The 69,204-nt window shown below is 52.4% G+C and overlaps 4 protein-coding genes across 9 annotated transcripts in view; 2 read left to right on the forward strand and 2 right to left on the reverse strand.

Moving 5' to 3' along the window:
* Positions 1-19,072: 19,072 nt before the first annotated feature.
* On the reverse strand, positions 19,073-29,876 carry TSPAN17 (tetraspanin 17). 4 transcript variants are annotated; one of them, XM_040240492.1, is made up of 9 exons: positions 29,645-29,876; positions 26,339-26,389; positions 26,101-26,247; positions 24,655-24,825; positions 22,434-22,559; positions 21,826-21,873; positions 21,220-21,336; positions 21,070-21,131; positions 19,073-20,621 (listed from the first exon to the last, which is right to left on the reverse strand). In XM_040240492.1, the coding sequence occupies exons 1-9, from the start codon at positions 29,729-29,731 to the stop codon at positions 20,585-20,587; spliced, it is 846 nt and encodes a 281-aa protein (XP_040096426.1). In that variant the 5' UTR covers positions 29,732-29,876; the 3' UTR covers positions 19,073-20,584. The 4 variants fall into 4 exon arrangements, with proteins under 4 accessions (XP_040096426.1, XP_040096428.1, XP_040096427.1 ...); XM_040240494.1 differs by having other exon boundaries at positions 19,073-20,600; positions 21,068-21,131; positions 29,645-29,868; XM_040240493.1 differs by lacking the exon at positions 24,655-24,825 and having other exon boundaries at positions 29,645-29,871.
* A 1,755-nt stretch (positions 29,877-31,631) lies between these two features.
* EIF4E1B (eukaryotic translation initiation factor 4E family member 1B) lies at positions 31,632-34,713 on the reverse strand. The gene is made up of 7 exons (XM_040241601.1): positions 34,594-34,713; positions 34,369-34,517; positions 33,968-34,063; positions 33,297-33,360; positions 32,481-32,594; positions 32,196-32,335; positions 31,632-31,840 (listed from the first exon to the last, which is right to left on the reverse strand). The coding sequence occupies exons 1-7, from the start codon at positions 34,711-34,713 to the stop codon at positions 31,726-31,728; spliced, it is 798 nt and encodes a 265-aa protein (XP_040097535.1). The 3' UTR covers positions 31,632-31,725.
* An 11,485-nt stretch (positions 34,714-46,198) lies between these two features.
* On the forward strand, positions 46,199-55,216 carry SNCB (synuclein beta). Of its 3 annotated transcripts, none has more exons than XM_040240496.1 (6): positions 46,199-46,527; positions 47,158-47,287; positions 50,033-50,074; positions 50,286-50,404; positions 54,148-54,237; positions 54,569-55,216. In XM_040240496.1, the coding sequence occupies exons 2-6, from the start codon at positions 47,167-47,169 to the stop codon at positions 54,599-54,601; spliced, it is 405 nt and encodes a 134-aa protein (XP_040096430.1). In that variant the 5' UTR covers positions 46,199-46,527; positions 47,158-47,166; the 3' UTR covers positions 54,602-55,216. The 3 variants fall into 3 exon arrangements, with proteins under 3 accessions (XP_040096430.1, XP_040096431.1, XP_040096429.1); XM_040240497.1 differs by having other exon boundaries at positions 46,228-46,566; XM_040240495.1 differs by lacking the exons at positions 46,199-46,527; positions 47,158-47,287 and having other exon boundaries at positions 49,818-50,074.
* Positions 55,217-66,640: 11,424 nt separating this feature from the next.
* Positions 66,641-69,204, forward strand: part of GPRIN1 (G protein regulated inducer of neurite outgrowth 1) — a 10,492-nt gene continuing 7,928 nt past the window's right edge. The window contains exon 1 of the mRNA XM_040241602.1: positions 66,641-66,707. Coding sequence (XP_040097536.1) covers positions 66,641-66,707 — 67 coding nt within the window. The remainder of the gene's footprint in view (positions 66,708-69,204) is intronic.

Below are 69,204 nucleotides of genomic sequence, written 5' to 3' on the forward strand. Positions count from 1 at the left end.
GTCACTGTATTTAAAGGTAGGGACTTAATGAAAGTAATCAAGGTTAAGCGAGGCCATAAAGATGATACCATAGGCTGAGAATCCTTCTAAGAAGCACAAGAATGCTGGCTGTCCCTCTCTCTCTCTGTCTCTACTTTGTCAACACCTTGATGGTGGATTCTCAGCCTCCGGTGCTGTGAGAAATAAATGTCTGTTGTTCAAGCCACAGTCTATAGTATTTTGTTATAGCAGCTGAGCTGACTGAGGCAGACTCCATTTCTCTCATCTTTCAGCTCTGCTTTCCTCTGAGTTGGAATCATTCTCAGACAAACCTACCTCTTCATGGAGGTGCCCCAGCAGCTGCAGGGTGCAAACTCACTGCTCACCACCTGGGGAGAGCCAGTTTCTCTTTGCCAATAAAGTTCCAACAAAGCAAATAGCTCCAACAGAATATAGCCAGAATATGGCTGATAAGAATATAATGTTGTCAACCAGGGGCATATCACATACGTACCCACGCCTAAAGTTAGAGGCCAGGGTCAGCCCTGCCTGAACTACTGGGAGAAGTGTGTGTGTGTCTGTGTGTGTGTCTGTGTGTGTGTATGTGTGTGTGTGTGTATGTGTGTTTTAGTCGCTCAGTCGTGTCTGACTCTTTGAGACCCCATGGACTGTAGCCTGCCAGGGTCCTCTGTCCATGGGATTTCCCAGGCAAGAATACTGGAGCGGACTGCCATTTCCTTCTCCAGGGATCTCCCCAACCTAGGGGTCCAGCTCGAGTCTCCTGCATTGCAGGCAGATTCCTTACCATACGAGGGAGATGACAGTCATGCAGGGGAAAGATGTGTGTCAGGCAGGATCCGCAGAGCTCACCCTGTTCTGGGTCCTCAGGGGCTCCCCAGGTGACGCTGGTAGTAGAGAATCTGCCTGCCAGTGCAGGAGACATAAGAGACCTGGGTTCGATCCCTGGGTCAGGAAGATCCCCTGGAGATGGGAAAGGCTACCCACTCCAGCATTCTTGCCTAGAGAATCCCAAGGGCAGATGAGCCTGGTGGGCTACAGTCCATGGGGTCACAAAGAGTGAGACGTGACTGAGTGACAGACACACGGGGGGCTCAGAGAGCTTAGAGACTTGCCGAGGACCCTGGAGTTGATCCACCGCCTTCCCCTGCCCCTCTTCCCCTCACCCCTCCTGGTGCCTACACAAGGGTGCCTCCCTCTGTCCAGCAGCCGACTCCAGGCCTCTCCTCTCAGACCAGCAGCTCACCCAGCTTCCCTGCCTGCCTCCTTCCTTCCTCCTCACCCATCATGGGCTCCTGTCGTGACCCCAGTCCTGAGTTAAGCCGTTTGTTGTTGGTATGACTTTTCGGGCCACTAACCCAAGGGTGCCAAAGCCAAAACTTTATGTTCGTATTGTCTATATTCTTTGTTTCAAACCCCCATTTCTTGCCCAGCAGCAGAAAAAAGTCTGGGTCAGTTAAGCAAGCAATTAGGGTTTATACTCAGTTGTTCCGGGGTTCTCCCTCCCCCATCTCCCAGCCCCTAGATTCCAGCAAATGTGGGTGGTTTCCCAACCTAGGTGGGAGGCGGCAGGTGGGTCATAGGTTAGTGTCTGCCCTGCTGACACCCCCAAGACATACACGGGGACATCTGGCTCTTGGCTGTCATCTCCCTTCAGTGTTGGCTGCCAATGAGGTGTCTGTGTCCCCATCTGGTTCCTGCTTGTAAAGGCCAAGATGGTTTTGGCAGTGGCCTTTCCTTGTCATGACTAGGAAGCCCCTCCAAGCCCTCCTGGGGGACTTGGCTCCTGCCCAGGTTTCTCCCGGGCTGGGAAGCTCACTGAGCTGTCTCAGGGCCCTCGCTGTGGGCCACCACTCACCTCCTGTGTACAGTGAGCACACCTTGTCAGGGAACAGGGGACCTGGGGGTCTCACCCAGCCAGGAAACAAGGCTCAGGTGCCCCTGCAGTAAACTCCGCTAAGAGGCTGATCCTCTGCAGCTGCCCCCACTCAGGGATTCCCTCCTCTCCCCACTCAGCAGAGCCCAGCTCACTTATTTCATTCCATACACCCTCTTTCTTTCCCAGCCAGACAGAATTTTTAACCTCATCTATCTGTGGCGAAGGCCAAAAACGCACTGGGCAAAGACAGTATTCTGAATTTACTGTTTATGACGGTACCTGGGCCTTTGGGAGCTCAAGAGCTAAGACTTAACTCCCGTTTCTCGCTCCCTCTCTGCAGAGCCTGTAGCCTGCAGGTGGCGTCTGGCTGCTCTGGGTGGTGGGGAGTGTGACACGGTGACAAGGGAAATGCTGGCATCACCGGCCCACACGGGGAAAAACATCCCAGTGTCACCCACCCAGGCTGGCAGGGGTGAAGCCACAACCCTGGGGGAGACAAGGCCGTCTCTGGTGTGCCACTCTGCAAAGGTGAGGGCAATGCAGAGGTGGGGCCTTCCTTGTGGGGCCAGCACATCAAGGCAGCCAGACGCTTGGTGAGGAGTGCCTGGCAGGGGCTGGGAAAGCTGCTCTGCCTGCCGCCTAGAGGCAAGTGGACCAGGAAAGCGAGAGTACCAGCCGCAGTTGGTGATCAAGGCCCAGGGGCTGCTATGGGAGCTGGAGGAGCCCATCGGGCTGGGCCCGGCCCACGGCTCTTGAGTTCTTTGCATTTATACCTTTGTCAAATCCCGCTGTAACAAAGCTGTGCACAGGGGACGCAAAGAAAAAGGTTATTCACACAGGAGCCAGGACATAAAGTGGGGCAGCACTTGCCATGGACCCCTGAGGCGTGAGTGGCAGGAGTCAGAGGGAGAGACCCCCCGGGAGAGAGGGGAATTGAAGAAGCAGTGGTGTAGGTTTAAGTCATGGGAGCAGGAGCTCTTTGTAGGACCTCCAATTTCAGTGGAAGGATTGCAGACTCCAGATACTGGGCCCCTTTGTTTGGTCACATCTGGGAACATTCCCTGGCCCTGGCGGGTTCCTGGACTCTGAACCTTGTGAAAGTTCTGATGACCTCAGTTAGGGATGTTTCAGTTCCAAGGGGCTAAAGCCCTACTGTCATTGTCAGCTGCAAGAGGAAACACATTGACTCATTATTAAAAGTTAAGAGATGGCAAGCTGGCCACTGGAAGCTTCTGTGAAAGTTAATTTTACACCGACTTGACTGGCAATCAAACATTACTCTCAATGTCCAGTGTCCATCAACTGATAAATGGATAAACCAAATATGCTCTATCTATGTGATTAAATATTAATCAGCCATAAAAAGAATGAAGTTCTGACACATGTTATCCCATAGATGAGCCATTATGCTAAGTGAATTAAGTCAGACACAAAAGGCCACACAGTGTATGATTCCATTCATGTGAAATGTCCAGAATAGGAAGATCTATAGAGATGGATAGTAGATTAGATGTTACCTAGGGTTGTGGGGACGGGGCGATAATAGCTAAAAGCTAATAGCTAATGCCTAGACAGCATATTAAAAAGCAGAGTCATTATTTTGCTGACAAAGGTCCATACAATCAAAGCTATGGTTTTTCCATGTATGGATGTGAGAGTTGGACTATAAAGAAGGCTGAGCACCAAAGAAAAGATGGTTTTAAACTGTGGTGTTGGAGAAGACTCTTGAGAGTCCCTTGGACTGCAAGGAGATCAAACCAGTCCATCCTAAAGGAAATCAGTCCTGAATATTCATTGGAAGGACGGATGCTGAAGCTGAAGCTCCAATACTTTGGTCACCTGATGAGAAGAGCCGACTCATTGGAAAAGACCCTGATGCTGGGAAAGATTGAAGGCAGGAGGAGAAGGGGATGACAGAGGACAAGATGGTTGGATGACATCATTGATTCAATGCACATGAGTTTGAGCAAGCTCTGGGAGATGGTGAAGGACAGGGAAGCCTGGCATGCTGCAGTCCATGGGGTTGCAAAGAGTCAGACACGACTGAGTGACTGAACAACAGCTAACAGCTTTTGGAGATGATGAAAATTGATTGTGATGATAGTTGCATGTATCTGTGAATATACTAAAAACCATGGAATGGTATACTTTTAAATGGGTAAAGTATATGATATGTGAATTGTATGTCAATAAAGGTGTTTTTTGTGGTTGTTGTTTTTTTAAGAAACTCTTTCTTGTGATCTTTGCAATCTGGAATCTGTGTCTTTCTCCCAGGATAAAGAGCCTAGTCTTCATGGGACCATCACCCCCATTACTCTAACTGCCCCTCCCACATCCCTGAGTGTGGGACCCCAAATGCTGTCCCATGCATGGGACCCGAGTTAAGTCTCCTACACTCCCCTGGACCCTCATGTCCATGCAGGGGAGCCACGGCCTCTGGAGGACCCCGTCTATGTCTGTGCCGCACCCCCCCCACCCTGTGTTGGTACCATCCACAGACTCCAGCTTTGCTTTAGCTGTCTTGTTTGTCCGTGCCGGCCAAACAGCACTCTCTGATTCCCACCCTTAGGCACCCTCCAGCCCTTGCCTGTGGCCCCACCGTCTCATCCAGGATCATGCCTGATGGCCCTTTGCTTGCCTTCTTGGACTCCCCCTCCCATCTTGTGGGGTCACGCCTGGAGCTCTGGGGTCAGCCTCCCCACTTCCACTCTGATGCTCTTTGCTGCTCCCCTCTCTGCCACCCACCTCCAGCCCAGGATGTGACCCTTTGTGCACTTTCACTCATAGGAGAGGTGACTGCCAGCAGTGGGACCTGCTGGGGGAAGTTGGCTGGAGCCCGCAGTGGGGACCCTTTGGGCAGTGATCCATCGGCGTTTCCTCCATCTGCACAGGCCTCCTCCACCAGTGAGTTCTCTGCTCACCTGCCTCAGCAAGCTGGCCCAGGTGCCAAGAGCCTTGCAGCGTGGTTTCATAATTGTGAAAATCTGGAAACCACCCAAGTGTTCGTCAAGGGGACGCTTCAGGGCTCAAAGGCAGGCTAGTCATGGAAAGGAGAACCACCTGCCAGTCCAGGAAGGATCCAGACCCACGTGGGTCTACTCACACGGAGCTTGAAAACATATTGAGTGCAAAACACAAGAAGCTGCTTATGCAGTATGATACCACTTAAGAAAGGGGAAAAAAATCCACAGAGGACTGCTACCTCTTTTAAGGCATCTTGGTATATTTGTAAAATCAAGAGGAGAAAAATCCTTCGTAGTTGCCTCTGGGGAAGGGGAGAAAGGGGCGGGGCTGGGACTGGTGGCCACAGGGGATTTTACCAGGGACGTTCTAATTTTTTTCAAAAGGAGAATAGATCCTTGTATGACACATGTAATTTATCATATCTGAAGAGAGACAAAGAATTCCAACAGCTGGGCCACATGCCCCCCTGGGCCAGACTCACTCCTGGTTCCCCACCCACCCCCGCCCCTTGGGCTTTCCTGTATCCTCACCCTTCTCACTGGACCCAGAGCTGAAGGCTGTTAGATCTTCCATTTAAAGCTCCTCATCCACACCGCCCGCACTGGGGAGTTTCTTATTCCCTTTCAGATGTAACTGTCTGTCACCAATAATAGTCTTTTTCGATTTCATTTCCTTCAGCTCCTGCCAGCCACTCGAGAGCTGCCTTCCCATCCCTACTGTGGCCGCCCCCCCTCACTCAGCCCCAAGTCAGAGGGGAAAAAAAATACATTTTTGCCTTTACCATGATGTATGCGATCCCATAAAATAGTGAAACAGATATGAAAGGTTGAGAGAAGGTAGATAAATGGCTCCTATTATTCTACCAATCAAATGAAATACCTCTCCACGTCCTCATTTGAATGATAATAAAACTCAGAGAGGCTGCTGGTTCGCTGTTGTCATTGCTGGCAGCAGCTCGAGCCACGGAGCCACAGGCCAAGGTAACCTTGGGGTGTCCTCTGCAACCAGCGGGGGACTGCAGCCCCCATCCCCTCCCCTCGCCCCTAACCCCGGGTTTCCCCTACTCCCAGCCCCTCCTACTTCCCCTGCCCTGCCCCCCCCCCCCCAGCAGCTTACCCCCCTCCCCCAGCCCCCAGCTCCCTTTGAGGGCCAGAGGGCAGAACTAGCCCCAGAATAAAACAGTAGGGTCCCCCAGGGCACGCACTCCGCGCTGCCACAGCCTTTCACCACCCTCTCAGCCTTCCCACCCAGACCTCCTGGGAGAGGTCCTGCCCTCCTGTCTAGTCTGAGCACTGGTCCCGAGCAGTCCTGTGGCGCTTTCCACATGCCTCAGTGATGATGTCTTGTTCTGTCTCTAGTCTGGGGGACATCTGTCACCACTGCTGGGCTCAATCCTGATGGCAGGGCCACATGGGACTGGCTTTGCAGTGCCCTCTTGACTTAGACACGTGCACAGAGTTTCATTCATTCCACCTGCATTTACCAAACATGCATGGAGCCCTCCCGGGTTCAGATGGGAAGCCCTGCCCCAGAGCCTACCTTCCCTTCTGAGCCCAGACACACCAAAGCCTTATGTGCCGATGGCTCAGTTTCCCTGGATACTTGTGGGGCCTCCTGTGAGTCCTTGCCTGACAACCAGTGACACTGGGGGCTTTTGCCTTCCCTGTGTTTCCTGCACTTCTTGGGAGCAGCACATGAGGACCCTTCTCCACCACAGGCAGTCCTGGTGGCTGTCAATCATGAGAACTTGGACCCTGGTGGGTACAAGCCCAAGAGGCTCGGCAGGACCCTCGCTGTGATGCTGACTCTTCAGCAGAACTTTTCATTCTGATAGCCTCCCCCTGAGCCTGTACTTGAGTCCTGAGACCCCGGGTGCTGCTCTGACTCCTGTCCTTTCCTTCCAAATCCCCTTGCCAAGGTCAGTTTCTGGTCCGCAGATTCACAGAGGTCTGGACAATGCCCCCAGGTGACCTCCAGGGCACTGGGACTTAGTCCATCACCTCTCCCAAATGTGACATCATTGTCTGTCCCCTCTTAGGGCAGGGGTCTGAGTGGTCTCCTCACCTTGTCCTCCCAGCACCATGGACAGCACCTGCCCATATCAATGACCGAGAATGAACCGATGGTAGAGATGCCCTTTGCAGAGATAAGGATAATGTAGGCCCAGAGGGAGAGCGACAAGTCAGGACCCAAGTTTGTGTCTTTTCTCCCCAAGCCTGGGACTCCTCCCTCTTCTGGTTGCTCCCAAATACCAGATACTCCCTCTCCTGGGTTTCCTCAAGCCAAGGGGAATCCAAGCCTGCAATGAGGCCATGGACCCACAAAGCAGAGCGGGGTGGGGAGAGCAAGCTTGGTATGCAGGGCTAACTGACTGCAAGCATCAGGAAGCTCCGGGGTTGCCCTGGGGGGTTGCCCTGGGAGTTTGCCAGACAGCTTCCTGAAGCCACACCAGTGCAGATCCCACTCAGGCCACCTCTCAGTCCCTGTGTCAGGCCTCCCTCTGCTTGGGTTTCAAAGCCCTGGCAGAGACAGGCAGATGGTCCTCCTGTGGCCAAGGTAAGGCTCTGATGGACAGACCCCACTGGGCTGCTTGTGTTGAAGGAGAAGCCCGAAGAGGAAAAGAGCTGGTACTCTCCAACAAGAGGAATGAACTCAGGCAACCTAAGTCCCACAGCCCATAAGCCAGGCCGCCCAGACTGAATTTCTGGTTTCTGCCTGGCTTGACCTCCCAAGGGCTATTTTGGGACCCACCCAGTTGTTCAGAATCCCCACAGGGTTAAGGTCACAGACTTGGAGATCGAGGGCTCCTTGGAGGGGACTGACACTGTACGTTCTGTACCAAGGAACCCAAGACCTGTGGAGAGACAGTGACAGAGCCCAGATCCTTCCCACCCCAGCATGGGGCCAACCCTGACTAAGGACCCTCCAGGCTCCACCAGCGATGAGGCAGCATGGATGAGGGCAGGAGAGGTAAGCTGTGTGACCCGTGGCAGGCCATTGAGATCTGAGCTCCCATCTCTTCATGTATAAAAGGAGGCTGCTTCTCAGGATTATTGTCAGGATTAGACAAATATGAAGTTTATGTGCTCCTATGAAAATACTTGGAATGCAAGTAAAAACACAAGTCCACACAAACACTTGTACATGAAAGTTCATAGCAGATTTATTCATAATTGCCAAAAACTGGACACAATTCAGATGCTCCATCAACTGACTAGTGAAAGTGTCTGCAGGATGGAATACTACTCAGCAGTAAAAGGGACCAGCCTCATATGGGCATGGCAACATTGATGCCTTTCAGGAGTATTATGTTAAGAGGCAGAGCCAGACTCTGAAGGCAGGCGGCTACCCTGTGATCTCATACACAGAGGATCATACTCCTATAAAGTCACTGTAGACACTGAATTTCTGAATCTGAACCATCGCTCCTGGGGGAATACACACAGGGTTAGGTTCTAGCAAGCCTTTGGTCACATCTGCGTCAGCCAGTCAATACAGAACTTTGTTGTGTATATGTTTCTGTTTAGAGAAAGACACTTTAATATATATATAGTTGAGCCATTAACATTGAACTCACAGCCAGCGGCGCTAACTCCTGTCTGAGCAAAGCTTTTCTAACTCGCATATTCTCTGCGCTGGGCACATCACAGCCTTCTCGCGCTGAGGAATGTTAGACAGCACTTTGGCACCACACTTTGTGTGTGTTAGTCGCCCAGTCGTGTCTGACTCTTTGTGACCCCACGGATTGTAGCCTGCCAGTCTCCTCTGTCCGTGGGATTCTCCAGGCAAGAACATTGGAGTGGGTTGCCAGTTCTTCTCCAGGGGAATCTTCCTGACCCAGTGGTCGAACCCGGGTCTCCTACATTGCAGGTAGCTTCTTTACCACCTGAACCACCAGGGAAACCCTACACTTTGGGTTCATTTTAAACAGCAAAACCACCACCAACCCCGCCCCCACCCGCAAAATGCAAAAAATACAGCACTAAAAAGACTGCAAAGAGAAAACTTGTTTACATAGGAACTGAAGCAAAAAGAAGAGCCTTGCCTTGTTCAGTCTCAGCTGGGGATGTAAATCAGATGAATTAAATTTTTTACTGCTCTTAATGTGTCCACAAAATGACCACACAAGCACTGTGAGAGTTGATTTCAAGATTACAAATAAATTTTAGCAAATAGGTGAGTTCTCAAACATGGGATCTGCAAACACAGAGGACTGACTGTATAAGAAAAAACCTAAGCTGCAAGGCAGTGATTGGGCTGGAGGTGGGGAGGGTATGAGCAGAGATTAGCCAGGAAGGACCGTGGGGCACCTTCTGGGTGATGGCAATGCTCTTTATCTTAATCATGGTGGAGATTACACAGGGAAACACATTTGTAGAACTCATTGAATATACACTAAAAATGGGTACAATCTATTGTTTGTAAATTATACCTTCAGGAAGTTGAATTTACAAAAATGACTTAGAAAAGGGATATCGGATTGTTTTTCCATTCCTCTTGGGATCTCAGGGGCCAGCCCCCTTGAAAGAGTCAGCACAGAATAAAGAAAGAGGCAGGGAGTGCTGACTCAGGCTCCATTTGGAAGCTGTTTGCACTGCCCTCCCAGCCCTGCCCCTGTATGAGAGACAGCATGTATGACTCAGAACTTCAGCTTCTCCAACTCAGACACTCTCATTTCCACTGGGTTTATCAGAACTTCTTTGGTTGCAGGTAGACAGAAACTCAACTCAAATCAGCTTAGACAAAAAAAAAGCAGGAGGGAGGGTGTGGTGAGTGGGACGTAGAAAACAAACTTCGGTTACCAAAGAGGAGGAGGAGGAGGGGGATGGATGATGAATTTGGGTTTAACAGATATATATATAATATATAAAGTAGATAAGCAACAAGGACAGCACAGGGAGCTATACCCGATATTTTGTAACAACCTATATGGCAAAGAATCTAAAAAAGAAGATATTAATATACATATGTACGTACATGTATATAACTGAATCACTTTGCTGTACACCTAAAACATTGTAAATCAACTACAATAAAAAAAGACTTATATACTAATTTTCATAGCAGCTTTATTTGAGGTAGCCCTCAAATAACAAACTGGAAACTGGTGAATGAACAGCAAATTATAGTATATCCATACTATGAAATATTATTTAGCAATAAAGTGAATAAATTTTTGATACATGCAACAACATGGATAAATTTCAAAATAATTAATTCTAGATGAAAGAAGCCATACAAAAAAAGTACATAGTGATTTTATTTATATGAAATTTTAGAATATGTAAAATCTATGAGGAAAGTAGATCAATGGGGGTAAAGAGAAGAGAGACAAGAAAAGAATCCCAAATAATCCCGAGAAAACTTTAAGGAGGATGATTTGGGGGTGTTCATTTATTGATCATGATGATGATTTCATGAGTGTATATGTGTTAAAATTGATCACATTGTACACTTTAAATATGTACTTAATTGTATGTCAATATTACCACAATAAAACTGTTTTAAAGACTGGGGAAAAAAAGAGGAGATGTTATTTGCTCATGTCATTGGGAAGAGCAGGAAAGCTCTGCCATCAGACAGAACTAGATCTAGGGTTCAAGTATGGGCACCAGGCTCTCCTGACCTTATTCCTCTGTGTGAGCTTCACTCTGGGACCATTGGCAGGAAGGTGGTCACCAGTAGCCCCAGAATGCCAAAGAGAGGGAGCTTCTCTGTTATCAAACACCCGGGAGCAGGTGTCCTTTGCCCAACCCTCCACAGCCAAGGGGCCTGGGTCCTGTTCCTATTCCCCTTAAAGAACATGGACTAAAGGTGGGGGAGATTTCTCTCTAAAAGATAACTCAGGTGCTGTTCCCAGAATATGGGGGAAGAGATGGTGACCAGGCAGAGACAGTAGGTACCCAACAACCAATTTGCCTTGAGCCAGAGCTACCTTTCCTGAACATATCGATACATCAAGAACTGAGCCTGGCAGGGAATGAATGGGACATGGGAATTAAAATCAGCATTCTAGAGCCCCACAGAAAACAGTGGAGTATTCTGACTATGTGTCTCAAGAAACAGCAGAAAGATTTCCTGGGGCCTATGCCTCTAATCCCCACAGTTTTCACAGGCTAGAAGATACAGTCTGACTTTGCTTCCCAGCTGTTTGCCTTAAATGCAGAATCCAGGTGCCATTCACTCCTCTTGCTACAGAGATTCCACTGACTCAAGTATCTTGCCCCTGTTTTGGGGTCAACATAAATCATTTTTGAAATCTCTCTTCCTGGCACACCAAGAGCTCGCTCACTCGGTTCTGATCCCAGGGAAATATCATACTTCTATCTTTTTGGCAGGACCATGATGATGGACCCTGGAGAAGAGAATAGCAACCCAATCCAATATTCTTGCCTGGAGAGTCCCAAGGACAGATGAGCCTGATAGTCTACAGTCCATGGGGTCGCAAAGAGTCGGACATGGCTGAGTGACTGACACACACATAATGATGGAACTTCTTGAGCATCAGTGAATTTTCTCAGACTCTTGCTATTAGCAGATCAGTTTTGCCTCCACCTCCTTCAAGAAATTTATTTGAGGACATACTGAGTTTTCTTCAGTTTGACAAACATGTATTAAGTATCTGTTTAATTGGAAGCAAGATGAATGAGATGGTCTCTGCCCTTGTTCCTTCTTTTTTAATCTTTACACTTATTGATTTTCTTGTGTTATTGCATTGGATAGTTCTCCACTACAATGTCAATACTTGGTATCCTTGTCAGATTCCTGCTACTATTGTTTCAACATTAAGTATAACTGGTAGATGCTCTTTAACAAGTTAAAGAAATTCTCTCTTATTTCTAGTTGCTAAGAAGTTGTGATTTTAAAAACAATGATAAATCAGTGTTTAAATTTATCAGATGCTTTTTCTATATCATATTTTCTGGAATCTGTAATTCAAAAGGTATACTACACTAAGCTCTAGTAGAGGGGAGGCAGGGGATAAAGAAACATTTGAGTAGGTCCTTCAAGGATGTAACAAACTCACCAGCCTCAATGAGGGGAATGACACTGTGCACGGGGGAACAATCTTGGCAAGGTTATGCAAGTGTGAACACACCTTCAGAGAATGGCTTCTAGTCTGAGCGGTTCTTTCAAATGGGAGTCTCTCCCCTGGTTTGCAAATATCTGCCCACTGTGGGATCAGGACCTGCCTCAGCCTCATAGTAACAGTAACTCGGGCTTTCTACAGTGAAGTCTGCACATATGGCAAAAATCAAAAGAACAGTTGAGATTATCTAAGAAAATTACTTAAACTGCCCATAAAAAACATATATGGGTTTTATGTCTAAAATTCTGTAGGAATTCTAGAGTGCTCCTGCTTGCCTGCCAAGCTCAATCCAACCTCCTTCTAGGAGTTGTATTAAGCTTTACCCTTCAATGTTTATGTTCATTAATATATTTGGTTCTTTTTAAAATATTTATTTATTTGGCTGTGCTGAGTCTTAGTTGTGGCATTCAAGATCTTTGATCTTTGTTGCAACGAGAGGGATCCTTTAGCTGTGGCGTGCAAACTCTCAGCTGCAGGATGTGGGATTCCCTGCCCAGGGATCAAACCTAGTTCCCCAGCACTGGGAGCAAAGAGTCTTAGCCACTGGACCACTGGGGAAGCCCCGATATATTTGTTCGTTGGGGGGAGGGTACTTGAAATGCATCTCGGTTAACCAGAAGCTAGATGACGCACGATGTCATTGCGCCATACACAGAGCAGAGACTGGATACCTTCCCCCAGAATGACCAGCAAGGCCTCTGTGTCTCCTCTCAGTCAGGTTGAGGTCGGCCTGACACCCCTGAAAGTCTGCCCCTCCCTAATCTGTAGGCATATGACCAGAGAGTGACAGGGATCTTTCCAAGCCTGACTCTGGCCCAGCTGACCCAGGTCAGACCTTTCTCTCTGACTTTGCATGTGGCTAACACCACCTGGAACGGGGACCCATCCACCATGACCCCACAAGCCTGGCAACTGGGCTTCTGGCCTTGACCATGATCATCCTTATCTTATGGCCATCAATTTCTCAGCTCATCTCCTCCTCACAGGCCATGCTCTAGCCACACTGGGCCCTTCTTCTTTCTCCAACACCCAAAGCTCATGTCGGCCTCAGGACCTTTGTTCTCCACATTCCCTTTCCCAGAGTGCTTTTTCCTTGTCACCATTCAGGTTTCAACTCACATGTGACCTCCCCCAGTCTCTTCCTAAAGCAGCACTCCATTCAGGCATTCTGATCACGTAACCCCATTTATTTTCATCTGAGCATTTATCACCATTTATTACCATATTAAGTATGTATTTTCCTAGTTACTGTTCATCCCCCTGACCATAAAGAAGATCTTGACTATTTGGGTCACGTAGCAACTACCCAGTGCCTGGCACATGGTAACCACTTAATAAATACTTGTTGACTGACTGGGCAATGGAATCTGTGGCTGGCCGATTTGGCTTTGGGGTGTCTTGGTCCCTCCTCCACACAAGACTAATTGGGGACTTGCCTTACTTGGGCTCCAGCATTCATATCCTTACTGGGATGCCATCCCAGAACTCCAGTCCCTCCTCGGAGACTGGCTTCTGCCTCCACACCAGCAGGCAGCTGAATTTCAGAGCCCCTCTGCCCACCAGTGTGCTCATCCGGACCCAGGGTCAGATTGAGGGCTGGATGGCAGCCCAGAGGAGTGGGCAGAGGCAGCTGTAGACTGCCCGACTGACTCGAAGGCCTCCTCAGTGCATCTCCATCTCCTGCCCACCTCTCCGCCCTGCCAGGGCCTCCTGGTGAGCGTCCCTCAGAGGCAGCTCCTGTGCCATTCATCCCCATTAGCCGCTGTCCATACTGGGCTGGTGGGAGATCAATTACCAGTGCTGGCCACTGAACCGTGTTAATGAGGATGTACGCTCACTCGGCTGGTGGCGGGGATGGGTGGGAGGGGCAGAGGAGGCAGGGGCAGAGAGCAGCAAGGGAAGCTACCTACTAACATCTTGGGTAGGGGTTCCCCTCTAAGGACCCTGGGAGATGCTTGGGCAGAGACCCTGGGAACCAAGGCTTAGCTCAAGCTGTGTGTGGGAGCAGAGGAAACAGCCTGGCTGGAGATTCGGGCCTCGGTGGGTAGAGGTGACACTGATGAGAAGAGGGGCTCCTCGGGCTTGGCCTCCCATTCTTTAGAGCCTGTGCTCAGACCCTCCCCTCTACCAAGAATGCCCTCCCTGTGTCTGCCCCATAGCCCAGGGGCAAGCTCACATGACCCTGGCAATGCTCCTGGACCACCTCTACCCTCACCGCTGACTGAAAAACCACTCCAGCCTCTTGGCTCCTGGCCCCTCTGGACCTCGCTCTGTAATTCTGACTCTACCAGAATCTGGGCTTTCCCGACAGCATCAGTGGTAAAGAACCCGCCAGTGCAGGAGACATAGCAGACGCAGGTTTGATCCCTGGCCGGGGAAGATCCCCTGGAGAAGGGCATGGCAACACCCCCTCCACTGTCCTTGCCTGGAGAATCCCACGGACAGAGGAGCCTGGAAGGCTGCAGCCCATGGGGTCTCGAAGAGTCAGACACGACTGAAACTATTGAGCACACAGCGCACCAGATTGTACTGATTTGTGTGAAAAGACATTCAGCCTCTGTCATAAGAGTAACTTGAAGGAAAACCATGAGAGGAGATAGTTCTCCTCTATCAGATTGCGAAGGTAGAAAAGGCAGATAAAGGCAGCGCAGGCTCTGACTACTGCAGCGGGAGGGGCAGGTCCCACCTTAGTAACCAACGGAGTGTGACCTCTTCAGAGGGTAATTGGACAATAGCTATGTAAATTCCAAATGTACCTGCCCTTTGACCTAGCCTTTCACTTCCAAGCATTCATCCTGACATACAAGTGCCCAAAGATAAAAGTGCTCACTGCCCGGAAATGTCCTCCGTGTCCATCAGGAGGGGTCGTGAGAGTCACTCAGGCCATACCACACAATAGGCATCCCTGGTCTCCTGCCTGCGGAGGGAGATAAGCAGAGCGTCCTTCTCCAATACTCGGGGAGTCAATCAGTTAATATAAATAAAGTGCTTAGAGGAGCGTCCAGCACAGAGTAAGTATAAGTTCTTGCTATTATTATGGGTTTGCTGTTGTTGAAAAGCATTGGGTGGATCTGTACACGCTGCTATGTAATTATCTCCCAGAAATGCTGGTCAGTGAAAAATGCAGACAGAGGCTGCTGGCGGTGCAGGACGCAGCTTAAGTTCTGCTTTGTTTCTAGAGGAGATCTGCTTTTGAATGCATAGACCATCTCCGGAGGAGTGGTCCGGGCTGACAGCGCTGCTCTCCGGGTAGGGGCAGGAGAGCAGGGGACAGGGACGAGAGGGAGATTTGCACAGAGCCTTCCAGGCAGTCTGCAGTTTCTAACCACATGCCTGCACCACCTATTCAAACAAATAAACCACCTGTAATGACTGGTGATTCACCTGTCTGTGTCTCCCACCAGACCATGAGCCCCCTGAGGGCAGAAACTGTGTTGGAGCTGCTGCAGAATTCCTGGCCTGGCCAACACTGGCTGATGGGTGAGCCTGGCCAGTGTTGGCTGGTGGGTGAGCTGGCTGCAATTCCACATAGCCCATCTGCTGGGAACCACTCCCCGCCACCACCACAAGGCATGATTCCCAGGAGACACCAACAGATTGGGGATGGGGCATGCTGGAGCAGCCTGGGGAGGGTCTGGCTTCAACAGGAGGCAGGGCTGAAGAGCTAATTCCCAGATCATTTCTGGAAGCAGGATCCAAGTGGTCAGGTGCGTGGCCAGGTCTCCAGGAGCCTAAAGCAGCAGCCTTCCTCAAGGACTGGGCTCTCTCTTGGGCCACAGAGCAGGCCCCTTTGTTTGCAGGAGGCTGATATTCCCGTCTGTCTGAGTGGCTGCACAGGGGATCAGGAAGGCATTACCGTGGCAACAGCCTTCACGGTGCCAAAGGGCTGGCTGTGGGGCTTTCACACCTCGGATGGGCCGAGTTCCGGGCCCCAGATCTGTGGTAATGCAGCCTGCCCAGCCAGTGCCTGGGCCAAGGGGCAGAAATGAGGCCCCTGGGCACAGGAAGGGACCTGCTGGGGCCACCTCTGCAATCAGACCTGACTTAGGGCCACCCTCTGCTGCTGCCCTCATCCTCCTGTTTAGCGAATGGTGGCTGCTCCAGCTGGAAACTCAGGAGAGAGGGCCTGGCTGCCAGAGCCTCGAGGTGCAAAGCGCCCCAGAGTAGGAACAGCTTGACTGACCACTGTCCATGGACAGTCAAGGAAAGGGAGGGAGAGGCAAAACATGACTTATTCCTGCAGGGGACATCCCCGCAGTTGAGAAAGGTAGCAGCTTTACATGCACAAAATGTGACTGTGTTCAAAACGCATCACGGTGGGGGTGGGGTGGGGGTGGAGGTAGTCTAGCAAGATGGGGACAGTATCCTGCCACTTACACTCATAACCATGCTGAACATTTTCTACGAATACATAATATGAGGATGAAATTTTTAAAATGCAAGTGATCCAGAGAGATCTATAGCTCACAGCTTCAATGTCACTGGAAGAGGAGGGGGGAACAGGATGGGGCGCTAAGAAGACCTTCGTGTTATCCACATTTTAAGTAGTTGTTCAGTCGCTCAGTCGTGTCCGACTCTTTGCAACCCCATGGACTGCAGCATGCCAGGCTTCCCTGTGCGTCACCATCTCCCGGAGCTTGCTCAAACTCATGTCCATTGAGTCAGTGATGTCATCCAACCATCTCATTCTCTTTTGTCCCCTTCTCCTCCTGCCTTCAATCTTTCCCAGCATCAGGGTCTTTTCTAATGAGTTTTAAGTAGAATGGGTTCCTAATTTACCTGTCCTATCAAAATGATTTAAAAGTAATATAAAAAGTCATTGCTCCAACTTCCTGTCTCATTGAGGCTCCCTCTGACCATCCCATATATTGCGGAGTCCTGACCCACCCCCACACTCTCAGGGCCCCTCATATTTCCGGCCACACTCACATCCTCTCCTGGGTGAGGGACTCACCACCAGGCTCATGCTCCATGGTCTTCTCTCCTCCTGGGGGGGTCTCCCTTCCTGGGCGGGGTCTCCCTTGGGGCTGGGAGGGGGGACACACCAGCCTGTGCGTGCAGCCAATCCAGTCCACTGCCTGTTTTTACATAGCTCCAGAGCTATATATAAAAGAATGGTTTTATGTTTTTTAATTGTTGAAAATCAAAAGAGGGATAGTATTTTGTGACACATGAAAATTATATGAAATTCAAATTTCAGTGTCCAGAAAATATTATTTGAACATAGCCACGCTCATTTGTCTGTCTTGGCAAAAGCTGCTTTCTGCTATAAAGGCAGAGTTGAGTAATTGTATGACCTGGAAGCCTAAAATATTTACCATTTGGCCCTTTGTAGACAAACACTATTGATCCCAAGGTGCACCCACCACAGTGTCTGGCACACAGTAGGTGCTCAGTAAATCTGGCTGAATGAATAATGGAGGTGTATGTATTGGAGCATGTCAGTTCGACGTCCTGGAGAAAGTGACCCTCTTCCCAGCCCTGCCTAGCAGACATCACCGCCTGTGGAGACGGGAAGGTGGGCTAAGGTCTCCCTGAGCAACCACTGCACTGCGAGAGGCATCTGTGGAGAAGGAGGTGTCGCTGGCTCTAAGTCCTCAGAGAAGAAAGGACAGAGGGTGACAAGGTCCGGACTTGGCACCTACAGGGTGGGCTGCCGGGTGTCGTGGAACGGGGCTTGGCTTTGCTTAGCCACACGGACCTCCCTCCAGGGACCCGCAGCAGACTCAGCTGCCTGCGTGGGCTGCACTTTGGCGCCCTCTGGTGGCTGCCTGGAGTGTATCCTTCCACAGCAAGCGCCGGCCGCCCTCTAGAAGGGAAGGAACCCCGTTCACCGAGTCCCTAGCCCATCTGACCTCCTTGTCCAGATTCAAGGTCTCATTGGTCCGGGCTCAATCTGTCCCTCCAGTACTCCCCTTCCTGCACAGACGAGGTAGGCTGATATCACAGGACGTCCTCCTGCTGAGTTGCTGGGTGAGCTGCTGGCAGCTCCTCCGGTTAGACCAGGCAGGCCAAGGGCTCCTGAGGGACTCCCAGGTTGCCAGTCAACGCCCAACCCTGTCACGAGTGTCCCCGATAGGCGGTGAGAGGGTGACCTTGGTCATGTCTCAGGGACCCACCTAGAGTGATGGGAACTGGGGTGCTTATGAAGCTTCCTTGTGTTTTCTACACACCAAGAGGTCCCATCTGGGTAAGGGCTCCTTAGTACAAGGAAAAGAACTGTTCCAAGTTCTATTTTGGGGACAGGAAATTCATCTCTCGTGAGCCTGAAATGCCACGTGGAGTGATCCTCATGTGCTCATCACCACATACATGTTACATCACTAGCAACTGTTCCATCTGTCCCTGCCAAGAGACCGTGGGCTCCAGGAGGTCAAGGGCAAGATGCTCCAGTGACCCCGGCCTCCAGCCTGAGTGGATGGATGGATGTCCTGTAGCAGAACTGAGCTTTGGGGAACTCTGGGTCCCCAGCCAAGTTCACGTCCACCCCTTCCAGCATTCCTGTGCATCTCATTGGTTCTATTTCCAAATACATCCTCATCCCACCACTTCCCTCTATCTGTGCCCTCTGACCTTCACCCACACTCCCCTCTCCAATGCACCAAGCTCCCTTATGCCAAACCCACCAGCTTCAGGGTCCCTAGGGCAACTGTTCCCCTGGAGCTTCCCAGAGATGGGACCCCTTCCACCACCTCATCAGAAGGTCCCTTCTCCCAGGCCCTCTAGCTACTCCTGTCTGACCATCAATTTTATTTTCTTCATAGCTTGTATGAAGAAAATGCTTACTTATTCGTGCCTCCCCCACAAGAATGGAGCCCAAGGACTAGGACTTCGCCCTTCTTTCTCCTCTGCATCCCCAGCACCTGCACGGAAGCTTAACTCAAGCTTGGGGAATGATGCCTTGCTGCCCCTATGACTGCAGGTGCCACTCGTGTGCATCAGAAAGGCAGGACAGTCTGGTGCAGACCTCCCATGAGAGGGCTCAGAGCTGGGTGCCTCCTCCAGCTGTGTGCTGCGTGACTCCCCCAGCCCTAGCTTCTTCATCAGGAAAAGAATCTCTACCTCACAGGGGGCACTGTTGAGGTTTAAGGGGAAAATGAAAAGTGAAAGCTTTTTAAATTAAAAAAGCAAGACACACACAATACTGTGAGTTGCATTTATTGCGGTACACTGGCATCTGCCAGGGACCCCGGACACTGTCCAGCTGGCGTCTGGGAGCCACAATGCTGGCTGCATACCTGATACCCTGCCCTCCCAGCAGCAGCTCTCAGCATCCCTGGATGGCAGAGCAGCCAGGACCCCAGCGGATGACTGTTCCAGAGGGATCTGCAGTGTCACAGGCGCCACAGCTGTACCTTTCGTTGGGCTTGCAGCATTTCAATTTTTTTCATTAGTTAACAACTTAAAAATAGGTCTATTTCACATAAAATCCTGAATTCCTGGCTTCTGGATTTCTGACATTAGACCTGCATCCCCACTTTATAACAATTAGCCACAACTAAATGACAGTCACCAAGTTCAGATGGGGATCTATGTTCTGTGAGTCCCCACCATACTCGGTTGTATCTCAAGGTACATCATCAACTCAATGGCCCAAATATTTCTCTGGTCACAAAGCAATGTCTCTCTGTGTGGTCTTCAGGGACAGTAGGAAAGTCAGTTGCACTGCAAAGGCCTCACAAGTCAAAGGCCTACTTCATTCATTTATATGGCCTACGTGACCTTAAGAGCATCTGAGTTGGAGATCTATGAACTACCCACAAATCCCTTTGATCCACAAAGAGCACCCCTGGATGGATGGGTGCAGCATTTATGTGCCACACACCCCTTCATGAAGCTAAGAGGCAGAGCTGAGAGCAACAGTCAGACTTCCCAAGTCTGAACTCTTTTCAGAGATCTCAAGTTCCCTGAATCAGAAGCACTGGTAAGCAGGGTGGACACACTAGCGACTTGGCTGTAGGAGAGGTTGCAGTGTTAAGTCGCCAGACCCAAGCAAAGCTGTGCTGGAGTGCCCTCTGGTGGTCATGAGGCAGCTCTGCAGGCCACCAGTTGATTCCAAGTGAGAGCCAGCATCAACCACCATGGGCCCCAAAGCAGGCTCCCTGCCAACCCTATGGGTGCCAAGTTTTTGACTTCCAATTATTTCCTTCCCCAAACCTTCCTGATCTCCATTCCACACCTCAGCCACTCTACTGGGCACTCATCTCAGTCTCCAGTGGGGTTGGACCCCACCCAAGTTGTGTGGCCTCTCCATTTTTCACATCCCTGTGCCTCACTCCAGGCTTGGCCCATGACAGCCTCGAGGTGTTTTCAGGGGAAAACCCTACAGCAGAGGGGAGGTCAACCCCAGCCTAGAGGGTGAGCAGCACCAGCCAGGCGGGTCTCTCAGAGAATAGGAAGCACGCAGGGGATGATGATGTCCCAAGAGCTGCTGGGGCTGGATGGCCAATCTTCACAAGAAGCTTGGGATCTGGACTTTTACATGAAGGTTTTACATTAAAGGTTGGTTCAAATGTATATACTACCCAGACCAAGAAAATGCACTGGTGGAGTGGGTCTGGGCCAGGGCCCAAGGTGGAGAGCTCTGCCGAGGCCCTGCAGCTGACAGAACCTTCAAGATGCTGGGCTGAAGCCACTGGTTTTCAAGGATTTGTTTATTTGAGTAGTTTGTAGCCGTCATCATATTTGATCCTGAGAGGCAAGCAAGGGAGAGAAGATTCTTGGACCCATTTTCGAGTCTGAGACATTGAGGCTGAAGTGGGCTCCTGGAGGGGTCACTAGTGAAGAGAACTCTGAGATACACGAGACTGAGTCCCAGGCAACAGCAGTCCCCAGGCCCACCCCACCTGGCCTGCCCCCTCCTAGCTGGGCCCTTCCTAGTCCCCTGGAGAGCCAACCACCCAACTGCAGCCCAGACGGCGGCTCCCTGTGACACCCACCCTCCGTACACACAGCTCCAGGACAGGCAGCCGGGTAGAGCCATGCGGCTCTCCACGGGCGCACAGTGCAGCGGCCTGCAAGCCCCACGTGGGGTTCAGGTCCAAGCAGAAACACCTCCTGCAGCCTTGCCCATTATGGGCAGAGTGGAGGGTCCCTGGGTCGGCCAGGCGAGTGGCCTTGGCCAGCGTGGCAGCCTCACCAGTTGGCCTTCACTGCCTTGATGTCGCTGACGAGGTTCTGGGCCAGGCAGATGCCAAAGATCTGGAAGACAGAGGGCAGGTAAGGGAGGGGCCACCGGGAAGGCAGACTGCCCGGGACAGAGTGAAGTTGTGCAAGGCCATAGTGGTACCTGGAGAAGGGCGATGCCCACAAAGACCCCTGCCACAACAATCAGGTTGTCCTGCAGCCACTTTTCAAACTGGCCCACGCAGCCTTTGGTGTGGATGAAGCCCTGCTGCTCCAGCTCCTGGGAACAAACAGGCACCAGGCTCGGCTCGGCCCACCCACAGCCACCAGGGGCCCCACCTCAGTCCAGCGTACCAAGCTCAGCCTGGCCCAGGGCCTTATACCTTAGTGCCTGCCACCTGGAGCCCTACCAAAGGGCCTTCTCCTCCCTGGGGTCTCAGCACAGATGGCTTCTCCTCTGAGGCCTTCCCTGACTGCCCTGCCCCAACCCCATTACCTCCTTGCTTTTAGCTTCTTCCTAGTACTTAGGTGAAACTGTCACACTGCTGTTCATATTTCGTTATCCCTCTCTTCCCGTTTTCCTCCTCTATAGGAGTTCACTGCCTTGGCTTCGGCAGTATCAAGACCTCTGTGCCTCCTGGGACTCAGCACTCCCTCCTCCCCAACCCCTGCCCCCGGAATCCTTGAGGCCTTTTGGCGTGTATGAGGGCCCCTCCTCCTTATCTGAATCCTCCCAGTTGCCCCCAGCCCTGTCCCCCACCCCTCTCACCAGTTTGAGCCGGACGTCGTAGCCACACTGAGTGTTGAGGACATCCTCCTGAGGAGAAACACGCCAGGGAGCAACTCGGTAGGGGCACCCATGAGGCCGCAGGGGAAGCGGATGGAACCATGGATTCCGCCACGGCCGCCGCTCCTCAAAGGAAGCTGGCTAGGAGCCCAGCGCCTCTCCCTGTCGCCAAGGCGCATGGCCGCAATGCCAGCTTGAACTGCTTCCTTTTTAGGAGCCCTGCCTGCCCATGTGCTATAAGAATGGGAAGACGCCTGGCCCTCGGAGTCCCTGTGCTCTGTGGTTGGAGGGATGTCACTGCAAGAAACTTCTGCTCTTAAAGAAAACCATGAACGTTTCAGAACCCCCACCCCTGCCACCCCAGCATGGTGGGCCAAGAGAAGCAGTCCCCAACGCCACGTGCCGACACAAACTCCCCAGCCCAGCAGGGCTACTACTACACATAAGAGGGCTTCCCGGACATCGGACATCGGTGACCCCCAGAGCAGGGCTGAGGCGAGGTTGGGAGGTGGGCTGGTTCCAGACTGTGCCTGAGCGCTGAGGCCCCGCCCCTCCTCACAAGGCCCCACCCCTCGCCAATGCGCACTCACCGCTGGGTCCCTGACGCAGCAGGAGAAGGGCACCCCGCAGCGCTCCCGGCTGGGGTTCAAGTCAGTGCAGTTGAAGTAGATATTGAGGTTCCAGTCGTTGGGCCCTCGGGCTCCGCAGCAAGACCACTAGGGGGTGGAAGGAGAGCCCGGATGAGCCAGGCCCACCCCAGGAGCCCCATCCTGTTTGGGGACAGGCCCAGGCTGGCTGGCAGTGGCCTGGAGACAGCCAGTCAGGTGGGAACCTCCCCACAGACAGGTCGAGCCTGGGCCCAGGACCATCAGAGCAGCTCGAGGCTCCTGACCAGGTTGACGGGGGCTGGGGGTAGTGGGAAGGGGCTCCTGAGCTTGTCCCCCTAGCCCGAGAGAGGTGGAGCAAAGGGAGTGGGCGAGGACGGTGGCCCAAGGACTGTGGCTTCCTCAAGTCCACCTTGAGGGTTGGGAGTTTCAATAAACCCTGCAGAGAGGCTGAAGGCCCTATCTGTGCCTGGTCTCCCCACACTTGTCCCACAATTTTTACGAAAGACCTTCTCTTTTCCTCTCTCCAGGGACAGGAGAGCAATCCTGCCACCCTCATGACCATGCCCTATCCCATTTCATGGGTGCTATCGTGGACACCTATATCCCCATGACCCCTACCCAAGACAATGGACTGCTTCCTTAGGTGGGGCTGCAATGAAGCAAGCAGCTCACAATCTAGTGGGGAGATAGGCAGCCTTAACTCACTGACACAGCACAGGCTGGCAAATAGCTGGCCCTCAAGGGACCAGCTCTGTAGCAGACACAGGTAGGCCCTGGGGACTGAAGAGGGGGAGTGAGGCACAGCCATGCAGCTCTGCCTCCCTCCTCTCTGCTCAGCACCCCTGCTCCCACTGGAGAACACTGGCTCCTCTCATCTCATCCCTGCTCCTTCTCCCCCAGGGCCAGCCCCTAGAGGCCTTCTCCTTCTCCGTGCTTCCTCATTTCAGCCTTTACCACAATTTATAATGCTACACACACACACACACACACACACACGTTTGTTTCTTTTGCTTGTTTATCATCTGTCTCTTCCCCCAAATCACCATCCGCACAAAGACAGGTCCCTAGCTCTCCGGAGAAGGCAATGGCACCCCACTCCAGTACTCTTGCCTGGAAAACCCCATGGACGGAGGAGCCTGGTAGGCTGCAGTCCATGGGGTTTCGAAGAGTCAGACACAACTGAGTGGCTTCACTTTCACTTTTCACTTTCATGCCCTGGAGAAGGAAATGGCAACCCACTTCAGTGTTCTTGCCTGGAGAATCTCAGGGATGGCAGAGCCTGGTGGGCTGCCGTCTATGGGGTCGCACAGAGTTGGACACAACTGAAGCGACTTAGCAGCAGCAGCAGCTCTTTTTCACCCCTGAATCCCCAGCACCTAGCCCAGGACCCAGCACATAGTTGGTCCATCATGATTCTGCGTTAAATGAACAAATAAATCACATCCTAACCACCTGGTTCTTCGTTTACTTCTGCCCTGGGTCGAGAGCTCCTCAAAACAGGCACCAGCTCTGGTTCACCTCTGGATCCCAGAGCAGTTCTTGGGGTGGATGGCATCAAAAGAGCATGACTGTTGAAGTGGGTGTGACTATGAGTGTGTGTGACTAAGTGTGTGAGTGGGTGAGAATGTGCAGGCAGAAGGTGTCTAGGATTTCTTGAACTGTTCACTGACTGCTTCTTCACAGGGGTTAGGTTTGCAAGCTTAAGGGCAGAGCTTCTGGGCAGTGGGGCGGGTCTCAAACCTGAATAAGTTCAGAGGCCAAACAAATAATATAAATGAGAGAGGAGGGCCAACAGGTATAATAAAATAGAGTGACGGGGATGGTAGCAGAGAGCCTCTTTACCGGCAAAGGGGCAGTGGCAATGCAGCCCCAGCCGATACTGTGTGCCCAGCTTAGTAGAAGAAGAAATCTATATTTTCATGCCACATTTCTTCCTTTACGTGTGTCCTAAGCCTGGCCTAGGAGCTACCAGTTTGAAGCCTCTGGCCTCTGCTCCCCAACCCTGTGTCCATGCAGGGTTAGGCACATGGAGATCACCGAGGGCTGGCTTCCTTTCAGAGAGGGGGACACCTGGCTCTCTTCCTTGGGTCTTGCCTGGCCTGGTAGGCAAGGGAATGGTCCCAGCACACAGGGAACTTGCTCCTCCGTTCATCTGCCTGGCAGGTGCCTCCTGTATGTAACTGGAGCTGGATGCCGGACTTACGTATTCCTGAGCAAAGTCAATGAGGTTCTGGAGGTCAATGTCGTCCCGATAGGCCTTGACATTGTTGTTGATGAAGAGGTTGAGCTGGTCTCGAATCCAGTCCTTGAAGACGAAGGCCAGGATCCCTGTTGCCAGCTCGAGGAAGAAGATGAGGCCAAGGAACACGGAGAACTGGCGTGGGGCAGACGGACAGACCATGGGGGTAAGAGATACAAGGACTGGGGTTTCCACTGAGTGTGGTTTCAACTTCCCTCATCCTGACTCAAGGCAGCCCAGAGTCTCCACCTTTTACCATATTAGTATTGATTTATGATGAAAAAAGATACCACTGTTCTGACCTACTCTATTGTCTTTGAGAAGCCACCTCCACACACAACTCGTTTCTTTGGTACCGGAGGAGCCACTTCCATATAGAGGACTAGACACACATCAAGAGCCCACCAATCAGAGCACTAACTCCCCTGGGGCCACAGGGATTGGTCCAGAGGTGGCCAATCAGGATTAAGGAGATGCAATTAAAGAACTTTGGCAGAATGGCTGGGAAAGGAGAGACAGCCTGCAGCAGCGGAGAAGGCAATGGCACCCCACTCCAGTACTTTTGCCTGGAAAATCCCATGGATGGAGGAGCCTGGTAGGCTGCAGTCCATGGGGTCGCAAAGAGTTGGACACGACTGAGAGACTTCACTTTCACTTTTCACTTTCATGCATTGGAAAAGGAAATGGCAACCCACTCCAGTGTTCTTCTTGCCTGGAGAATCCCAGGGACGGGGAAGCCTGGTGGGCTGCCGTCTATGGGGTCGCACAGAGTCGGACACGACTGAAGCGACTTAGCAGCAGCCTCCAGCAGAGGCTTGAAGCCAGTGCCCCCGCACCAACCCCCTCCCACCCGATTCCTGGACGTCTTTCCACCCCAAGGGATCTGGGGCCAACCCAGAGGCACAGAGCTGAGAAACAGAGAGGCTAGGCCAAGTGACACTGTGGTAGCCCCTGGATCCAAAGGCGCTGGCAGCTAACACACCCCTGGGTTTTCCTAACGGCCATTTTCACTTAGGGCCCAGGCCACTAGGTGTCGGTCACTTAAAACAGCTACTGCTGCTGCTCAGTCGCTTCAGTCGTATTCAACTCTCTGACCCTTAGAGACTGCAGCCTTCCAGGCTCCTCTGCCCATGGGATTCTCCAGACAAGAATACTGGAGTGGGTTGCCATGCCCTCCTCTAGGGGATCTTCCCTAGCCAGGGATTGAACCTGGGGCTTCCTTACTGCTGAGCCACCAGGGAAGCCCCACTTAAAACAGAGGATCCTATAAATGTATTAACAATACAAATCTGGTGACCACTGTTAAAATTACACAATAATAAAACTACCATTATTAAGCATGAACTATATATAAGAAGTGGGTGGGAGGAGGTTGGGGTCCCCAGTGAATCTAAGTGGGAGGGCACTCACAAATTTGAGCAGGAAGGTGTTCTCCCGGAGGGCTCCAATGCAGCCGGCAAAGCCCAGCACGGACATGACGCCTCCAACCACCACAAACAGCCACACAGGGTCAAGGCCTCCCAGATCCGTCAGTGCTGAGATGTTGGAGAGAACGCCCTGTGCAGGGGGAACAGAGGCAGGTGGGGGGGGACTGGCCCTCCCACCATCTCAGCCCATAGCAGCCCTGCACCATATCCCGCTGCCTTACCTTCTCACTCCAGGCCCAGAGACCGATGGCCAGGAACAGGGCCCCCAGCACCTGCAAGAGCAGCAGCAAAGAGCTGAGGGCTGCGGCACCAGCATGCTTTCCCACCCCAGCAGAGCCCCGTCCCCGCTGGTGCTCAGGCTCTTCAGGAAGCCACAGGGAGAGAGAGAAAGAGGGGAAAGCACTGTAAATGGGATCCAGGGTCTTTTCCATCTGTCGAAGACTGCATCTCAGTGTTTCTTCCCACAAGGCACAGCTTGGAACACTGAACCCTCCCCAGCCCTAAGAAGGGATCCCTTCTTGGAACTTCAGAATTGGAGCAGAGGAAGGCCAAAACAGTCCCACCAAGCAGCAGCGACTGGTTCCTAAGCCTCTTCCCTCACCTCAGGCCTATGGTAGGGTTCCAGGCTCCTGGCATCCTCTCCAGTATCCTCCCAAGTCTGGTCCTCCTGCTTCCCTGCAATTCTGTGACTGCCACTCTACTCCCGTCCCACCTTTCCAACCTCCATCTGCCAGAGTACATCTTGGCAGCTCACAGCCAAAGACCTCTGAATGACCAGGAATCCCAGTGAAGAGCTGGATCCGCAGGGGGGCCCTGGGCTAGACCTCCTAAACACCACCCACCACCCCACCTCATCTCCGTGCTAGGACAAGCCCAGGATGTTCAGAGCAGCTGCCTGAACCCGAGCAGGACATCTAGTCTCAGAGGGAGAGTGCCCTCCTGCCCAAGAGAGGCCACGACCCTACCTCTTCAGACCTCCGTCTCCCACTTGCTTTCTCTATAGGCTCCCTCCCCGCCTCAGCGCAGAGCCTCAGCCAACTCCACCCCTGGCCAGCCACCTTTTGTACCCACCCCTTTCTGACCCCAGGCTCCTCTCACTGCTGTACTCATTTTCCAGAAATACTTTTCCTTCCCTCCCCAACACTGGATCTTGGATGTGAAACCAAACCTCACTTCTCCTGCCTCATCCCATCTGACCCGCCCATGGCCTTTAGACAGGTGAATGATTACTACTTTCTCTTTTTCGAACCTCCCCAAGGCTAACGCAATGCCATTCCTCCTCCAGCCCTTTCTCAGCCTCCCTCCTACAAGGCTCTGCTTCAGTGGTGCCAGGCACAAGGCCAACCCCTCCTCCACCAGGTTCCAACCTCAATCTCCAACCTACCCTTCTTCTTCTCAAACTCATCTTTCACCTCATCATGACACTGGCAATCTCCCAACCTCCACACAAACCTCTCTCTGGCTCTAGAGCCCTTAGTCCACCTGCCTGCTGCAAAAGCCTCTGAGTGCCAGGCTCCATGTCATGCACTGACAATACATGAGGGAAAAGGGCACATGAGCTCTCAGCCTTCATGGAGTTTACACTCCAGTGGGGGAAACCCATAGTGAGCAAACAAGGTAGTTTCAGATACCAACAGAGCCTTTAAAGAAAATCAAACAGGGTGATGTGATGGGAAGTGACAGGGTGTTGGGGTGGGAAGCATGTTTCAGTTAGGGAGCATGGTGACATTTTAGCTGAGGCCTGAATGATGAAACAGGGCATTGAAGAGAAAAAACAATTCCAGGCAGTACTGAATTCTAGGTAGAAGTACTGAATTTCAGGCGGAAGTACTGAATTTCAGGCGGAAGTACTGAATTTCGGGCAGAAGTACTGGCAAAGGCCCAGAGGTAAGATCATGGTTGGTGGTGCACGGGACAAACTGAAGACATCAAGCCAGACCCGGCAGGGTGCTCTGGGCCAGTCCTGTCAACTCAACCTGATAACCTCCCTTGAAACCTTCCTCACCTTGTCCACCCGCCATCACCCCTCCTTTGCCCTAGCCTGCCTCCCTGGTCTCCTTGCCCATGGCAGTCAGGCAGATCTGCCTCTAATACAGAAACTAAAACAAATCCATCCCCACTGCCCTCAACATGAAACTCAAACTCTGCCCCAGCCCTGGGGCCTTTCACACTTAGAGTCCCATCCTGGGGAACCCTGGAACAAGCCTGGGTCTCTCATGCCTCCCCCCGCCCCGCTCACCGCTGACATCTGGCGGCTCCCTCTGCTCAGTGCTCGGCCTCACCTCCACCTACTGCCCACTGAGCTGTCACCTTGGCTCTGCACTTACTGGCTGTGTGACTCTGGGTTAAATGACTTAACCTCTCTGTGCCTGTTCCTTCACCTATAAAATGTAGATTATAATTAAAGTGACTGGGAGAATACAGTAAGTTATAACTCATGTCATCTGCCTAACAGCCCTGAGGAGCAGGATTCATCATCCCCCACTCCCTGTTAGGGAAGCTGAAGCCCAGAGAGAAGTGACTTGCCCACTGTCTCACAGCTAGGCCCGAGACAACGAGAGCCCCAGACTTTCCCACCAGACCAGCTCTCTGCACATGGCCCACACTCTTGAGGCTGTGGCACCCACACTGCCCGAGCAGCTTGTGGGCAGGGGGCAGTGCCGCTGATTCCTGCTAAGCAAAACTGAGTGGGCCTGACATTCTGACCAAGGCGTCAGGAGTAGAGGCTGAAGAGTCAGCAAGTAGCCTGGGAGAGATGGGATGGGGGAGGGAGAAGGGAAAGATGACTTGGCAACCCCAGGGATACGGATTCCACCCTGGGAGGGGCACCAGCAGCAGTTCCCTTCTCCAGACAGGGACAGCCTGGCCCTGACACCTCCATTTGCTCATGTGGAATGCTGAATTCTGTTCCCCAAGGCCAGCTCTCCTGGCCTTTCATTAAGGAATATCCCCTTGTCCTCGGCTGAGAACTAGGGCGACTGCCCTCCTTGCCTGCAAGCCTCTTAGTTTGGGGGTGGGAGTCTGACCTATTCCCGCCCCCCTAGCCCCCCACCTCTTTATAAGGGCTTAAGGCGAAGCGGTAGGCCCAGGTACTGGAGCGGTAAAAGGGCTGGAGAGGGAATCCAGCCCTTCGCGGAGGCTTTCCTCCCTATCCGCAAAACCAGAGGTGGGGCTCCGCGGACCCCTTACACCTCAGGGTAAGAGAGGGAGAGCCAGCGACCCGCACCAAGCAGTGCCGCGGGGTCTTCACCGAAACACCTCCCATTTCTCCGCTGAGCCCTGAAAAGACCCCGGAAGACTACCCCTCCCCATCCTACTACCGCAACGGCTGGGACCCGCCCCCTGCAATCCGGGCCTCTTTAATTCCCTCAGGTGCTCCAGAGGGTGGGCGTGGAGGTGGGGAGGGGAGGAAGAAGTCAGGGGACGGTCCCAAGGCCTGTGGCAAAGAGTGTCTCCCCCTAGTAGGGGACTGAGCCTCCTCCTTCCGCCACCCCCAGCACAGGGCCCAGAACCCACCCCGCGCTCACCCAGAAGACGATGTTGAAGCCAAACAGGAAGTATTTCCCGCAGCAGCCGACCTCGGGTTCCTGGAAGTGCTGGTGCTTGCCGGGCATGGTGAGTGGCCGCAAGCCGGCCCGGCAACCGGGCCCGGAGGCTGGGCCCAGCCCTCTGCGGGCCGCCCTGGGCTAGAGCCGCCCGGGGCCTAGCCCGGCGGCTGCGGCTCCATGGCCGCGGCCACACAGAGAGCCCGTCGGGCCCCGCCCGCCCCGCAGGGACCGCCCCCGGCGCTCGAACAATCCCCGCTCGGTCCACTCAGAGCTCCTCCTCTATGCCTGATTCCGCCCCGCCCTAGGCTCCGCCCCTAGCGCCGCTCAGTCCCCTTTGGAGCCCCGCCTCTGGGTCTGTCTCCGCCCCCTCCCGACTGTTCCCCTCCGGGCCCCGCCCCCATACAGGCACACCACCCCAAGTCCAGGCCCCTCCCCACTGCCCGACTCAGCCCCCTTGGAGCCCCGCCTCTAAGCCTGACTCTGCCCCTTATGCTGGCTGCTGCAGCGTCCTTCGGACCCAGCTCAGATGCTTGCTGAAAGCTCCGCAAGTCGCAGGCACTAAAGACCCCCAGTTCCCCCCACACCACAAGGATCAGTACCAGCGCCACCCCAACCCCCGGCCTTGCGGTCGGTGCCCATCCCTGAAAAGGAGTAACGACCGCGTTGGTGAGCAAACAGAGAATAGTTATATGGATGGTGTTTTTTAGCACAGGTGCAGGAGGTTTTATTACACGGGAGTCGAATCAGAAGTGCTTCTCACTCGGAAATTCAGTTCAGTGTCTACTGGTTCAAACTCAGACGGGATGACACCTGGGTCTTGTGAGAGCTGCGCCTGTTGCTCCCTGCCCCTTCATTTTTGCCGGGGGGCATATACCGCAGCCCCTAGTTCAAACCCCTTTGGTGGTTGAAGCACCGCCCCACACCGTCTAACCCCTCTTCCCCATATCAGCGTCTACCTTGATCAGCGGCTCCTTGTTACCGAAGGGGTCTCACATGAGCCCTCTCAAGGCAAGATTGGAGCAGACCAAGGTTTAGGGGGGGGCGAATTTTAGAGTCCTCTTTAAAAATAATTCCAATTTTGGGCTTCCCTGCTGGCTCAGTGATAAAGAATCCTCCTGCCATTTCAGGAGACCCAGGTTCAATCCCTGATCTGGGAAGATCCTACATGCCACGGAGCAACTAAGTTCGTGCACCCCAACTATCGAGCCTGTGCTCTTGAGCCCCCGAGCTGCAACTACTGAGGCTGGCGCGCCCTGGAGCCCATACTCCACAAGGAAGCCACCACAGTGAGAAGCCTGTGCCCTGCAACCAGAGAGTAGCCCCCGCTACTCTCAGAGAAAAACCCACGCAGCAACAAAGATCCAGCACAGCCAAAATAAATAAATTACTTTAAACAAAAACTGAATTTTTAAAAAATCTTATTTATTTAGATCAGGAAGAGAAAGGGGCTTAAGCTTCACCTTCTGGTTAATCCACGTCTGGCAGAGGCACAGTAAGGCCTGACCACCTCTCCTGGGCCAGGCCCTCATCAACCCCACCCCTCCTCTCTAGGGACCCACACACAGCTGACTGAGTGAAGGTGTGGGATAAAGCATAGGCTTCACGGCTACAAATCTGATGAGAGGCAACCCATAAAAGTTTTTAAAGCAGAGTGATCACTCAGAGCCCCCACTCCTGTCCCTGAGCTCCAGCTCTGTCAGTAGCCTTGAACCCCCCTCCCCCAAATGGAAGAGACTGGCCTTCAGAACACCTAACTTCTTTCCCCAAGGTGGGGGGCATGGAGTTAGTCCTGAATCCTAGGATTCTCTCCTGTTCTCTTTCCACTTGCCATCCCACCTCCTCCACCAGTGACTCACCTCACCACACTGTATCCAACCCAGCCCCCCAGGGTTAAAAAGCCCAGGGTTTTCTCCACCTTTCCACTGCCCTGGGCTCTCAAGTTGGTTACTCACCCCTAGGCCTGAGCCCCAGGATAGGGGAGAAACATGCCATCTTCCCTCAGCCCAGCCCAGCCCCCTTGAGAAATAAATACACACAGCAATGGGAGGCTCAGGGTCCTCTCACACCACAAATTTGTTCTTGGCTAAGGAGTTGCTCTTGGTGGCTGTGTCTGCATGGGCCTGGTACCCAATGATGGTCTTTGTGGAGAGGCCCAGGCGCTCTTTGTAGACACGCCTGGGAGGTAAGTGGGAGAGGAAAGGAGACAGGCAGTCAGCAGCAGGTCCTGCAGTTAACCTGGGACCATGGGTCCTATGCCCAGAGCCTATACCCTGGTTCCAGCCACAGTAATTCCTGTTGTGTGTGTGTTACCCGTGTGGAAACACGAAATGTGACTAATGCAAAAGAAAAGAGGTCTGCAAGAAATAGATGGAAATCTAGACTCCACACCCTTTGCACAAGTTGTGGAAGAAAGAAGGGAGAGACAGCATGGAGTATTCTAGAGGTCTCCCTTGCAGACCAAGCCATTCCCCTTCCACCTTTTCCCCTAGAAGAGGCTCAGCCCCCACCCTATGCCAGAGATACCCCTCACCCAATGTGTAGCACGCCCTCCTGGTTCTCTGCCTCCCGTGTCCACACAGCAATCTTGTCCCCCTTGGTTCGGATGTTGATGACGGCCCCACACACTTCCTGGCTGTGCTCCCCAAAGCTCTCCCCGATAAGACACAGTAGCTGGACCCGAAAAGAAGGAGGATGAGGCCTTCTGGTGGGCACAGAGACTGCCCCCACCATCCTTGAGACCACTGCTACCACACCAGCCCAGCCCCTTCCCTTGGGAACCCTCCCCACCCAGCCTCCTGCCCAACCCCCTACTCACTGTCTCCAGCCACAGGTGGTCCAGCTCAATGTGGCGCTGCTGCTTGGTGAGGCTGACCAGCCAGCGGCCACCCCGCTTATTCCTGCTGTCTTCCCACATGGGCTTAATGCCATCCTGGGAGGCAGGTTGGTGAATCAACCACCTCCCTTTGTTCGAAGGGAAGTAAGTGCCTGGCCACCTCCCCAGGCCCTGCTCCAGCCCCTCCACAGACTAGGTCTTCTGTCTTCACCCTTCAGTACAAGCAGGGTCAGCCCTGCAGACCCTCCTGTGAGCTCCTGTGGGCCCCTAAGCCTCAATATAGGTCACCTCACGTAGCCTTGCATAGATGTGTTTTTGTCTCCTTTGCAGAACCAAGATCCTTGAGATTAGAGTTCAGATGGGGGTGATTAAAGGAAGTGTCTGGGGCAACCCCAGTGTGGCCAGGGACAGATATCCCAGGCTCGCTGGGCACAAGTCACCTAGGAAAATCTGCAAACGTGGACGTCAGGGCGCCACTGCCCAGCCCCTCCAAGGACAGGCCTGGACATTGACAAGTGTCCTCAGGCAATCCTGATGCAGTCCCCAAGTTAAAGAGCCAGGCCAGACACCTAGACCCCCTTCGTTGCTCCCCCTTGTTCCCCCTCCCCTGTTCTTCAAGATGGGGCTTAGGTCTGACACTCTGCCCCAGCTTCTGGACAGCAGTCCTCCAACTGGAAGTTATGCTTGGCCCCAAGGAAGGCTGTCCTCAGTACCGCACTGTCAAACCCCCTATGAGGGAGGAAGCTTGGAAGAAACCAGCCCCACTGTGTCCTGGGGAGTGGGGGAAGCTGAGCTTACCTTGAACAGGGCATAGTCACAGCCGGAAGAGAGCTTACTGGCCAGCTGGATATTACTATATATCCTGGAGAGAGACCCCCACCCCAGGCCGAAAGGCTAAGCTTTTTAGGGCCTGGTTTCAACTGGCCTCAGGTCCCTCAACTTCTTACCCCACTGCTTTCCACCCACCTTCCAGCTTCCAAGCCTGAGTTCATACCGGTGCCCCCTGCCAAAAACTTCCATCCCCATTTACCCAGACCCTCAAATCCCACCTTCTCACCCACCCCCAGGGTTTGTGAAGCACCTGGCAGACCCCCTCACTGGATCACCACAGATGAAACAGTCTGAAACTCATTCAGTAGCTGAGACAAGCTCAGAGAGGGGAAGGAACTCGCCTAGGGTCACAAGGCATAAAGCAGCAGAGTCATGGTCAACTCCTTGCCTCTCCCACTTCCCAGGCTTTCTCCCTGAGTCCCAGGAAGGCTTGGGGGCAGGGGCTGTGACCCAGCCCAAACTCCCTGCCACTTCCCTGCAGAGCCCACCAAGCCCCAGCCCTCAGGAGATACTGCAAGACCCCAGGAAGGGCCGGGAAAGCGGTGTAGGCAACAGCTCCCTGGAGGGGTTGGGTCTGGGAAGGATCCCCAGCTAAGGCCCCCTGACTTCATCCTCCTCCATGAGGGACAGACACTCACGCCCAGAAGTCCTCCACGGTGTTGAACTTGGTGACCCGATGCAGGTTGTTCTGCCAGGCTCGGCTGCGGTCATTTTTGAAGAACCACAGAGCCCACCTGGGGGGTGGAGGAGGGCGCAGGAGGAAGCAAGAGTGCATCCACCTGCCTGCCCCACCCCACCTCCACAGCAGTAGGTTGGCCCGGAAGTCTGGCTCCTTCCCGAGCCAACAGGGAGGTAGGGTTTGTAGCACCAGCCCCACAAGGTGATGGGGACAGTGATCCTGAGAGGCTGGGGGAGCCTTTAACCCAGAATCTCAGCTGGATTAAGGCTGAAAGGGCCAGCAGGGCGCAAGTCTTAGGGCAGCTCTGGCCCTTCCAAGATGAGGAAGTGAGGTCAAAGCCAAGGGTAGGGCCTGCCCTACCTGTTGAGCAGTGGGTGTAAGTCCAGCTTGCCCTCCTCCGGGGCCTTCCTCAGAGCCTCCTCTCCCATGCACGGCCCCGCGGCTGCCTCCTCCTCCTCTTTCTCCTCCTCTTTCTTCCAATTTTGGATCCCATCCTCAGCCTCTTCAGCCTGACCAAGGAGAGGAGTCAAGCTGGGCGGTGAGCCCAGGCCCTCGCTGCCCAAGGGGGCAGATGGGTGGACTTACAGGGCGGGCAGCAGCCATGCTGTAGTCTGAGCTCCACGGGCACCAGCCAGGCTGTAGTCTGAGCTCCACGGGCACCAGCCATCCGAGGGGGCCTCCAGCAGCCGGCCTTAAACCCACCATCGCCCCGCCCAGCTCACCCCAGGCAGGCGACTGGGAGGAGCCAGCGTGGGGGTAGGGGGTGGGGTGTTCCGAGGAGGAAGGGCTTACACTATTAGTTCCATCAGCAAGCATTTAGTGAGCACCTTCTGCATGCAGGCTGGGGTCTGGGGACACAGCTGTGACCAGGCAGACCTAGCCTCGGCCCACATGGCTCTGGTCATTTGGGGGCTGAGACAGGATGGCAAGGGTCAGTATTAGGGGTCTGCCCTTAGTGAAACCACATCCCCTGAAATTAAAGTGGATTGACCCAGACATGGCAGAAGGTGGAGCGGAGCAGGGCGGGGCCAGGTCAGAGACAATACAGACATTGTGGTGTCTCCCTTTGGGCTCTGCTGTCATTCACCCCTCAATTTTTGCCACCAATGTCATTTGACACAGGCATGTATCTAGTCTCTGGAAGCATCTGTGGGTTTTCTTTTTTATGTGATTATTTAGAAACAAGAAGCTTGTATATTAGAAATCTACATTTTGAAATTTTAGGTTTGGCAACACCAGGGCCTCCTTCTCCCAATCTGTTGCAGCCAACGCTGCCTTTTGGAAGAGCAAGTGCGGATCCGCGTGGCCCCTGTGTGCACTGCACTCATGTTCCTTCCCTCCCGTCCACCTGGGCATTCTCCACCTGGCCACGGTTGGCAAGGGCCAGTGCCCCTGTCCACAGCCGGATCAAGTCCTCCTTGCCCCCACCTCAGCCAAGTACATGAACCTCATTGAGTCTCAGTCTTCCTCTCTGTAAAATTGGAACATTGATGAAACACAACTCAGAAGCTTACTGTATTAAGTGATATAAAACAAGTCCACAGAACAAGGCCTGCTCAGTGGTCAATAGCAGTCAGCTGAGGGCCTGCCCAGGGTGGAGGAGGGACTGGGCAAGAGAGGGAGGGAAAGCTGGATATCCTTTCCCTGCCTTCTGAACAGCAGCCTTTTCTGCAGGGGCTGAAACCTCCCCAAGTTTCTTAAGGTTTCTCACATTCCCCTTGGCCCAGCTCTGTAAGAGACCAGTGTCTTCCCCTCTGCTACACACAGGAGAGCCATGGGTGACAGTTAATATCCGTTCAACCCGCATCTCTAAGCTCCAGGTGGTGCTGCCAGGCCTGTCGGGGGCTGGGTGCTGGGAGGCAATGAGAAGCAGATGAGTGGCCCTTGTGCTCTGATCTGTCAGTGGAGCAGACACCAGATCATCTCACAAAGACCTGTGTCACAGCAAACGCAAGCCTCTGAGCGAAACGGATTCTCAGATGGGAGCAGACCAAGCCCATGACCTGAACTGGGGGCTCTAGAGCAGCACTTCTCAAGAGCATGGATCAGAATCACCTGCGAGGCTTGCTAAATACTGACCACCGCACTCTGCCTCTGAGGTGGCGCTAGTGGTCAAGAACCCGCCTGCCAATGCAGGAGACGTAAGAGATGTGAGTTCGATCCCTGGGTCAGGAAGATCTCCTGGAGGAGGGCATGGCAACTCACTCCAGCATTCTTGCCTGGAGAATCCCATGGACAGAAGAGCCTGATGGGTTACAGTCCATGGGGTCGCAAAGAGTCAGACAGGACTGAAGTGACTTAGCACAAACAAATGAATATCTGGCTTGGGCTTGAGAATTGGCATTTCTAACAAGTTCCTGGGTGAGCTGGTCAGGAACCTCATTTTGAGAACTACCAACTCAGAGGCAGTTCACAGAAGAGGTGATGTTTGAGCAAGAGTTAATGAGCCCAGTGGAGGGGGTATCTCTGGGAGTGGAAGCAGCATGTGCAGAGGCTCTGGGGCAAAGGGAACATGAGGTACTGAAGGAAGAGAATAAAGACCGCTGCAGCTGGCGCCTAAAGGGGAAAGGATGGTGAGTCTTGATGTTAGGAGAGTGGAGAGCCATTGGGTGCTTCAAGGGCTGGGGAGGTAATCAGATGGGCTTTCTAGCAAGTTCTCTGGCTGCTATGTAGGAAACAGACCCTGCTCAATTAAGAGTGAGTGGAAGGAGATCTATCTGGATGCAAACATGGTTGTCCAGGTGTGAATGGGGCAGCTGGAAAGATGAGAGAATATGATTGATTTCAGAGGTATTTAGAAGGAAGACTCAGTGGTATTTGGTTTAGGCTCTGGAGGGCCTTCCCTGGTGGCTCAGATGGTAAAGAATATGCCTGCAGTGCAGGAGATCCAGGTTTGATCCCCGGGTAGGGAAGATCCCCTGAAGGAGGGCATGGCAGCCCACTCCAGTTTTCTTGTCTGGAGAACTCCATGGAGAGAGGAGCCTGGCAGGCTACAGTCCATGGGGTCACAAAGAGTCAGACACGACTGAGCAACTAACACACACACACACACAGGCTCTGCAGAGGTGGGCCTGGAGTCCCGGCTTCCTGTTGCTGTGTAATAAACCACCCCAAATCCAGTGACTGAAAACTACAATAATCACTTATTTTGCTCACAGATCTGCAATTTGGGTAGCATTTGAGAGGGATGGTCCATATCTACTCCAAAGCCCTGTTGATTGGAATGGCTCACAGGCTGGGACAGGGGCCGTCTGCTCACTCTAGTGGAGCAGTCTTCGCTGGCTCTCAGGTGGAACCTCAGCTGGGGTATCAACTGGGATAGATCTTTGTGGCCTCTCCACGTGACCACTTGGCTTCCTCATGGCACAATGGCTGGGTTCCCAGGATGAGTGTCCCAAGAGATGAGAGGCAGAAGCTGCCTGTTTCTTAAGGCACCAGCCTGAAACCTGGCACAGCTTCACCACCACTGTATTCTATTAGAGTCCCAGGGTCCATGTCCAAGGCACTGTTTTAGGCACTGAGGAACACAGATGTGAACAAAATTTCTCTTTGCCTTGGAAGTTCCCAGGACTGAGCCCTCGGACCTCAGCTCTGCTCTGTCAACACCTGCCATTTCATGATCCCATTCAGGCATGGGCATTGGATGTCACATGCACAGAACACCTGTGGCCTGGCATGAAATCCTGAAGAGCATCCAACTGCCTGCTCACAGCTCCACCTGGGTATCTTACATGCACCTGTCTCACACCTATTGCATTCAAAGCTGAATTCCTGGCTTTCCCCTGTCCCCCAACCTTCTCCTCCCATAATCTTCTCCATCCTTCCACCTGTTCAGCCAAAAATCCTGGACTGGTCCTGACTCGTCTCTTTCTAACCCATCAGTACATTCCATATTCAGCTCTACCTACAAAATATCCAGGATCCAGCCACTTCTCTCCATCTCCATCGCCACACCCTAGTCCAAACGGACTGTCATCTTCCCTGTACTGGGGCAATGGTATGCATACTGGCCCCAGCTTCCTCCGTGGCCCAAGAACAATCTACTGTCTACACAGTTCAGTTCAGTTCAGTCACTCAGTTGTGTCTGACTCTGTGACACCATGGACTACAGCACGCCAGGCCTCCCTGTCCATCACCAAAGTTTACTCAAACTCATGTCCATTGAGTCAGTGATGCCATCCAACCATCTCATCCTCTGTCATCTCCTTCTCCTCCTGCCTTCAATCTTTCTCAGCATCAGGTTCTTTTCCAATGAGTCAGTTCTTCGCATCAGGTGGCCAAAGTATTAGAGTTTCAGTTTCAGCATCAGTCCTTCCAATGAATATCCAGGACTGATTTCCTTTAGGATTGACTGGTTGGATCTCTTTGCTGTCCAAGGGACTCTCAAGAGTCTTCTCCAACACCACAGTTCAAAAGCATCAATTCTTTGGTGCTCAGCTTTCTTTACAGTCCAACTCTCACATCCATACATGACTACTGGAAAAACCATAGCTTTGACTAGATGGACCTTTGTCGGCAATGTCTCTGCTTTTTAATATGCTGTCTAGGTTGGTCATAGCTTTTCTTCCAAGGAGCAAATGTCTTTTAATTTCCTGGCTGCAGTCACCATCTGCAGTGATTTTTGAGCCCAGAAAAATAAAGTCTCTCACTGTTTCATTGTTTCCCCATTTATTTGCCATGAAGTGATGGGACCAGATGCCATGATCTTAGTTTTCTGAATGTTGAATTTTAAGCCAGCTTTTTCACTCTCCTCTTTTATTTTCATCAAGAGGCTCTTTAGTTCTTCTCTTTCTGCCACAAGGGTGGTGTCATCTGCATATCTGGGGTTATTGATATTTCTCCCAGCTTCCCTGATAGTTCAGTTGGTAAAGAATCCACCTGCAATGCAGGAGACCTGAGTTTGATCCCTGGGTTGGGAAGATCCCCTGGAGAAGGAAAAGACTACCCACTCCAGTATTCTGGCCTGGAGATGTCCATGGGGTTGCAAAGAGTCGGACATGACTGAGCGACTGTCTACACAGCGAACCTTAAAAAGGAAAGTGAGATTACATCACTCCTGTGTTCACAGTCCAAGGGTCTGTAAGGCCCCACCAGCTCTCAGCAGCCCCTCTCCATGACTGTCCACCCCTACAGCCACACTGGCTGCCTTGCAGGTCTTCAAACCTGCCAGACCCACACCTGCCCTAGGACTTTACACTGGCTGCTTTCTCAGTTCCCACCTCAAGCCAGTCCTTCCCTGCCCACTGCCTTTAACTGGCCGAGCGCTCAGCCCTCACTGCAGTGCTCCCATGCCCTTTCTCTTCTTTGCTTTCTCTCCAAGCACTTCCACCTCCTGACACACCCTGTATCTTACTTATTTATTTTACTCATCATCTGCCTTCTGGTGCTAGAACATAAGGTCCCCAGGGCCTCTTTTACTCACGACTCTGTTCTGCAGTTCCTAGGGCAGGGCCTGGCTCATGGCAAGTACTCAGAAGTCAGAGCCACAAGGGAGAACTGACATTAGACTTAGTGAGGTAAGTGATTTTGACAAAAGTAACACAGTCGAAGGGATCTTATTTGGTCACTAGTCATTTGTTAATTATCTGCCGCCTTCTTGAACGGTAAGCTCTAGAAGAGCAAGAACTTCATGCGTCTTTTCTGCTGAGTCTCCAGTACCTAGAACAGTACCTCGCACACAGTAGACACTCAGGAAAGACCGACTGAAAATATTAGACGCCAAGGACCAGTTACTTTCCCTCTCTGAGTATTGGTTCTTTCATCTGTAAAGTAGGAATGTAAATGCCTGCTTTAAAGGATTGACTTTAGGACTTAGTGATATAATGGATATAGTGCCTGGCAGACAGGTGTTCAATCGGTATTACCCCCCTCCCCCACCTGATCTTAGGCCCCCCATCCTGCCTGCCTGCCTTCCTCCTCATCCTGAGGCCTGGACAGCAGGAATGTTGGTAAATGTCCAGTCACATGGTTAGGCCCCACATGCAGAGTTATAAAGGCACATCTGGATTTTTATGGAAACCCAAGCAGAAACTAGGATCCTGGGACTCTCTTACGAGAACCTCTGCTGCTCCGGTTGGGATTTTTCTCCCATCCCCTTCCCCACACTCTCCCAGGCTTCCCTCTCCAGAAGCTTCTTAGTACATTCTTAAGAAGGGGAGAGAAAAGAGGAATAGAGGGGCCTATTTTCCAGGTCAGAGAGAGAACAGAAACAGAGGGCCCTGAGAACTCACAGGTTTAGGGTCTGGCCAGAAAGAGACCCAGGGGTCTGGACTCGGCCATCCTATGCCCTAAAGGATGGCCAACCATGTGACATGAGGTAAAGAGTCCAGCATGCTGGGAAGTGGTGACCCAGTAACCATGCCACCTTCTTCTGGAGACAGCCCATATGCAGATAGAGAAGGAAAGATCTAGCAAATGTTAACAACTGGCGAACCTAGGTGAGGATATCTGGGTATTCATTGTGCTAATATTATAACTTTTCTAAAGGTTTTGTTCATTGTATTATGTTTGGGTTCCCTGGTGGCTCAGACAGTAAAGTGTCTGCCTGCAGCGCAGGAGACCTGGGTTCGATCCCCTGGAGAAGGAAATGGCAACCCACTCCAGTGTTCTTGCCTGGGAAACCTCATGGACAGAGGAGCCTGGCAGGCGACAGTCCATGGGGTCACAAAGAGTTGGACATGACTGAGCAACTTCACATTATGTTTGGAACTTTTTTCTAGGCTTGAGGTTTTTAAAAATAAAAAAATTGGAGGCAAAAACCTTTTGCGGGGCAGAGGGGCTAGTGGCTCACTCAGTAACTATTCTTTCCTTTTCATACTTTGATTCGAGGAAGTCATAAGCCCAGAGAGATCACCAAACTTTTCTAACGTCCCTGCAGTTAGGTGTAGCCAATGACAGATAGGCAGGAATTGTCGGCTTCCAGGAAAATTCCTTAAGAAAAAGACAGAAAACTGGCAGGTGTTCTTTTTACCCTACTTCCCTTCCTCCTGCGTTCTGCATGGACATGATGGATGGATCTGCAGCAGCCATCCTAGGCCATGATGTGGCCTTGAAAGTGGAATCCAGGTACTAAGAATAGTTGAATAGGAAGATAGGATTCTGGGTCTCTGGTGATTGTGAAGTCATCACAGCAACTATGGACTGCCTACTGCATGACTTCTTTAAGTGAAAGAATAAATACCTGCTTTGCTAAGCTTCTGATGAGCAGCCAAATGAACTTCCTACCTGATTCAGAATTTAATCCATTTTCTATTCCCTCTACACTCTGGATTTTTCCACCGCTGGATCCCCTGCTGGGAAAGTTCACCACCACATTGTAAGGTCCTTCTCATTTTTCAAAACCTAGCTTGAACGTCACTTTCTCCTGGAGGTTTTCCCTGGATGCTTCCTCTTTCCTGGACTCACGATGCCTCCTGCTGTTGTTCAGTCACTTAGTCGTGTCTGACTCTTTGTGACCCCATGGACTGCAGCATGTCCTTCACTATCTGCTGGAGTTTGCCCAAACACACGTCCACTGAGTCGGTGATACCATCCAACCATCTCATCCTCGGTCATCCTCTTCTCCTGCCTTCAGTCTTTCCCAGCATCAGGGTCTTTTCCAATGAGTCTTTTCCTGGTGCTGCTGTTAAACTCCTCCACAGCCCACTTGCTGCCCATCTGAGGATTCTTTATTACTTGTTGTTTTGGCTTCTCTTTAACATTTGTCCACTTGTCCTCTAATCCCCTTGGTTTCCCTGCCACCTCACTCTCCAACTTCTCCTCCTCTCTGTGCTGCTTCTTCTCAGCCTTTCCCTGGGCTCCTCTGCCCCTGGCCACTCAGGAAGTTGGCAGTGACTCAGCGTTCTGTTCAGACCCTCCATTCTTTTCACTCTTCCTGTTCCTCTGGGCAGTTGCATCCTCCCCATGACTCCAGCCACCACCTCCATGCAAATAGCTCCAAATCCAACGGTGTCCTGGGCTGGCTTGGATCAGCTTGGGAGAACAAAGTTTTAGGAATTTTGTGAGACAGACATTAAAGCCATTATTAAAAATTAAATAAACTTATGGTTATATAAATGTTTAAAACAAAGATAACAAGCACTTAAAACACAACTTCCTAATTATTTTACTATTATCTGTGCTTTTCAGATTATTCTATATCTATTTTACCTGAATGGTGGAAATGCTGTATAAAGGAGTGCTACCACATATCTCTTCCCAACTCTCTGCTCAGAGACATCACAGTGACAGCCTGAAACAAACCGCAGGGGTAGAATTTACACCACGGGTATGGGCAAACTCTACAGGGTGCTTCTCTGCTTGGAAAGCCATGTATTAAAGACTTCCCAGTATACCATGGTCCAAATAAATACCTGAAGCCAGCATGGAATAGCTTCCTGAGTTCCAGGCTCAGATAACTCTTGGCTGCACACCTTGTCCAGCTAGTCTATCAGGCACGGCACATTCAGTGTGCCCTAAACAAGCTCCCCCTCCAAAGCTGCCCCACTCCCTCAATGCCTATCTCCTTTTTTCGCAGCAGCATCACTCACCCCATTGTCCAAGCCAGAAACCTGGGGATCTTCCTGGATTTATTCCGCTTTCTCTTCCCCAACATCCAATAAGTTACATCTGAAATGATGTTCAGGTCTCCCCTCCAGTCCTGTTCCAGACTCACTGAGGCTTCCCTGGTCCAGGCTTTATCATTCTTCCTGTGGATTCTGCCTCAGGTCCCTCATTGCTCTTGCTACGTCTAGCGGTACCTCCCTCCCCCACCTGCATTTGGACCCCATAAAATTCAGATCTCATTTAGGTTTCTCTTGGGCTTAAAATCCTTCAGTGACTTCCCAATTCCTACAATAGGAAGATGACACCCTTCGTATGGTCTTCTTTCTCTCTTCTTCCTCTCTCCTTCCTACTGCTTGGTCCTTCCTCATTTGACATTCAGGGAATCTTAGTCAAGAGTCACGAACATCACTTCTTGGCTTATTAATCAGATACAGAGTTTACTAGCCAATAGTGGGCAGCTCAGAAACTTTCCTGGAAGGCCAGAGTCCCCTTGGAGACCAAGCAGCCTGGAATGATTCCCAAATCACATCATCAAGCAGTCCCGGGAAGACTCCTCAGATGCTACAGCTGAGCACAGACAGTACAGCTTGCCCTGTTGGTGCTAGGTGCTCCCAGAAGCAGTGTCACAGCTGCCCCCGATCCCTGGCAGGAACTGCCACCACCGCTTGTCTTTAACTAAATAGACTCTCCTCCTTTGCTGCTTCTTCCTGGCACTAGGTTCAGGTTCCTAGTCTGGGGCTGGGATATTGGGGCTGAGGTCACATGTCCTGGAAGCAAGGAAAGCTGGGAAAGCATTGTCAGCTCCTAGAGGGGGAGGAGGGCTCTACCTCACAAGGTGGGGAATCCCCCAGATGTAGGAGGGAGGCAGTTTCCATGCTGAGAGGCGAGCAATAACAACAGCTGCCCCCCATGCTAGCTTTTAAAATTACACAAGTAAAACACTCTTCAAGGTAAAATCGTCAAACAGCACAAGAATAAAGATGATGACATGTACAAGCTTTTTTCTTTGAGTTCACTCAGTCCCATTTGCCAGGGGCAACTACTGTTAACAGTGTTTTGGAAGTTCTTACAGGTGTGTTCTTTGTATATCCAGATGTCTGTATTTATATTTAAGGTGTCTGTATATAACTGTGTGACTGCAAATGCTTTCTTTGGGTCAAGATTGACTAGCTCCATAAGAAAAAGGAACCCTCTTATACTGTTAATGGGACTGTAAATTGATTAAGTCAGTATAGAAAACAATATGGAAGATTCACAAAAAAAGTAAAAATAGAGTTGCGATATGATCCTACGAACCCACTCCTAGGCATATATTGGGAGAAAGCTATAATTCAAAATGATGCATCCACCCTAATGTTCATAGTAGCGTTATTTACAATAGCCAAAGCATAGAAACAATCTAAATGTCCAGTGAAAGATGAATGGACAAAGAAGTTATGGTACATATATACAATGGAATATTACTCGGCCATAAAAAATGAAATAATGTTGTTTACAGAGATATAGATGGACCAGGAGATTATCATACTAAGTGAAGTAAGTCAGAAAGAGAAAGTATCAAATACTATATGATATCACTTAAAATATAACACAAATGAACTTACCTATAAAAGTGAAAGTCACTCAGTCATGTCTGACTCTGTGACCCCATGGACTTTGCAGTCCACTGAATTCTCCCGGCCAGAATACTGGAGTGGGTAGCCTTTCCCTTCTCCAGGGATGAAACCCACGTCTCTTACATCTCCTGCATTGGCAGGCAGATTCTTTACCAGCTGAGCCACACGGGAAGCCTAAGAATACTGGAGTGGGCAGCCTATCCCTTCTCCAGTGGATCTTCCTGACCCAGGAATCGAACCTGGGTCTCCTGCATTGCAGGTGGATTCTTTACCAACTGAGCTATTAGAGAAGCCAATAAATAAAGTCACAGTCATAGAGAACAGACTTGTGGTTTCCAAGGGGGCAGCGAGTGAGGGGGGGGGATGGATTGGGAGTTTGGGATTAGCAGATGCAGACTATTATATATATATAATAGATAAACAATAATGTCCTACTGTATAGAACAGGGAACTATATTCAATGTCCTGGGATAAACCATAATGGAAAAGAATATGAAAAAGAATATATATATGTATAACTGATCACTTGCTCTACAGTAGAAATTAACACATTGTAAATCAACTATATTTCAATAAAATAATTAAAAAAAATCAGTTAGCTGCTCACATTACAGTTTGGTACCTTGGCTTGTCTCACCTCACACCATGTCTTGTACTCCTGTATCAGTGCACATGGGTCTAACCCCTCCTTTCTAATGACAGCATTGCACTGAGTGGATGAACCATAATTAACTAGCCAGGCCTCTACAGATAGACATTTAGATTATTTTCAGTTTTTTGCTACAATAAACTATGCTGCAGTGAACAGCCTTGTACACATGTCTTTGTGTGCTTGTGAGAGTAGAGATCCAAAGGATGAATTCCTGGAAGGGGAACTGACTGTTGGCTGTAAAGGAGCATGCATTTATGTCTTTGGTCAACATTGCCAAATTGTCTTCCAAAAAGCATGTGCCAGTTTGCAGCTCTACCAGCAATCTGTGAACAATTTTTTCCAGGCCCTGCATAGTCTGGCTCCTAGCTGCCCTCTTACTTCATCATCTGACCTTACACACCGTACCTTTCCAACCACAGTGCCTTTGTGGATGCTGTGTCCACACCCCAAAATGTCCTTCCTCCCTTGTCTGCCAGATGAAATTCCACAAGGCCCAGCTCAGGTGTCACCTCCTCTGTAGCTGTCAGAGACCCCTTCCTCTGGTATCCCACAGCTTCCTGGGCATAATTCTGTCATACACCAGCTAAGGACCTATGTGTGACTGGCACTCTAGGGTCATTCTGACAATCCAGACAGTAACCACAGAAAAAAGGATCATGTACACCTCCTTCTCCTTCCTTGTTGTTTCTTCAGCTACATTGTGTTTTATCTGTTATCAAGCACAGTCCTGCCTCAGGGCCTTGGCACATACAGTTCCCTGTCTATGGATCTTGCCCTCAAGCATCCTGGCCTTGGTGCTTCTCTGGGATCTCTGCTCCCATTCACCTCCTCACAGAGGCCTTCCCTGACCACCAGATCTCAAGCACCCCTATTCTAGTCCATCTCCATTTTATCATCTCTGTGACTCTTATCACAAGCTGAAATAACCTTTGGTTTAAGCATTGATGTTTATTTTCTGTCCTGTATCCCATCTCTGCACACACACAAATTCACCACTGCAAACTCCCCAAAAAGGAGGGGTCTAGTTTTCCTTTTGTGCTGTCTCCGGCCTCAAATCTGCCTGGTACCTAAGAGCTCAGTAAATGTTCGCTAAATGAACCATCCATATTTTACAGAAGAGGAAACTGACATTCAGAAAGGAGAGCTGAGTAGCCAAGGTCCCACAGTTAATAAAGACCTCCAAACCCATCTGAACACTAAAAGCAACTGCAGTATTTCTCCCGCACTCAGCACGACGCATTATGTCTCCCACCAGACTAGGTTCCTGGGGGACAGGACTTGAGTCCGATGACGCTCCGGGGTCCCCAGCGGCGTGTCCCGGGCCCGCCCCGTGAGGCTTGCGGGCTCCGCGGAGATGTCACCCTCCCCGCCTCCTGTCAGTCAGGCCGAGGGGGTGGCGCGGCTGCCAGGGGGGGGCGCTGAGCTCAGAGCTGCCGCAGCGCCCCAGCCGGAGCAGGAGCGCGCGAGACAGCAGGGCGCTAGGAGCAAGCGGCGGCTGGCGAAGCACTCCAGGCCCGGACACCACTACTGCATCTCGGCTCAGGGCTCGTGCCTCGTCTGGTGCAGACCAGCCTGAAGGCCTGGCCACGGCCCGATCCCTCATCGGCCGGAGCCCACCTCGGCCCAGCCCAGCCGAGCCCGTGCGTCCGCCTGCTGCAGCCTCTGCCGCAGCCGCCACTCCATCCCCAACCCGGGCCCCGCATCTAGGTGAGGCGGCCGCGCTCCGGGCGCCCCAGGCTGAGAAGGGTAAAGGTCTGGGAATGGAGAGGAGGGGGAACGGGATGGGATGGGGAAGGGGCTGGAGAAGGTAAACAGGACGCCGCGGGGTGCGTGTCCGTATGCGCCCCGGGGTAGTTATCTCTCTTGCTTGGTGTCTGCAGCTGCCTGGATGGCCGTGTGGCCGTGAGCCCGCGCCTGTGTGCCCCGTGGTGTGTCCGCGTGTCCGTGCGCGTTCGAATGTCTGAGGGTCCTGTGTGTGCACGTGAGCGTGTCCAAGGAGTATGTTTGTTTGCGTGGCCGTGTGTCTGTCGCGTGTGTACAGGCAGGCCCCCGGGCTTCGCGCCGTGCCCCGCTCTGATTCCGCCGGGCTGCAGGTTGCAGGGCCCCGGATAACCGAGGCGGGGGGCCCCTCCTGCGTCCACGGGCTTCAAGGACGCTAGGACTCGCCGCGGCCCTGTGGCCTGGCACTGGGGAAGGGAGTAAGGTGGGAGGAGGTTCCGGGCCAGAAGGGCGCCTTCGGTCTCAGGGGGAGGGGATGGGACACCTGCGGTCCCTTCACAAGGGCTGGGGTGAGAATTCGGGCGAGTGCACCGGTGCCCGTGTGTTCGTCCTCCCCAGGCCGCCAGGATGGACGTGTTCATGAAGGGCCTGTCCATGGCCAAGGAAGGCGTCGTGGCTGCCGCGGAGAAAACCAAGCAGGGGGTCACCGAGGCCGCGGAGAAGACCAAGGAGGGTGTCCTCTACGTCGGTGGGCGAGGGGCGGGGCTTCCGGGGCTGCGAGGTTTGGGGTTCCTCAGAGGGGACAGAGCCGAGGTCCTTAGAGCGAGGAAGTGGGGGGTTTGGGCCGGAGAATATGAGTCAGCAGATGGGGCCGGGTTAGCAGGGGTCACTGAGGACATAGCCTGCTGATGGAAACCTGGGTCAGTGATGACACGAACTGTAGTGGGGAATGGAGGAAGGGTTGATGAGGGTGGAGTTCAGCTGAAAGTCCAGAGAAGCAAGGCAGGGATCAAAGGAGATAGCCTTCTTCTGCTTCTTCTTCCCATTATTAATAGTTACCTGGTGTTGAATTCTTACTGTCTGCCAAGTACAGTATGAAATACATCTGCAATATCTATTACCTCATTTAATGCTCCCTGCCCATCCACAGACCAGGGAAACCCCGGCTTCCCAGAGCTTTAATTATCTTGCTCAAGGTCACAGCTGATAAGACCTGAAGCTGAAGTTTGAGCCAAGCTTTATGGATTCCAAAGTGCCCCCCTCCCCTTACCACTCTCCTTCCTGTATTGTTGGGCCTCCCTCCCAGCACTGCTCGCCACCTCTGAATCTCTCCTCCCAGTGGTTCCACCATTGGCATCTCTCCTAGGGGTCCACTGTCCTTGTAACTGCCAGCTGTCATCAGGAGAAAGGCCAAGTGGTTAAAATATCTCACCCTAAGTGGGGGGTGGGGGAGAGGGAGCTTTCAGGGTCATTTGCATAAAGGGAGGCAAGAAACTCTGCATGCAGTCTGCTGATTCAGGGCTTACTTTTGTGTGATAGAATTATCTTCTATGCAGGCTGCAGAGGGTTGGTTAACCTGCCCAGGGCTGTGGCAGATTTGGAATGGTGGTAATTTGAAAAATACTTATTGATCACCTACTCTGTGCTGGTAGGTGCCGGCTCTGCTGATGGTGAGGTCAAGTATTCCAGTCTCGGGCTTTGACATCCAGTGGCTGGGGTGGGGAGCCACTTTGGTAATCAAAGAGGGTAGCATTTGAGCTGAACCCAGAAAATAAGGGTGGTTGGGGAGGGAGGTGCAGAAAAGGCAGGTGCCAAGGGCCCTGGGATGGGGCGAAAGATACTGGGTTTGAGAGCAGAGGGCAGAAAGCAAGGGTAAGAAATGAGATCAGCAACAGCCAGTTCATGAGGGGCCCTTGCAGGCAAAGCATTAGTCTGACTGCCATGGCAGACTGTGAGCCAGGGACCGACATGATCTGGCTTCAGTATAGAGGAGTCCCCTAGGACTCTGGAGACAGAACAAATTACAGGGAGGCTTGCTGGGAGGTAACATAATCACGAGATGAGGGTGGTTAGAGCTAGGGCAGAGGTGATGGAGACTGGGAGAAGGCTTCAGCCCACACCTTCTGGACCCTAGCTCTGGCCTCCCTCTTCCCTCGGCCCTTTCACTCCTGTGGACCCCTGACATCCCTGATGCTGTCTCCCTGCTAACAGACTCAACAACCACCTCCTTTTCCCCCAGGTTGGCACCTCCTGCTCCTCTCCCTGAGCAGGAACTCCTGATGGTCCCCGGCTCCTACTCATCAAAGACTCAGCTCCTCGTAGCCTAGCATTCAACCTGCCTCGTGGTTCCATCTCAGTCTCCATCACTCTGAGCACACAGAACACATCAACATGCTCCATGCAGACCCTGAAAGCACACCTCTCTAGGTTCCCTGTCCCTCCTCAGTCCCCTTTCTGTGTATCCACTGCTCTCCATGTGTCAAGACCCGGGAAACACCCCCCCACATCCTGAACCCCCCTAGAGGCCCAAACTTCCTCTCCCCACTACTTTGAGGTCGAAGGCACCAACTTTCCTCTTCTCTGTCCCTCATCTGACAATGAGCCATCAGCCTGGGACTTGAATCAGAGAAGGTGCCAACAAGTGTTTATGTGAGGAATAAATGGAAGTGCTTGCACAACTACCCCACCCCCACCCCCCCGTCCCCAGCCACCGGTCTCTGGATGTGGCTGGCCTTAGTCCTGAGAAGCCTGTCTGCCTGCATCCTCCTCCTGCCAGCCTCAGCTGGCCCACACTCCCGTTTCTGGCTCTATCAGCTGTTGTCTGGGTTGCCAGATCCTCAGGATTGGAGACATCCCACTCTTCTGAGGATTCCCACCCCCACCTCAGGACAGGCTCTCTTGCCTTTCCCAGTTGCTACCCTGCTGGGAAGACCCAGCCAATGCCGTAGCTGTCAGTCACCATCTTCACGTCACCCTTAGACCCATCCTTCATCTAAGACACCTGCTACTTTGGCCAGAAGGAGATATTTGCACCCTGTTTAAAAGAGAGTCTTAAGAAATGGAGCAGGGGGTGTGGGGATGTGAGTGTACCCGGGCAGGATGTGGGCAGTTGTGCACCAGGGGCATCTTTCCAAAGACAGAATCTTTTCGCCCCACCCCCACCTGCTCCCATCCAGGGCAGAGGATTAAATGGACCGGCAGGCAGAGTGCTTTCCCAGTGCTGGATCGTGGGCAACATCCAGGGGAGGGTGGGTGGGTCAGGGCGTGGGAGGCCGGGGTCAGGGGCGGTGGGGCGGGGACAGACAGTGGGGAGAAGTGGACGTCCAGATGACGCAGGCATGGAAAGGGGCACTTCTGGGATTTGGGGGCCCAAGAAGGCAGGGAAGGACCAGGATGCCCATGCTGCCTGGGTCCCTCTGCCCACTCTGTAACCACTGTGCTTGCTGGCATCTGTTCCCTTGGCCCTTAAATGTGCTCCGTCTTGTCCCTACAGGAAGCAAAACCCGAGAAGGGGTGGTGCAAGGAGTGGCCTCAGGTACTAGCCCAGCCCTGCCCACTTTTTCCCTCACCCTGGCCCAGGGTCTGCTGACACCCAGAGAGTGAGGGCAGAGGGCGGCGGGAGAGGGCACCCCCAGAGCTTGCTGCGGGGTGTAGTGCTCTGTAGGAAGTCAGGCCCTGGGACACTACGGAGGAGGAGGGTGTCTATGTCTGCTTGACCTTTGCCCCCAACCCTCTCCCTGACGCAGTGGCTGAGAAAACCAAGGAGCAGGCATCACACCTGGGAGGAGCCGTGTTCTCTGGGGCTGGGAACATTGCAGCAGCCACAGGTCTGGTGAAGAAGGAGGAGTTCCCCACTGATCTGAAGGTGAGCTATCCTTCCAACACACACACACACACACACACACCAGGTACACCCACAAATCTGCCGCCAGGCTCCCTGCTCCCCCAGCCGGCCTGGGGCACAAACCACCTTGCCTAACATTCTGCAGGGCCCAGATAGACACAGCTCGGCATGAGTCTGCATGTGGCTGTGTGCAGGCATGGCGCTCCCCGTGACTGTGACCCAGATCTGGATGGTATGCATGTATCCTGCTCGTGAGTGTGGTCTGGCCTGCTTTTGGCCTCATCTGCATAAGTCACTGATTGTTCCCTCATATCTTTTCAGTCAACAAGTATTCATGCCAGGGAGGGATTGTTCTAGGGGTTACCACAGTGAATGGGTTCCTACATTCACGAAGCTGACTCTGTAGTAGGAGAAGATACAGTAAATAGCTAACCTGTACACAAGAAAACAAGAGCGATGGGATAGAGAGTCAAGGGGTGAGGGGTAACTTTAGTTGGGAGGGCTTCTCTGAGAAGGTGACATTAGACCTGACACCCAAGTGATGAGGCACACCATGTGGGAAGTCTATTTCAGGCAGGAGGAACAGCACGTGCAAAGGCCCTGAGGCAGGCGTGAGCAGAAGTGGGCCACGGGGAGGGGTGAACTGTGTCACACATTTGTGCAATGTTACCCCAGGCAAGTGGTGGCAGCAACCCATGTGTGCACGAAGTCAGGTACCTTCCTTAGGACATGCTGCACGCTAAGGGCTGTGAGCTCTGGAGCCCCACAGAGCTGGATCTGAATCTCAGCTCCATTACTTCTTGACTGCCTGGCCCTGGGCATGTCCTGTCATGTCTCTGAGCCTGATTCTTTGCCTCTAAGACAGGAGATGAATACAAGAGGACTTTTGTGTAGATTAGAGATAATGTAGCTTAGAGGTGTTCAAAAACCTAAATGTGCATCAGATCACCAGGAGGCCAGGTTAACATACAGACTGCTGGTCCTATTCCTAGAATTTCTGATTCAGTAGGTCTGAGGTAGGGCTAGAACGTACACTTCTAAAAGGTATCTGGGTGATGTTGATGTGCAGGTCCAGGGATCCCATCTTGAGAAACACTGATGTAAAGAGCCTGGATGGCATATAGTGAATGCTCAGTAAGAGATGATGGCCCACAATCACAGGATCAGCCTGTGTGTGCCCCTAGGGGCTTGTGTCACAGGTGTGCTAGGACGTTGAACTCTGTGGATCTATACACCATCTGCACAGACACCTCCTGTGCAGTGCTCCATGTTTTCCACGTACAAATGCCGAATCTGCCTCCATGGGGGTGGGGCCTCCTTCCATGTGATCTCGGCATGAGCGGATCCATCCATTGGCTGGGGGAGGAGATCACACAGCACCCTCCGCTCTAGACATTCTGCTCAGTTGGTTCCTTCTCTCCGCTCAGAAGTTCTGGTTCAAGTCCTGTCTCTGCATTTTACCAGCTGTGTGACTTCCCATTTCTTATCCTTGTTTCCAGTGATCACTCCCATTCATTGATCTCTTGTGTGGGCAGGTGCTGTTCTAAATATTGTACATGGAGTCATTCAATGAATCTTCACAATGTCCCTATAAAAAAGGCATCACAATTAGCACATCTCATAGGTAAAAGAACTGAGGCTCAGAGAGGTGAAGTGACTTACTCAAGATCCCAAATCCTGCCTGCCCCTCTGAGGAGGTAGTTGGGAGGTGCTAAGCTCAGGTTCATGTCACTGTAGTCCCTTGATGCCAACATGGGACCAGGCCCAGTAGTAGGGCACAGAGAAAGCAGAGCCGTCAGCTTGAGGCTTGGTGAGGGGGCCTTTGCACACAACCATTTTTCTCAGGCTGCCTTCCTCTTACCAGCACTTGTTGACATTTCAAACCTCCTCTCTCAAGAGAATTCAAGATCATAGACTTACAATCCAAAGCCAGGTGTTTGGGGCTACTGGCCCCATGGAGAACTCATGGAAGCTAAGAGTGTGAGTTTCTGTCTCTACCTCTCAGTCTGCCCACATATAGTGTCGTGGAAGCCTCCCCACACGCATACAAAGCAAAGACACCATCCCACTTCCCATCCGAGGCAGCTGAGATTAGAGGTGAAGCAACTGACCTGATGCCAAAGAGGTAGTGAATAGCAAGGCTGGGGTGGTTTTTAAGTGAACTTCTTACTGAAGTATATTATGCAGAAAACATTCATGCAGAAAACACACAGATCCATGGAATTTTCACAAACTCAGCTCTCCCCAGGTAATCAAGCACCCAGATCAAGACATAAAACACAAGACATAGCTCGTTAGAAGCCCCCCTTACACTCCCTGCCACCCCTACTCCCAGGGCTAAGAATAGGGTGAGGGAAGTAAAGTGCCTGGGGCACAAAATTTAAGGGGGCGCTTATTCCAGGGTCTCGTTTATCCCAGGCACCTGATTCTCCTCACCTTTATCCTGTCCCCCTCCACAGTTAATTGCTTCTATCACCACAGATTATCTGAGTGCCTGTCAACTTCACGTAAACGTGATCCTAAAGCACATGTTCTTTTATACCCGGGTTCTTTCACTCATCACTAAAAAGGGGAGTCAGCCACGCCTTGGTGTGCACTGGGTTTCCCCATCCTAGACGTGCAGTACCCTCTGTGTGATAGGACCATAATGCACACATCCATTCTCCTGCTGTTGGACATTTGTTTCCAAACAATGTGCAGAGCTGGGATTCTTCACATTCTGTTTCTTTCCTGGGTTCTGGTCATAGCTGGGTGACTTTGGGCAAACTAACATTTCCCCACCTCCTGGGCTGTGGTGGACTCCCTGTAACTAGGGGAAGTGAGCTACGCCAGGAGTATAAACTCATGTGGTCACAGGGCCCACCTAGACAGGTAATGTGAAGGAGCTGAAGCTGCCTGGATGGAGCTGGAGCAACTAGAGTGCCGAGGTGCCAGCCCTCATGGGTCCCAAGATTCTTACCTCTGCCCAGTAGGGAGGGACAGTGGTTACATGTGCAACTGGGGGACAGGGTGGGGCCCCTTGCCTACAGAGCATGAACCTCAGGTTACTGTGTGTGCCCACGTGTGCAATCAGCTCAGTCTCGTGTTTGTGCACATATATGTGCTCGCTCACAGGGGACTGGCCATGTGTCTGGCAGCCCTCTATTTGCATATATGCTGGCATGCACAGGTCTGGGCAGCAGATGCTATGGGGAGGGGAGAGTCTTAGCTCACACATCCAAGCAACACCATGAGCTGTTGCTTCCAGCTTATCTTAAAATAGCAACAGCTGAAGAAACCAGGCCACACAGGGCCCTGGGGGAGGGATGGGTGGAAAGTGGCAGGGGAATGGCTCAGAGCCCCTGCTCAGCTCTGTCCCTGAGCCTCCATCTCCCTCCAGCCCTGAGGAGCCGTCAGGGTTATCTTGGGGTCCTCATAAGCACCCCCCACCTACAGAGCTGACACCAAGAGGGACAAATGGATGATTATGTGTGCTATCTCCCCATCCCATCCAGTCCCATCAAGGGAAGCACAGGAGGCTGTCAGCTGCTGGGAGAGGGGTATGGGTACCCGCAACCCCTGGACACCCCCAGCTTCAAGCCGTGATTGGAGGGATTTCACTGCTCCATCCCATTTCCAAGGCACTCTAAATAAACAATTAAAAATTCTGGTTGCACTGCCAACAAAGCCCAGCCTTCCCCCGATCAGCCAAAACCTTCCCAGGGTAGGAATCTGGGGGGCATGCCCAGCTGGCCTCAAAGGCCTTGTCTCTTCTCTTCCTGCAGCCAGAGGAAGTGGCCCAGGAAGCTGCTGAGGAGCCGCTGATCGAGCCCCTGATGGAGCCTGAAGGAGAGAGTTATGAGGAACAGCCCCAGGTGAGGGGTGGGGCTTTGGGCATCCCCAGCTAGGGTGGGAGGTTCCTGGCAGGATAAGTCTGGGCCAGTGAGTTTTCAAGCTCCCACACCCCAGACCCCAGAGATGGCAGCAGGGAGGGAGGACAGATGGAGCCTGTCGCTGGGTCTCAGGCACCCCTGCCCAGGAACATCCCAGCCGTCCCCAAATTCTAGGTCTCTCCCCTGCCCAGAGGGAGGGGCGTTCATTATTCTTCCTGGTGGGCGCAGGGTCGCGGGGCGCGGCCTGGCCACTTGGTCTCCAACCCCTTCCTCTTCTGCTCTTCTCCACTCTACCCCCATCCCTCTGATGCAGGAGGAGTATCAGGAGTATGAGCCAGAGGCGTAAGGGCCCAGGACGGCCCCCACCAGCAGCACAATCCCTTCCCGGCCCCCGGCCCCGCCCCCCCGAGCCAGGGCTGTCCTTCTACCCCTTCCCCTCAAAACACGAGATCTTCCTTAGCTCCGAGGTGCCCCCTCGGAGCCTGTGTTTAGGTCTGTCTGTCTGTCCTTCCCGCCCGCGTCCAACCCTGGGGCGTGGACAGGGCTGGGGCTGCGGCCAAGGCTGGGAGTCTCGCAGCACGTATGTTGCCCCTTCCGCGCCCCATCCAGTCTGGTGTCTGCGCGGTTGTAGCATGTTCTATGTGTTTTTAAACGAACAGGAAAGCGACGGCTCCCCTCCACCCCCCGACAAAGGCTGTCTGAAGGGCCTCCGGGCACCCCCGCCAAAGCCTTCCAGCGCACTCCCACATCGACCCCAAGAACCTTTTTTTTTCTTTTAAACCAAAACCAGGAGCCAGGCTGTGCCATGACCCCTCCCCCAGCCGACCCGGTCCGAGCGCGGGCGTCATGTGTCGTGATTGTAGCATGGAGAGTCCCCCACCCTCGTGTGAGCGTGTTCCGGGAGGGCGGGTCCGGCCGCCCCTCTCCCCGCGTGTCCATGAATAAAGCCAATCTGTCTGTAGCAGGCGCCGCACGGGCAGGGCAGGGCAGGTCTGGGCTGGGCGCTGGATGGGGGAGGCCGACAGACTTCCAGGTTACAGCCTGCCTCACTCCACTCTTTGGGGCCCGGCACACCCAGCCCAGGTGTAAGACTGACCACCTCGGGCCTCAGCTCCTACCCTCCCCCATGGACGATCTGCATGGACGCGGCACACCCCACGCCTCGCTCCCAGGCTGGGACATGCTGCTGGCAGGGATGCGGCCTCGGGCGCCATCTACTGGACCATAAAGCACCTACTGGGCGTGCTGGGCGGAAGGAAGCCCAGTGCAGCCGAGGTGCAGGGCCCACAGGCTCACAGCTCAAGGCACAGGCAGCGCAGGAGCATCGATGGCTACGCGCGCGCGGACTTGTGTGCACTTATGCTGGTCCTTGTGCGCCAACCAGAGTGTACGCACCGGACAGGCGCGCACCTGCGCTCACGCGCGCAGCTCGCTGGCCGACAAGTGCAGAACCGGGCGCGCACTGAGTTATACGCGCACCGCGAAGCTCTGGGAAAACAGCAGCGTGATCACTGGAAGAGGCTGCTGACCCTAAACTCCCCCCACCCCTCGCCAAGAACACTGACATGCACATACCCCTGCGCACACCGGCCCGCTGCAGAAAAACTCATCCGGAGGAGGGGAAATGGACAGTTGTCCCCCCAAAACAGGCAGAGTTCGGGCAACCAGTGCTCCACCCTTCCCAGATAAGTCTCGGAAAGTTTGCGACCTCGGCTGAGGTGAGCTAGGGTCTGCAGAAATCTGGGAAGCCGGCCCGGAACCTTGCGCAGAACGGTAACTGCACTGCTGCTGCTGCTGCTAAGTTGCTTCAGTCGTGTCCGACTGTGCGACCCCACAGACGGCTGCCCACCAGGCTCCTCTGTCCCTGGGATTCTCCAGGCAAGAATACTGGAGTGGGTTGTCATTTCCTTCTCCAGGTACCTGCACTAGAGGGCCCCCAACACCGCCTCATCACTGGGAAGTAGGGGCGGAGAAGCAGCGGTGCTGCACAGAGGCCCCGCCCCAACCAGGGCGAAAGCACCGCTCTGATTGGCATAGAACACACCGCGCCCGCGTCGAGGCCGCGCCCCAGCCAGGGCTAGGCCCCGCCCCCGCCGATGCGGCGCTCTTGGTCTCTTTAGCCGCAGCAGTAGCTTAACCTGGCTCAGACCCAGGCCACCACCCCTGCCCATGCGGAAGCCCAGCACCTCCTTGCCGCGGTAGCCCCTAAACCTCGCCTGATCAAGACGCCATCCTTTCTCTGCCAAGTCCGACCTCCTTTCCGACTCCAACCTTGCTTCTCCCTTGCAAACCTAAGGGCTAGAAGAAGCTTGCTCTATTTATTCAACCCCCAAGTGTTTAGCGCCCCCTCCTTCCCTGAGTTGTTGGGGGCGGTAGGGTGCAGAAGGCCTTGAACTGTGAGGCACACCAGGGTCACTTGAGTCACTTTGGCCTGCAGTAAAGGAGCCTTTACTTCCGGAAGTACGAGGCCCCTGGCAGACGTGTGTGTGTGTGTGTGTGTGTGTGTGTGTGTGTGTGTGTGTAGGGAGAACAAATGGGGGTGGGGGTGGGGCCGTGGGGGGTCTCTGACTCAACGTGCGAGTACTAGGATGTCCAGATCATCTTTGTCTGAATTAAGACATTATTTGCAACCCACAGTCCGCAGGGACTGCAGACTCGTGGTCCTTAGGTTGAATTTGGCCTGTAGAGATGTTTAATTTGCTAGCACAAGGTTTAAATATTTCTCATTTGATTCCAGTTGGCGACAGTCCCTTTCCCTCCCTGTTGTGTTCCTCCCATCCACTTCACTCATTTTCATGAACTGCTTCGCCTCTGAGGAATTTGAGTTTGTCACCTCCTCGCCAGCTACCAGCACCTGATCCCCATTTTTAGATGCCAAAACCAGGTTCACCATCTGCTTGTGAAGAGCTTTATTCCTCCTTCCTGGGTGCCAAGCCACGCACCTGGTTTTCTGAGCTCGATTTTCTGCTCAGAGACCAATGTTCTCATCTGCAGGGGTCACTTTAAATGCATTCCAGGCACAAGCCCAGAAGCGTCAGCGGAAGATGCCAGCCGTGTGTCAGACCCAAGTCCTGACTGTGAGTGCTTGTGTGGGAACACACAGCTAGCTCCTTGGTGCCTCCCTCATGACAGGGACTGAGCCATTTCCCCGATGCCCAGCATTTCCCAGGCATCCAGCACTTGCCTCCATTCATTTCACTTGAAACCATCCTCAAAGATTCCTTGTTATTTGCCCTAATTTACAGTTGAGAAAATGGAGGCCAGAGAGGCAAACTTACCCGCCATAGGTCACATCGCTGGGAAGTGGCAAAGGCCACATTCAGCCCCAAGCCTGACTCCAAAGCCCTGTTTCTTTGGAATTTTCCAAAAGGGACTTGCTCTGAGGGGAGAAAAACAAAACCCACCAACAACAGGAAAATGTGAAGCAGCAGAGCGGAGATAACAGATGCTCGTGCAGTTTCAGGGAGGCAAGTGAGAGTGTGTGTGGTGGGGTTGAGCTGTGTATCACACTTACATATAGATGCAGGTGTATTTCTGTTCACACGTGGAAAAGGAGGTTGTCCACGTGTTGGGTGCCTTTAGTCATTCAACAGTGTGTGATGCTCACCTGCTCTGGTCCTAGAAGTAAGGGGCTACAGGGAACAGCCTTGGGGTCACTGCCCCAGAAGAACTCATGTCCATGGATCAGTGAATACACGGATCGAGACAATTTGGGGTTTTATGGAGAACATAAAATAGAGCCATGTGATAGAATGTGACACAGTAAGGGTAGTGACCAACATTCAACTGGGTGGAGCAGCTCAGGTGTCTGAGAGGCTGAAACCTGAATGAAAAGGAGGTGCCTGGAAAATCTGGGGAGGGCGAGCATTGCAGCACAGGAAGAGCCCACCTGTGTTTGCATGGACATGGGGTGTGAGGTCGGCGAGACTGAGCTCAGCCAGACCTTCGAGATCTGGGAGTCTGGCCCCACCCTGGCTGATCTACACCTTCCAGTCCTTTGCCGGCTTCTTTCCTTCACCTGGACATCTGCCTGCTGAAATCTTTCCTGCCGCTGAGCTTCCCCCATTTCTCCAACCATAATAGACTTCTCCTTGTCACCCTCATGTGGCTCAGCTATGCATACGAAGAACCCCTCCTCACCTGTGTCGGCACTCTGCGGACCACTGCCAGTTGGCTAACCTGAGACTACCGTCTTCTCTGATGAAGGCTCAGCGGCTGTTTCCCTGTGCCCCACCCTTCTTCACTCATTTCCCTCCCCATCTCCCCGCCCCCACCTCTAGTAATACAGCTCCACTGCTTTCTCTGGAACTTTATTTTTGTTTTCTCCCTTCCCTATTTATAGCTCTCTCCCCTCCGAACCATCCCTGCATCCATCCTGTTGCCTAGAAACCAGCTCTGGGCTGAGGGTGGGGGAAGGCCAGGCTGAGACCAGGCTGGGGGAAGGAAGAGCTGTCACCCACTCCCCCTCTCAGCACCGCCCACAGGTTCCCAGAAGCCCACCCACCCCTCTGCCCAGCACTCACAGACGTTTTTAAAAAGATAAAACAAAATGTGAAAAACATCAGCCTTTGTGAAGTCCTTCATGGCTTCTAAAGGGCATGATGCACACAACTGCACGCATGCCTCTCAACACCCTACCACACCGGAGGCCCGGACCCATCATTTCAGATGAGCAAACCAAGGCTTTGGAAAGCAAAGGTCCTATAGGTCAAGTCTTCTCAGTAGAAACTCTATGGCTCTGCGCTTGTCATTGTTCAGTTGCTCAGTCGTGTCTGACTCTTTGCAACCCCATGAACTACAGCACGCCAGGCTTCCCTGTCCTTCACTATCTTCTGGAGTTTGCTCAAACTTGTGTCCATTGAGTTGGTGATAGACCTGTTAAGCTTAGGATATTGGCCTGAAACATGGAAAAGAAGATTTTAAAGCATAAATGATTCTATAATCTATTAACTGCAGAAGGGTAAAGAGAATAATTTTGTCATGATCCTCACATACCAAGCCACCAGGCATGCCTCCTCCATACACTTCGCATACCCCCTATTTTGCCACGCCCCTGTGCTACTTCTGATGCCCCAGCCATGCCCCATATACTCATGCCCTGCCCACGCCCAACTGCAGCTCAACTCCAGCCTTAATGCTTACCTTTCACAGGTTGGACCAAGAAACCTAAAGTTTAGTTCCTAGCTCTGTCATTTTACCCACTGTGTGACCTTAGAGAGTTCACATAAGCTCAAACCTAAGGATACTAATTTCCACTCCTAAGGATGCTATTAGTCCACTCTAGAACTAATAAGAGAATTAAATGCAATACTGATGAGAAAGTGATTTGAAAACTGTAGAATATTGTAACATGTGAGTAATCCATTAGAATAGTAAATATTGTTATCATTGTTATTAAAGCCAAAAAGTGGGACAAGGGAGCCAATGTGTGTCCTGGAATCAGAGAAGGAGACCCATGCTCATGTCCAGGCAAAAGGGTCCTCTTTCTGGGAGAACAAGGGGCATGGGCAGGGGCTGCCTGAGCGTCTGCAGACCACTGAGGAGTAGAAGTGGGCACAGAGGCCTTCTTGTGCCTGATTCCTCCTTCTCAAGTGCCCATGCTTCCTGTCCTCCACCCAAGGCCCATCTCTGCCTTCAAAATAGGCTCTCTGGGCAGAGTAGGGGAGAGGGCTGCCAAGGAGCAGCTGGGCCATGATTCAGCCTGAGTCACCCAGCCAAATCCCAGGGCCGCCCCCAGCTGGGCCGGGGCCTACAGCTGCTGGGGGGAGGGGACCTTTGTGGGCAGCAAGCTGTGCTCATAGGTGTCTGAGCCAGGGGCGCTCCTGAAAATCAGGGCAGTGCTGTGAGGGGTTGGCAGTGATGCACATGAAGAGGTCAGAGAGAGGAGGAGGAAGATGACCTCATGGGCATCAGTTCCCTGCACTAACTAAGGAGGCAGGGTTTGTGTATGTGTGTGTGTGTGTGCGCACACATGCACACACACACACCTGTGCACACATGCATGTTGCATGTCTATCTGACTAAATGAAGAAAGTCTCATAGTGTGGGCAGGATTCTTCTCCTGACTTTGTCACTTTCTAACTTTGTGACCCTGGCAAGTTACCTAACCTCTCTAAACTTCTGTTCCCTCAGCTATGAGATGGGAATAGCAATAATATCAGTTTCAGATGGTTTTTCTTAAGGCTTAAATATAATGAGATGATGACTGTAAAACACTTAGGCAGTCAGTAAACTGTACACCACCACCATCCTCACCTGTAGGATTCCGGGTTAACCCCCCTGCATGTATGAGGACCAATACATATGTGAATGTTTGTACCCAGTGTTATGTGCATACAAGCCTGGAGAAGGGTGGCTGGGTGAGTGTTTCTTGAAGGAGCAGGTGCCTGTCTGTTGAGTGTGCATCTCTGAAGCAAAGAGAAGAACTTTCTAGGAAGTTGGGTTTATATAGTATTGCCTGCCGTGTGATCCTGTCCCCCTCCCCCACCTCTCTCCTCTTCCATCTCTCTCTCTATTTCCATCTCCCCTCCACCCCCACCACACACACACTTCCCTAGAGGCTATGATTTGCTAAAATTTGGCCTACATCAGGACCAGTGTCCAGAAAGGGATGAGGAGCCATGGATGCTATTATATTAGAAATCTCAGACCTTCTCAAAAGCCTTTAGCCTCTAGCAAAACTGAAATGGGGGCAGATCCCAAGGGTGGTGTGCCTGGGTGTGGAAGCAGGACTGTGCGTGATGGAGTGGATACAAATATGATCTGAACCTGAGAAGTGCTTGTGTATGTGTGTGTGTTTGTGCACAGGAGAGGTATCAGGGGGGTGGCTGCTGCCCATGCTCTGGTACAGTCTGCTTGTCTCCATGGCGCCTGTTGCCACACACGCTTGCTTTTCAGAAAGTCACTGGGATTGTTTATTCCACCCCCGGCCTGGGCGCCAGCCAAAGAACTGCAGGCACTTGTTTATCTTCTGGTGTGCACGAGTGTGTGTGGCTTCCCGGAGGCAGACCAACCCAAGATTCACACACACACACACTCACATGGGTGTGGGTGACCATGTTGGTTGTCATAGGATGAACCTGAACCCCAAGACAAGCCACAATCCGGGCCCAGGCAGACTCTCCACATGGGGACAAAGACGACCCTCAGTAGCTCCAGGCAGACACATCATCAACTGAGCAACCCCTAAAGCTCCAGGGAAGTGGGAGACTGGTTGCCCTGGCTATGATCTGTGCTCTGCCTCCATCCATGAAACTAGTCACCACACACTGATTGGCCAGGACAGGGTCACTGCCCATCCCTAAAGATGGCAGTGGGGCCCATCCCACTCCACCACATGGACTGGAGTGAGGAGGTGGATCCCCAAGGAAAACAGAGGTGCTGTGGTCAGATAAGGGTACAGAGTGCTGGGCTTGCCATACCCTGGCATCCACCAGGAGTGTTACACTATGCTTGGTGCTTGAGGACTTTTTCCTTCCTTCATCCTCCTCAGAGCTCTGAGAAGTAAGAATTACAAACGATGAAGCTGAGGCCTAGAGAGATCTCAGTCAAGGCCACACACACTAGTAACTGGCAATGTCGGGATCTGAATCTACACTGCTTACGTCCATGTCCTTTTTGACCTTCCACTCTACCTTGGCAAGAGTTTTATTCTGTTGTCTGGAAATTTTCATTTTTAAACATGTATTTATCAACAAGTCCTCATGGAACAAGAATTGTTGAAGAGTGGCAAAGGGCACAGATGGAAAGAGGCCTTGACTGTGCTCATGTAGCAGACATGGCCGGAGCTCTGTCCATATCTCCTCTGGTGATTTTACTATTTCTGTGCCCACCAGTCAGACTCCCAACAGCCAGGTTATTGTTCAGTCACTAAATTGTGTCTGACTCTCTGTAACCCCATGGACTTCAGCTTGCTAGGCTTCCCTGACACTCACTATCTCCCAGAGTTTGCTCAGATTTATGTGCACTGAATTGCTGATGCTATCTAACCATCTCATCCTCTGCTGCCCCCTTCTTTTGCCTTCTGATGCTTTCCCAGCATCAGAATCTTTTCCAGTGAGTTGGTTCTTTGCATCAGGTGGCCAAAGTATTGGAGCTTCAGGTTCTGTATCAGTCCTCCCAATGAATATTCAGGGTTGGTTTCCTTTAGGATTGACTGGTTTGATCTCCTTGCAGTGCAAGGGACTCTCAAGAGTCTTCCCCAGCACCACAATTCAAAAGCATCAATTCTTTGGCACTCAGCCTTCTTTATGGTCCAACTCTCACATCCATACATGACTACTGGAAAAATCATAGCTTTGACTATATGGACCTTTGTCAGCAAAGTTATGTCTCTGTTTTTTAAAACACTATCTAGGTTTGTCATAGGTTTCCTTCCAAGAAGCAAGCCTCTTTTAATTTTGTGGCTACAGTCAATTTCCGCAGTGATTTTGGAACCGAAGAAAATAAAATCTGCCACTGTTTCCATTGTTTCCCCATCTATTTGCCATGAAGTGATGGGACCAGATACCATGATCGTAGTTTTTTGAATGTTAAGTTTTAAACCAGCCTTTTCACTCTCCTCTTTCACCCTCCTCAAGAGGCTCTTTAGTTCCTTTTCACTTTCTGCCATTAGAATGGCATCTGAGATTATTGATATTTCTCCTGGCAGTCTTGATTCCAGTGATTCATCCAGCCCAGCAGTTCACGTGATTTACTCTGCATGTAAGTTAAATAAGCGGGTGACAATATACAGCCTTGATGTACTCCTTTCCCAATTTGGAACCAATCCATTGTTCCATGTCTGGTTCTAACAGTTGCTTCTTGACCTGCATACAGGTTTCTCAGGAGGCAGTTAAGGTGGTCTGGTATTCCCATCTCTTTAAGAATCTTCCACAGTTTATTGTGATCCACACAGTCAAAGGCTCTAGCATAATCAACAAAGCAGAAGTAGATATTTTTCTGCATCTTCGTCAAAGAACTGTATCAGGCTGTGGAAACCACTTTGTCTACCTGCGCTGTGGGCTAGAAGTGCCTGGGAATTAACACACAGCCCATGGGCTGGCTCTTCCCCTCAGTCTGCCAGATATTGGGATATAAGTACACAAGCTCCCTTGCTCTTGACCAGGGGAATTCTAGATGTGCATTTACCCCATTTCTCAAGACTTCCTGCAGGATTAAGCCTCAGTCACCCACCGTGGTAGCTGGCTTGATAACCACCTCCCATTGGATGCCTTCTCTGCCTGGGTCACCTTCCCACTTGCCTGCTGGTGTCCCTGCACTTTCCAAATAAACCACATTTCCTCAAGCTTCATTTCAGGGTCTGTGAGCCGCCCCAGGGTGCTGGATCCCATCCTATCCTTCCACACTGAGCATCTGGACCCAGCCATTATGATCTCCTTTCTTGGCATCTCCCTTTCCCTCTTTACTGCCCCCCCCCATCCAATCAGGACTTAAATACCTCCAATACCCTGGAGAGACTATCAAATCTCCTTTCTTGCTCTAAACCCAAACTTTAGAGAGTCATCTACTTGTCCTCTCCACTTCCTTGGTTCCATCAATTCATCAGTTCCTGCCCTGCCTCCCCAGTCTGGCTTCCACCCCCACCACTCCACTGACTGTGCTTTCATCAAACTTCCATTGTCTTTTTTTCAAGTCCAGAGGATATCTCTCAGGCTGTATTTTGTCTTCCTGATGCAGTTGACCCTGACCTCCTTCTAGAATGTTCTCTCCCCTTGGCTTCTGAGACATCACACTCTCCTGGGTTTCTTCTGGGTTTTCTCATACTACTCTCTCTCATTCTTTGCAGGCTCCTTTCCCCTTAATGTTGGTGTTCCTCGGGATGGGCCTAGGGTACCTTGTCTCACCCTATTTGGTCTATACTCTCCCCTTGTGTCCCAGCTCACCTCTCATGACTTCCATCACCAGCTCCTTGCCCTGTCTCCAGCCTTGGCTACTTCAGAGCTCAGTTTTGGACTCAGATGTCTCAGTGTAGCTGTTTCACAAGTCCCTTCTTTCCTCAGGGTTCATCAGATTCTGCATCCATTTGGCTCCCCAAGGCAAGCCCTCAGAGAGGCAGTAGAATCCTCTCACTCACATTCACCACATGACCAAGACCTACTGACTCTACCCCTAAATAGTTATCAAATCTGGCCCCTAGTCTCCATTCCAATGGTTCAGGCATCATTACCTCTCACCTGCTATGGCCTCCTCACTCATGCCCTGATCCTGCTCTCATCCACACTCGCCCTGCCCCCTCCTCCCGGGGGGTGGGAGTGCTTTTTAGATTACAGCCACGTTCCTGCTACTGCTTGTGTCTTGTGAACCTACCCAAAGCTTGGTGTCTTCATGTGTATCATGGGGTCAACGATGTATACCTTGAAGGGCTGCAGGGAAGATAAAATGAAATGTTGAGTATAGAATAGAGTTTGTAAACTGTGAAGCGAAATGCTTTTGTGGTAAATGAGCAATTTTCAGGACTAAAGACGCCGGTTCCTTGGTGCTGTCCGTGGTGCTGAAAGTTGGTTGAGCACTCCCATTTTCTGCTTCCCTGGGATGCAGATAGGTTTTGGGGGTTTTTTTGTATGTGTGCCATCTAGATTTTTTTTTTTCTTCTTTTAACGATCACAGTGACTTGTGGCTCACCAGGTAAGTTAGAGGAACAGAAAGTAAAGGTGAAGCCTGAAGTTTCAGGAGTTAGCTTCATTACTAACAAACAAGTGACCTATCACTAGTATCTGTTTTCTTATCTGATAAACGGGATATAATACATTCACATGAACTTGGTTATAAGTGATTGGAAATGGAAATTAGATGAAACCTGTAAACAAGGTAACGTTACTGGTTACTTTAACTTGTGGGCTTTACCATAAAAACATTGCCCCTAAATAAGCATATTAACATTAGTTGCTACCACTCTTAGTAGGTGATTTTACAGTACACGTGAGAGGGTTTTATCACCTTTTGGCAATTACAGACTTATTTTTCCCCTTCTGGGAAATCAAAGGGAAAGGGGCTATTTCTCGGCTGAGAAACGTCGAGGTGGGGTGGACAACAAGTCCTCCTGTCCTTGGCAATTCAAATTCAGCTAAAAGCCTCTGAACACCTACTTCAGGCTCCTTCATCCTTCCAAGACTACTCACTGTAAGGTGATTCATGTTAGTCCCATCTTAGAGATGGAGAAATTGAGACTCTGAAAGGTGAAATGATTTGCTGGAGGGTGGAGGAGAACCCGGCTTGCACAGACTAGGTGAGCGGGCACCCTGGCTAGGAAGGACGATAGCGGGGAAATCAAAGGCTTTCTCCCTCCTCCCGCAACCACGCAGGTCCCTCCACTCCCGGGAGCGTGGGTGGCGGCGAGACAAAGGGGACGGGGGCGGGGCGAAGTGGGGGTGTGGGAGAAGGCCGGAAGTGCGGCCAAGGAGGAGGCGGGAAATTCCGCGCAGGGGGGAGCTCGGACATGGCGCAGACCTGGGTCCCTATTCAGAGGCCGAGTATCCTTGGACAAGTGGCCTCCCCTCTCTGGGCCCCAGTTTTCTCCTCGGTGAAACAAGCAGAGGGCGTTCGCGGGGCTGGATTGAGTGAGATCTGAGTGACAGCGTGCCCCGCCCTCAACAGGCGCGCAGCAAATAGGCAGCCTCTCCGCCCCTCGGTATCCAGTCTGTGAAACGCTAACCGGGTCGAGGAGGGCGGGGAACCCAGGAGCCTAGCGGTCGCAGTGAGGGGCTGCGGGCGAGGGGCGCCTCTCCCTCCTTTGGGCCCCTGCTTCCCTGCCGGCACCGCCCCCTCCCGGGTTCTGAGGCCGCCAGTCAGCTAGCGCGCATGCCCGAGGCGGGGCGCGGGGTGGGAGCGCGGAGCTGGCGTGGGGGACGGCTGCGCCGAGTCCGCGGGTCCGCCCGCCAGCCCGGCCGGAGGCAGCCGAGGCAGCTCGGGCAGCGGCGGTGGCGGTGGCGGGAGCCAGAGCGCAGCGCGCCGAGGAGACGGAACGGCGACAGAGTCCGGTAAGCGCTGCTCCTGCATCTGCTGCTCGCTACAAACGGGCGGTGTCGACCCCCTTCTGCCGCTCGAAGCAGCCCCAGAGCCGCTGTCCAGGGTCCTCGAACCGCCTGGGTGGCGGGGTTTGGGCATAGCGCGCGGCTTGTCTGGCGTGCGCCTGGGTGAAGGTACGCGCGCTACTGGGGCGGCGGGTGTCCATTTCCAGGTTCCTCTCTGGGGCGGGGCGGGGGCGGGTCCGCAGTCCTGGCCGAGCACCCGAGGGGCCCTGCGGGCCATCCCGCCCTGTGTGTAAGACCCCGGCCCCGCGCCTGGCCTCGCCTCTGACTGCCGCTTTGTTTGGCACCGTGGTGCGGGAGGGGGCGCTTCCCGCCACCGCGGGGAAAGGGTCCGCCCGCGTTGATTCATTTTCCCCATGGAGCGAGCTCGGCGATCGAGTGGCTCTATTGGCACCATCAAGCACACTCGCTGTCGCACGCTCGGTGTGGCACACACTCTGGGGGTCCACCACATATACTGTCACACGCTCACCACTCAAGGCCACAGGTTTACACACACTATGGTCCTTGATCATTCCATCAGACTCATACACATGGCCACCTGTGCACCCACCCAGTACATCTTTGCGTACACACCCAGGCATTGCTACGCACTCACATCAGCCATCGCCTATCATAGCACACACTCAACTCAGCAATAGTCCTCATCACAACGCACTCGCAGCCACCCTGCTCTGGCCTGCTTGAGCCTGTTCACACCTGCACATCATGGTGTCCCTCATGTACCCCCAGACCCTGGAGTAGGTGTGTCATACACTCCATCACACACTTTTAGCTTGCTCTCCACCCCTCAGCTCCTGCATGTCCACTCTTGCCCTCCTGTGAGTGGATGGACAGCTGCCCTGAAGGCTGTTTCTGGAAGGAAGACTGGATATCACCCTTTGCTAGACTCCTTCTCCCATCCAGCCCCAGGCAGGACGCTTTACTGCTCTGACGGTTGTAGAAGACAAGGGGATGAGAGGGTGAGGTACAGCACACCTGGACTGTCACACACACACACCTGCTGAAGTACCACAGGCCTTTATCAATCTTATCACCATGGGGAGAGGTGATTGCAGGTGCCTGGCAGTCCTGGCTCCAATTCGGGAAGAAATCCTAAAGGGGAAATAACAGGCTGGCCAGGTCTCTAGGCCTGAGTGAGCATTCACAGGGGCTTTTCTGCCTGGGAGCAGGGCACAACAACGCTTGTGCACATACCGCCCAGCTCTCCCATGAATGAGGCTCTGAGGCCAGGTGGCCATGAATGTGCATACCCACAGGGTCCAAATGGCCACCAGGAGACACAAACACATAGGGCGTCCTGCACATACAGACTGCACATGTGCACACCAAGTTCTTGAGCAAAACGCAGGAGCCAGACTCTGGCTCCCCAGGCTGGCCTAAGCTGGCGCAGATGTCAACAAGCCATCTACGTGCTCCGCTGCACGCCGGGTGAGCCAGCCCACACAACTGGGGGTCATTTCAACCTTTTACCTCCATCAGGAGGCAGAAGTGTGCAGGATCATCTGCCCAAAGGGTGTGCCCACAAGTGGGTTCTCACACAGAAGACACTCTTGCTTCCTTTCCTAGACACCTCCTTGTGCTGTTGCCTGTTAGATCCAGGGGACTGGGAGGACCCTTGGCATGACCCTGAAGAGCATAAAGGGGTTTCAAGAGCCACGCATCAATGTCCAAGATCTTGGCTGATGTGAGTAGGAAGAACCAGGGTTTGGATTTAGACAAAACAGGCTTTGAATCAGAGCCCCACCCTATCCCAGCTGTGTGCCCTTGGTCAAGTCTTTTCTGCCTCTAACTTCAGCATCCTCATCTGTGAAATGGGATGATAATGCCCCCCTCCTGAGACTGTTGTGGAGTCCAGATGCAAAAACAAGCCTGAGAATGCTGGGCCCAGGGCTGAGCACACAGTGGGAGAGTGATGGAGCGGAGTCCAGTGGGAGATGGGAGGCGAGAATATGAGACCCCAGGCGTGGGTTGCCTTTTGGAGAAATGACTTGAGAATACCAAGGCTTTCTTGAGAGCTGGGTAAAGCCTAGCAGAACTGCAAGTGGTAGAGCCTCTTGGAATAGTATCCTGGCAGATCGTAAACCCAGGCCTCAGCCAGTTCTACTAGTTTAACTACATCCTCTCCCCTTTGTGGCTTCCCAGGTGATGCTAAGGTAAAGGTAAAGTGTGATGCTAGTGGTAAATAACCCACTTGCTAATGCAGGAGATGTAAGAGACGTGGATTCAATTACTGGGTCAGGAAGATCCTCTGGAGAAGGGCATGGCAACCCACTCCAGCATTCTTGCCTGGAGAATTCCTCTGATAGAGGAGCCTGGCAGTCTACAGTCCATAGGACTGCAAAGAATCGGACAGGACTGAAGCGACTTAGCATGCATGCATCTCCCCCATTTGAAAGATTGGGAAACTGAGGTTCAGTGTGGAAAAACTCACCCAAAGTCATGTCACAAGTCAATGACTAGGCTGGGGCTTGACCCCCACATCTTTCTAACTATGTGGCCAGGCTCTTTGTCCCAACTTGGACCTTATTCCACATCAGAGAACTGTGGACTGACAACTAAGAAGGTAGCCTCTGCCCAGAAAGTGTACAGGATTTGCACATAATAAGCTTTGTAAGAACTTCATGTGTGCAGGGCCACCTCCTGCCTTCTTGGCATCTAGGTCAAGAGCCAGAACTCAGGTGGCTACAGACCAGGTGAATAACACCCACGAGGGGCTGCTATAAGAAAAATGATGGTGCAAATCAGTCATCAATGGCAGCAGGCAGTCAACCTCAGTGCCCAGGACACCACTGGGAGGGGTAGAGATGGTGGCTGATTGGATCCATCTAAGGAGGCAGCCACTGCTCACTGCTGCTATGAAGGGTGCACACGCAGACTGCCAAATCTTCGTTTTCCAAGAGGAGCTAGAAATCTGATT

Source organism: Oryx dammah, unplaced genomic scaffold (assembly GCF_014754425.2).
Source record: "Oryx dammah isolate SB20612 unplaced genomic scaffold, SCBI_Odam_1.1 HiC_scaffold_5, whole genome shotgun sequence".
NCBI lineage: Eukaryota > Metazoa > Chordata > Mammalia > Artiodactyla > Bovidae > Oryx > Oryx dammah.

Coding starts and splice junctions, on each gene's coding strand:
- TSPAN17 (XM_040240491.1), bottom strand. CDS start 29,731: ATGCCCGGCAAGCACCAGCACTTCCAGGAACCCGAGGTCGGCTGCTGC. Junction 26,248..26,338: donor TCTGGGCCTGGAGTGAGAAG/GTAAGGCAGCGG, acceptor CCCCCTGCACAG/GGCGTTCTCTCCAACATCTC. Junction 24,826..26,100: donor ACACCTTCCTGCTCAAATTT/GTGAGTGCCCTC, acceptor GCCCCACGCCAG/TTCTCCGTGTTCCTTGGCCT.
- EIF4E1B (XM_040241601.1), bottom strand. CDS start 34,713: ATGGTGGGTTTAAGGCCGGCTGCTGGAGGCCCCCTCGGATGGCTGGTG. Junction 32,336..32,480: donor ACCACCTGTGGCTGGAGACA/GTGAGTAGGGGG, acceptor TTTCGGGTCCAG/CTACTGTGTCTTATCGGGGA. Junction 31,841..32,195: donor GAGGGCGTGCTACACATTGG/GTGAGGGGTATC, acceptor CTTACCTCCCAG/GCGTGTCTACAAAGAGCGCC.
- SNCB (XM_040240495.1), top strand. CDS start 49,867: ATGACGCAGGCATGGAAAGGGGCACTTCTGGGATTTGGGGGCCCAAGA. Junction 50,405..54,147: donor AGTTCCCCACTGATCTGAAG/GTGAGCTATCCT, acceptor CTCTTCCTGCAG/CCAGAGGAAGTGGCCCAGGA. Junction 54,238..54,568: donor GTTATGAGGAACAGCCCCAG/GTGAGGGGTGGG, acceptor CCTCTGATGCAG/GAGGAGTATCAGGAGTATGA.